The sequence below is a fragment of the Lepus europaeus genome, chromosome 19, assembly GCF_033115175.1.
Source record: "Lepus europaeus isolate LE1 chromosome 19, mLepTim1.pri, whole genome shotgun sequence".
Classification (NCBI taxonomy): Eukaryota; Metazoa; Chordata; class Mammalia; order Lagomorpha; family Leporidae; genus Lepus; species Lepus europaeus.
The window spans coordinates 26,893,600-26,965,688 of NC_084845.1; positions in this window are offsets into that span (position 1 = coordinate 26,893,600).

The following is a 72,089-nucleotide window of genomic DNA, read 5'->3' on the forward strand; positions in this document are numbered from 1 at the left end:
GATTTTCTCGGTCCATTGCATACGAATTCCACCTCGCTTTGTCCGGATATGACTGGATGAAACCAGAAATATCCGGTTGTGTTTTGGCTTACTACAACCCAGATATTGTGAAAGCCTCTGTGTTTATGTTTTCCGGATATTATCAACGGAATTTATGTTTTTGCATGTTATTTATCAGGGAACATTTAATTTTGTGCTGGGAAACACTAATTGGTTGCACATGGAGACACCAGCTCTACATATTCGTATTTTCTAGGGAGAAAGCTAGAGGAACTGCGGCAAACAAACATGATATTTCTGTTTGTATAGATGACATTTTATGCACTTTCCTAAAGAAATGACTTTGCTTATCTCCAAAACCATTTTTCCTGTGATATTCTCGATCCATTACATATGAATTCCACCCCACTTTGTCCGGATATGAGTGGATGAAACCAGAAATATCCGTTTTCTTTTTTTTTTTTTTTGGCTTACTATATCCCAGATATTACTACAGACTCTGTGTTTGTGTTTTCTGGACATTATCAACGGACTTTATTGTTTTGAATGTTTTTATCAGGGAACATTTAATTTTGTACCTTAGAAACACTAATAGGTTCAACATGGAGACACCAGTCTACACATTCATATGTTCTAGGGAGAAAGTTAGAGGAACTGCGGCAAACAAACATGATATTTCTGTTTGTATACATGACATTTTATGCACTTTCCTAAAGAAAAGACTTTGCTTTTCTCCAAAACCATTTTTACTGTGATTTTCTCAGTCCATTGCATACGAATTCCACCTCGCTTTGTCCGGATATGACTGGATGAAACCAGAAATATCCGGTTGTGTTTTGGCTTACTACAACCCAGATATTGTGAAAGCCTCTGTGTTTATGTTTTCCGGATATTATCAACGGAATTTATGTTTTTGCATGTTATTTATCAGGGAACATTTAATTTTGTGCTGGGAAACACTAATTGGTTCCACATGGAGACACCAGCTCTACACATTCGTATTTTCTAGGGAGAAAGCTAGAGGAACTGCGGCAAACAAACATGATATTTCTGTTTGTATAGATGACATTTTATGCACTTTCCTAAAGAAAAGACTTTGCTTTTCTCCAAAACCATTTTTCCTGTGATATTCTCGATCCATTACATATGAATTCCACCCCACTTTGTCCGGATATGAGTGGATGAAACCAGAAATATCCGGTTGTGTTTTGTCTTACTATATCCCAGATATTGCTACAGCCTCAGTGTCTGTGTTTTCTGGATATTATGGATGGATTTTATTGTTTTGAATGTTTTTATCAGGGAACATTTAATTTTGTACCGTAGAAACACTAATTGGTTCCACATGGAGACAGCAGTAACACATTCCTATGTTCTAGGGAGAAAGCTTGAGGAACTGCAAATCGATATGATATGTCTGTTTGTATAGATGACACTTTATGCACTTGCGATGGAAAAGACTTTTTGCCTTTCTCTAAAACCATTTTTTACTGTGATTTTGTTGGTCCATTGCATACGAATTCCAACCCACTTTGTCCGGATATGACTGGATGAAACCAGAAATATCCGGTTGTGTTTTGGCTAACTCAATCCCAGATATTGTGAAAGCTTCTGTATTTGTGTTCTGCGGATATTATGAATGGATTTTATGGTTTTGCATATTTTTTATCAGGGAACATTTAATTTTGCACCATAGAAACACTAATTGGTTCCACACGGAGACACCAGCTCTACACATTTGTATTTTCTAGGGAGAAAGCTAGAGGAACTGCGGCAAACAAACATGATATTTCTGTTTGTATAGATGACATTTTATACACTTTCCTAACAAAAAGACTTTACTTTTCTCCAAAACCATTTTTACTGTGATTTTCTCGGTCCATTGCATACGAATTCCACCTCACTTTGTCCGGATATGACTGGATGAAACCAGAAATATCCGTTTTATTTTTTTTTTGGCTTACTATATCCCAGATATTACTACAGACTCTGTGTTTGTGTTTTCTGGATATTATCGATGGATTATATTGTTTTGAATGTTTTTATCAGGGAACATTTAATTTTGTGCTGGGAAACACTAATTGGTTCCACATGGAGACACCAGTCTACACATTCGTATTTTCTAGGGAGAAAGCTAGAATAACTGCGGTGAACAAACATGATGTTTCTGTTTGTATAGATGACATTTTATGCACTGGCTTAAGGAAAAGACTTTGTTTTACTCCAAAACCATTTTTACTGCGATTTTCCCGGTTCATTGCATACGAATTCCACCAAACTTAGTCCGGATATGACTGGATGAAACCAGAAATATCCGGTTGTGTTTTGGCTAACTCAATCCCAGATATTGCGACGGACTCTGTGTTTGTGTTTTCTGGACATTATCAACGGACTTTATTGTTTTGAATGTTTTTATCAGGGAACATTTAATTTTGTACCTTAGAAACACTAATAGGTTCAACATGGAGACACCAGTATACACATTCGTAAGTTCTAGGGAGAAAGTTAGAGGAACTGCGGCAAACAAACATGATATTTCTGTTTGTATACATGACATTTTATGCACTTGCATAACGAAAAAAACTTTGCTTTTCTCCAAAACCATTTTTACTGTGATTTTGTTGGTCCATTGCATACGAATTCCACCTCGCTTTGTCCGGATATGACTGGATGAAACCAGAAATATCCGGTTGTGTTTTGGCTTACTACAACCCAGATATTGTGAAAGCCTCTGTGTTTATGTTTTCCGGATATTATCAACGGAATTTATGTTTTTGCATGTTATGTATCAGGGAACATTTAATTTTGTGCTGGGAAACACTAATTGGTTGCACATGGAGACACCAGCTCTACATATTCGTATTTTCTAGGGAGAAAGCTAGAGGAACTGCGGCAAACAAACATGATATTTCTGTTTGTATAGATGACATTTTATGCACTTTCCAAAAGAAATGACTTTGCTTTTCTCCAAAACCATTTTTCCTGTGATATTCTCGATCCATTACATATGAATTCCACCCCACTTTGTCCGGATATGAGTGGATGAAACCAGAAATATCCGGTTGTGTTTTGTCTTACTATATCCCAGATATTGCTACAGCCTCAGTGTCTGTGTTTTCTGGATATTATGGATGGATTTTATTGTTTTGAATGTTTTTATCAGGGAACATTTAATTTTGTACCGTAGAAACACTAATTGGTTCCACATGGAGACACCAGTAACACATTCCTATGTTCTAGGGAGAAAGCTTGAGGAACTGCAAATCGATATGATATGTCTGTTTGTATAGATGACATTTTATGCACTTGCGATGAAAAAGACTTTTTGCCTTTCTCTAAAACCATTTTTACTGTGATTTTGTTGGTCCATTGCATACGAATTCCAACCCACTTTGTCCGGATATGACTGGATGAAACCAGAAATATCCGGTTGTGTTTTGGCTAACTCAATCACAGATATTGTGAAAGCTTCTGTATTTGTGTTCTCCGGATATTATGAACGGATTTTATGGTTTTGCATGTTTTTTATCAGGGAACATTTAATTTTGTACCATAGAAACACTAATTGGTTCCACACGGAGACACCAGCTCTACACACTTGTATTTTCTAGGGAGAAAGCTAGAGGAACTGCGGCAAACAAACATGATATTTCTGTTTGTATAGATGACATTTTATGCACTTTCCTAAGAAAAAGACTTTACTTTTCTCCAAAACCATTTTTACTGTGATTTTCTCGGTCCATTGCATACGAATTCCACCTCACTTTGTCCGGATATGACTGGAAAAAACCTGAAATATCCGTTTTCTTTTTTTTTGGCTTACTATATCCCAGATATTACTACAGCCTCAGTGTCTGTGTTTTCTGGATATTATCGATGGATTATATTGTTTTGAATGTTTTATATCGGGGAACATTTAATTTTGTGCTGGGAAACACTAATTGGTTCCACATGGAGACACCAGTAACACATTCCTATGTTCTAGGGAGAAAGCTTGAGGAACTGCAAATCGATATGATATGTCTGTTTGTATAGATGACATTTTATGCACTTGCGATGGAAAAGACTTTTTGCCTTTCTCTAAAACCATTTTTACTGTGATTTTGTTGGTCCATTGCATACGAATTCCAACCCACTTTGTCCGGATATGACTGGATGAAACCAGAAATATCCGGTTGTGTTTTGGCTAACTCAATCCCAGATATTGTGAAAGCTTCTGTATTTGTGTTCTCTGGATATTTTGAACGGATTTTATGGTTTTGCATGTTTTTTGTCAGGGAACATTTAATTTTGTACCGTAGAAACACTAATTGGTTCCACACGGAGACACCAGCTCTACACATTTGTATTTTCTAGGGAGAAAGCTAGAGGAACTGCGGCAAACAAACATGATATTTCTGTTTGTATAGATGACATTTTATGCACTTTCCTAAGAAAAAGACTTTACTTTTCTCCAAAACCATTTTTACTGTGATTTTCTCGGTCCATTGCATACGAATTCCACCTCACTTTGTCCGGATATGACTGGATGAAACCAGAAATATCCGTTATCTTTTTTTTTTTTTGGCTTACTATATCCCAGATATTACTAAAGACACTGTGTTTGTGTTTTCTGGATATTATCGATGGATTATATTGTTTTGAATGTTTTTATCAGGGAACATTTAATTTTGTGCTGGGAAACACTAATTGGTTCCACATGGAGACACCAGTCTACACATTCGTATTTTCTAGGGAGAAAGCTAGAATAACTGCGGTAAACAAACATGATGTTTCTGTTTGTATAGATGACATTTTATGCACTGGCTTAAGGAAAAGACTTTGTTTTACTCCAAAACCATTTTTACTGCGATTTTCCCGGTTCATTGCATACGAATTCCACCAAACTTAGTCCGGATATGACTGGATGAAACCAGAAATATCCGGTTGTGTTTTGGCTAACTCAATCCCAGATATTGCGACGGACTCTGTGTTTGTGTTTTCTGGACATTATCAACGGACTTTATTGTTTTGAATGTTTTTATCAGGGAACATTTAATTTTGTACCTTAGAAACACTAATAGGTTCAACATGGAGACACCAGTCTACACATTCGTATGTTCTAGGGAGAAAGTTAGAGGAACTGCGGCAAACAAACATGATATTTCTGTTTGTATACATGACATTTTATGCACTTGCATAATGAAAAAAACTTTGCTTTTCTCCAAAACCATTTTTACTGTGATTTTCTCGGTCCATTGCATACGAATTCCACCTCGCTTTGTCCGGATATGACTGGATGAAACCAGAAATATCCGGTTGTGTTTTGGCTTACTACAACCCAGATATTGTGAAAGCCTCTGTGTTTATGTTTTCTGGATACTATCAACGGAATTTATGTTTTTGCATGTTATTTATCAGGGAACATTTAATATTGTGCTGGGAAACACTAATTGGTTCCACACGGAGACACCAGCTCTACACATTCGTATTTTCTAGGGAGAAAGCTAGAGGAACTGCGGCAAACAAACATGATATTTCTGTTTGTATAGATGACATTTTATGCACTCTCCTAAAGAAAAGACTTTGCTTTTCTCCAAAACCATTTTTCCTGTGATATTCTCGATCCATTACATATGAATTCCACCCCACTTTGTCCGGATATGAGTGGATGAAACCAGAAATATCTGGTTGTGTTTTGTCTTACTATATCCCAGATATTGCTACAGCCTCAGTGTCTGTGTTTTCTGGATATTATCGATGGATTTTATTGTTTTGAATGTTTTTATCAGGGAACATTTAATTTTGTACCGTAGAAACACTAATTGGTTCCACATGGAGACACAAGTAACACATACCTATGTTCTAGGGAGAAAGCTTGAGGAACTGCAAATCGATATGATATGTCTGTTTGTATAGATGACATTTTATGCACTTGCGATGGAAAAGACTTTTTGCCTTTCTCTAAAACCATTTTTACTGTGATTTTGTTGGTCCATTGCATACGAATTCCAACCCACTTTGTCCGGATATGACTGGATGAAACCAGAAATATCCGGTTGTGTTTTGGCTAACTCAATCCCAGATATTGTGAAAGCTTCTGTATTTGTGTTCTCAGGATATTATGAACGGATTTTATGGTTTTGCATGTTTTTTATCAGGGAACATTTAATTTTGTACCATAGAAACACTAATTAGTTCCACACGGAGACACCAGCTCTACACATTTGTATTTTCTAGGGAGAAAGCTAGAGGAACTGCGGCAAACAAACATGATATTTCTGTTTGTATAGATGACATTTTATGCACTTTCCTAACAAAAAGACTTTACTTTTCTCCAAAACCATTTTTACTGTGATTTTCTCGGTCCATTGCATACGAATTCCACCTCACTTTGTCCGGATATGACTGGATGAAACCAGAAATATCCGTTTTCTTTTTTTTTTTTGCTTACTTTATCCCCGATATTACTACAGACTCTGTGTTTGTGTTTTCTGGATATTATCGATGGATTATATTGTTTTGAATGTTTTTATCAGGGAACATTTAATTTTGTGCTGGGAAACACTAATTGGTTCCACATGGAGACACCAGTCTACACATTCGTATTTTCTAGGGAGAAAGCTAGAATAACTGCGGTAAACAAACATGATGTTTCTGTTTGTATAGATGACATTTTATGCACTGGCTTAAGGAAAAGACTTTGTTTTACTCCAAAACCATTTTTACTGCGATTTTCCCGGTTCATTGCATATGAATTCCACCAAACTTAGTCCGGATATGACTGGATGAAACCAGAAATATCCGGTTGTGTTTTGGCTAACTCAATCCCAGATATTGCGATGGACTCTGTGTTTGTGTTTTCTGGACATTATCAACGGACTTTATTGTTTTGTCTGTTTTTATCAGGGAACATTTAATTTTGTACCTTAGAAACACTAATAGGTTCAACATGGAGACACCAGTATACACATTCGTATGTTCTAGGGAGAAAGTTAGAGGAACTGCGGCAAACAAACATGATATTTCTGTTTGTATACATGACATTTTATGCACTTGCATAACGAAAAAAACTTTGCTTTTCTCCAAAACCATTTTTACTGTGATTTTCTCGGTCCATTGCATACGAATTCCACCTCGCTTTGTCCGGATATGACTGGATGAAACCAGAAATATCCGGTTGTGTTTTGGCTTACTACAACCCAGATATTGTGAAAGCCTCTGTGTTTATGTTTTCCGGATATTATCAACGGAATTTATGTTTTTGCATGTTATTTATCAGGGAACATTTAATTTTGTGCTGGGAAACACTAATTGGTTCCACATGGAGACACCAGCTCTACACATTCGTATTTTCTAGGGAGAAAGCTAGAGGAACTGCGGCAAACAAACATGATATTTCTGTTTGTATAGATGACATTTTATGCACTTTCCTAAAGAAAAGACTTTGCTTTTCTCCAAAACCATTTTTCCTGTGATATTCTCCATCCATTACATATGAATTCCACCCCACTTTGTCCGGATATGACTGGATGAAACCAGAAATATCCGGTTGTGTTTTGTCTTACTATATCCCAGATATTGCTACAGCCTCAGTGTCTGTGTTTTCTGGATATTATCGATGGATTTTATTGTTTTGAATGTTTTTATCAGGGAACATTTAATTTTGTACCGTAGAAACACTAATTGGTTCCACATGGAGACACCAGTAACACATTCCTATGTTCTAGGGAGAAAGCTTGAGGAACTGCAAATCGATATGATATGTCTGTTTGTATAGATGACATTTTATGCACTTGCGATGGAAAAGACTTTTTGCCTTTCTTTAAAACCATTTTTACTGTGATTTTGTTGGTCCATTGCATACGAATTCCAACCCACTTTGTCCGGATATGACTGGATGAAACCAGAAATATCCGGTTGTGTTTTGGCTTACTATAACCCAGATATTGTGAAAGCTTCTGTATTTGTGTTCTCCGGATATTATGAACGGATTTTATGGTTTTGCATGTTTTTTATCAGGGAACATTTAATTTTGTACCGTAGAAACACTAATTGGTTCCACACGGAGACACCAGCTCTACACATTTGTATTTTCTAGGGAGAAAGCTAGAGGAACTGCGGCAAACAAACATGATATTTCTGTTTGTATAGATGACATTTTATGCACTTTCCTAAGAAAAAGACTTTACTTTTCTCCAAAACCATTTTTACTGTGATTTTCTCGGTCCATTGCATACGAATTCCACCTCACTTTGTGCGGATATGAGTGGATGAAACCAGAAATATCCGTTTTCTTTTTTTTTGGCTTACTATATCCCAGATATTACTACAGACTCTGTGTTTGTGTTTTCTGGATATTATCGATGGATTATATTGTTTTGAATGTTTTTATCAGGGAACATTTAATTTTGTGCTGGGAAACACTAATTGGTTCCACATGGAGACACCAGTCTACACATTCGTATTTTCTAGGGAGAAAGCTAGAATAACTGCGGTAAACAAACATGATGTTTCTGTTTGTATAGATGACATTTTATGCACTGGCTTAAGGAAAAGACTTTGTTTTACTCCAAAACCATTTTTACTGCGATTTTCCCGGTTCATTGCATACGAATTCCACCAAACTTAGTCCGGATATGACTGGATGAAACCAGAAATATCCGGTTGTGTTTTGGCTAACTCAATCCCAGATATTGCGATGGACTCTGTGTTTGTGTTTTCTGGACATTATCAACGGACTTTATTGTTTTGAATGTTTTTATCAGGGAACATTTAATTTTGTACCTTAGAAACACTAATAGGTTCAACATGGAGACACCAGTCTACACATTCGTATGTTCTAGGGAGAAAGTTAGAGGAACTGCGGCAAACAAACATGATATTTCTGTTTGTATACATGACATTTTATGCACTTGCATAACGAAAAAAACTTTGCTTTTCTCCAAAACCATTTTTACTGTGATTTTCTCGGTCCATTGCATACGAATTCCACCTCGCTTTGTCCGGATATGACTGGATGAAACCAGAAATATCCGGTTGTGTTTTGGCTTACTACAACCCAGATATTGTGAAAGCCTCTGTGTTTATGTTTTCCGGATATTATCAACGGAATTTATGTTTTTGCATGTTATGTATCAGGGAACATTTAATTTTGTGCTGGGAAACACTAATTGGTTCCACATGGAGACACCAGCTCTACACATTCGTATTTTCTAGGGAGAAAGCTAGAGGAACTGCGGCAAACAAACATGATATTTCTGTTTGTATAGATGACATTTTATGCACTTTCCTAAAGAAAAGACTTTGCTTTTCTCCAAAACCATTTTTCCTGTGATATTCTCCATCCATTACATATGAATTCCACCCCACTTTGTCCGGATATGACTGGATGAAACCAGAAATATCCGGTTGTGTTTTGTCTTACTATATCCCAGATATTGCTACAGCCTCAGTGTCTGTGTTTTCTGGATATTATCGATGGATTTTATTGATTTGAATGTTTTTATCAGGGAACATTTAATTTTGTACCGTAGAAACACTAATTGGTTCCACATGGAGACACCAGTAACACATTCCTATGTTCTAGGGAGAAAGCTTGAGGAACTGCAAATCGATATGATATGTCTGTTTGTATAGATGACATTTTATGCACTTGCGATGGAAAAGACTTTTTGCCTTTCTCTAAAACCATTTTTACTGTGATTTTGTTGGTCCATTGCATACGAATTCCAACCCACTTTGTCCGGATATGACTGGATGAAACCAGAAATATCCGGTTGTGTTTTGGCTAACTCAATCCCAGATATTGTGAAAGCTTCTGTATTTGTGTTCTCCGGATATTATGAACGGATTTTATGGTTTTGCATGTTTTTTATCAGGGAACATTTAATTTTGTACCGTAGAAACACTAATTGGTTCCACACGGAGACACCAGCTCTACACATTTGTATTTTCTAGGGAGAAAGCTAGAGGAACTGCGGCAAACAAACATGATATTTCTGTTTGTATAGATGACATTTTATGCACTTTCCTAAGAAAAAGACTTTACTTTTCTCCAAAACCATTTTTACTGTGATTTTCTCGGTCCATTGCATACGAATTCCACCTCACTTTGTCCGGATATGACTGGATGAAACCAGAAATATCCGTTTTCTTTTTTTTTGGCTTACTATATCCCAGATATTACTACAGACTCTGTGTTTGTGTTTTCTGGATATTATCGATGGATTATATTGTTTTGAATGTTTTTATCAGGGAACATTTAATTTTGTGCTGGGAAACACTAATTGGTTCCACATGGAGACACCAGTCTACACATTCGTATTTTCTAGGGAGAAAGCTAGAATAACTGCGGTAAACAAACATGATGTTTCTGTTTGTATAGATGACATTTTATGCACTGGCTTAAGGAAAAGACTTTGTTTTACTCCAAAACCATTTTTACTGCGATTTTCCCGGTTCATTGCATACGAATTCCACCAAACTTAGTCCGGATATGACTGGATGAAACCAGAAATATCCGGTTGTGTTTTGGCTAACTCAATCCCAGATATTGCGATGGACTCTGTGTTTGTGTTTTCTGGACATTATCAACGGACTTTATTGTTTTGAATGTTTTTATCAGGGAACATTTAATTTTGTACCTTAGAAACACTAATAGGTTCAACATGGAGACACCAGTCTACACATTCGTATGTTCTAGGGAGAAAGTTAGAGGAACTGCGGCAAACAAACATGATATTTCTGTTTGTATACATGACATTTTATGCACTTGCATAACGAAAAAAACTTTGCTTTTCTCCAAAACCATTTTTACTGTGATTTTCTCGGTCCATTGCATACGAATTCCACCTCGCTTTGTCTGGATATGACTGGATGAAACCAGAAATATCCGGTTGTGTTTTGGCTTACTACAACCCAGATATTGTGAAAGCCTCTGTGTTTATGTTTTCCGGATATTATCAACGGAATTTATGTTTTTGCATGTTATGTATCAGGGAACATTTAATTTTGTGCTGGGAAACACTAATTGGTTCCACATGGAGACACCAGCTCTACACATTCGTATTTTCTAGGGAGAAAGCTAGAGGAACTGCAGCAAACAAACATGATATTTCTGTTTGTATAGATGACATTTTATGCACTTTCCTAAAGAAAAGACTTTGCTTTTCTCCAAAACCATTTTTCCTGTGATATTCTCCATCCATTACATATGAATTCCACCCCACTTTGTCCGGATATGACTGGATGAAACCAGAAATATCCGGTTGTGTTTTGTCTTACTATATCCCAGATATTGCTACAGCCTCAGTGTCTGTGTTTTCTGGATATTATCGATGGATTTTATTGTTTTGAATGTTTTTATCAGGGAACATTTAATTTTGTACCGTAGAAACACTAATTGGTTCCACATGGAGACACCAGTAACACATTCCTATGTTCTAGGGAGAAAGCTTGAGGAACTGCAAATCGATATGATATGTCTGTTTGTATAGATGACATTTTATGCACTTGCAATGAAAAAGACTTTTTGCCTTTCTCTAAAACCATTTTTACTGTGATTTTCTCGGTCCATTGCATACGAATTCCACCTCACTTTGTCCGGATATGACTGGATGAAACCAGAAATATCCGTTTTCTTTTTTTTTTGGCTTACAATATCCCAGATATTACTACAGACCCTGTGTTTGTGTTTTCTGGATATTATCGATGGATTATATTGTTTTGAATGTTTTTATCAGGGAACATTTAATTTTGTGCTGGGAAACACTAATTGGTTCCACATGGAGACACCAGTCTACACATTCGTATTTTCTAGGGAGAAAGCTAGAATAACTGCGGTAAACAAACATGATGTTTCTGTTTGTATAGATGACATTTTATGCACTGGCTTAAGGAAAAGACTTTGTTTTACTCCAAAACCATTTTTACTGCGATTTTCCCAGTTCATTGCATACGAATTCCACCAAACTTAGTCCGGATATGACTGGATGAAACCAGAAATATCTGGTTGTGTTTTGGCTAACTCAATCCCAGATATTGCGACGGACTCTGTGTTTGTGTTTTCTGGACATTATCAACGGACTTTATTGTTTTGAATGTTTTTATCAGGGAACATTTAATTTTGTACATTAGAAACACTAATAGGTTCAACATGGATACACAAGTATACACATTCGTATGTTCTAGGGAGAAAGTTAGAGGAACTGCGGCAAACAAACATGATATTTCTGTTTGTATACATGACATTTTATGCACTTGCATAACGAAAAAAACTTTGCTTTTCTCCAAAACCATTTTTACTGTGATTTTCTCGGTCCATTGCATCTGAATTCCACCTCGCTTTGTCCGGATATGACTGGATGAAACCAGAAATATCCGGTTGTGTTTTGGCTTACTACAACCCAGATATTGTGAAAGCCTCTGTGTTTATGTTTTCCGGATATTATCAACGGAATTTATGTTTTTGCATGTTATTTATCAGGGAACATTTAATTTTGTGCTGGGAAACACTAATTGGTTCCACATGGAGACACCAGCTCTACACATTCGTATTTTCTAGGGAGAAAGCTAGAGGAACTGAGGCAAACAAACATGATATTTCTGTTTGTATAGATGACATTTTATGCACTTTCCTAAAGAAAAGACTTTGCTTTTCTCCAAAACCATTTTTCCTATGATATTCTCGATCCATTACATATGAATACCACCCCCCGTTTGTCCGGATATGACTGGATGAAACCAGAAATATCCGGTTGTGTTTTGTCTTACTATATCCCAGATATTGCTACAGCCTCAGTGTCTGTGTTTTCTGGATATTATCGATGGATTTTATTGTTTTGAATGTTTTTATCAGGGAACATTTAATTTTGTACCGTAGAAATACAATTTGGTTCCACATGGAGACAGCAGTAACACATTCCTCTGTTCTAGGGAGAAAGCTTGAGGAACTGCAAATCGATATGATATGTCTGTTTGTATAGATGACATTTTATGCACTTGCGATGGAAAAGACTTTTTGCCTTTCTCTAAAACCATTTTTACTGTGATTTTGTTGGTCCATTGCATACGAATTCCAACCCACTTTGTCCGGATATGACTGGATGAAACCAGAAATATCCGGTTGTGTTTTGGCTTACTATAACCCAGATATTGTGAAAGCTTCTGTATTTGTGTTCTCCGGATATTATGAACGGATTTTATGGTTTTGCATGTTTTTTATCATGGAACATTTAATTTTGTACCGTAGAAACACTAATAGGTTCAACATGGAGACAACAGTATACACATTCGTATGTCTAGGGAGAAAGTTAGAGGAACTGCGGCAAACAAACATGATATTTCTGTTTGTATACATGACATTTTATGCACTTGCATAACGAAAAAAAATTTGCTTTTCTCCAAAACCATTTTTACTGTGATTTTCTCGGTCCATTGCATACGAATTCCACCTCACTTTGTCCGGATATGACAGGATGAAACCAGAAATATCCGTTTTCTTTTTTTTGGCTTACAATATCCCAGATATTACTACAGACTCTGTGTTTGTGTTTTCTGGATATTATCGATGGATTATATTGTTTTGAATGTTTTTATCAGGGAACATTTAATTTTGTGCTGGGAAACACTAATTGGTTCCACATGGAGACACCAGTCTACACATTCGTATTTTCTAGGGAGAAAGCTAGAATAACTGCGGTAAACAAACATGATGTTTCTGTTTGTATAGATGACATTTTATGCACTGGCTTAAGGAAAAGACTTTGTTTTACTCCAAAACCATTTTTACTGCGATTTTCCCGGTTCATTGCATACGAATTCCACCAAACTTAGTCCGGATATGACTGGATGAAACCAGAAATATCCGGTTGTGTTTTGTCTTACTATATCCCAGATATTGCTACAGCCTCAGTGTCTGTGTTTTCTGGAAATTATCGATGGATTTTATTGTTTTGAATGTTTTTATCAGGGAACATTTAATTTTGTACCGTAGAAATACAATTTGGTTCCACATGGAGACACCAGTAACGCATTCCTATGTTCTAGGGAGAAAGCTTGAGGAACTGCAAATCGATATGATATGTCTGTTTGTATAGATGACATTTTATGCACTTGCGATGAAAAAGACTTTTTGCCTTTCTCTAAAACCATTTTTACTGTGATTTTCTCGGTCCATTGCATACGAATTCCACCTCACTTTGTCCGGATATGACTGGATGAAACCAGAAATATCCGTTTTCTTTTTTTTTTGGCTTACAATATCCCAGATATTACTACAGACCCTGTGTTTGTGTTTTCTGGATATTATCGATGGATTATATTGTTTTGAATGTTTTTATCAGGGAACATTTAATTTTGTGCTGGGAAACACTAATTGGTTCCACATGGAGACACCAGTCTACACATTCGTATTTTCTAGGGAGAAAGCTAGAATAACTGCGGTAAACAAACATGATGTTTCTGTTTGTATAGATGACATTTTATGCACTGGCTTAAGGAAAAGACTTTGTTTTACTCCAAAACCATTTTTACTGCGATTTTCCCGGTTCATTGCATACGAATTCCACCAAACTTAGTCCGGATATGACTGGATGAAACCAGAAATATCCGGTTGTGTTTTGGCTAACTCAATCCCAGATATTGCGACGGACTCTGTGTTTGTGTTTTCTGGACATTATCAACGGACTTTATTGTTTTGAATGTTTTTATCAGGGAACATTTAATTTTGTACCTTAGAAACACTAATAGGTTCAACATGGAGACACCAGTATACACATTCGTATGTTCTAGGGAGAAAGTTAGAGGAACTGCGGCAAACAAACATGATATTTCTGTTTGTATACATGACATTTTATGCACTTGCATAACGAAAAAAACTTTGCTTTTCTCCAAAACCATTTTTACTGTGATTTTCTCGGTCCATTGCATCTGAATTCCACCTCGCTTTGTCCGGATATGACTGGATGAAACCAGAAATATCCGGTTGTGTTTTGGCTTACTACAACCCAGATATTGTGAAAGCCTCTGTGTTTATGTTTTCCGGATATTATCAACGGAATTTATGTTTTTGCATGTTATTTATCAGGGAACATTTAATTTTGTGCTGGGAAACACTAATTGGTTCCACATGGAGACACCAGCTCTACACATTCGTATTTTCTAGGGAGAAAGCTAGAGGAACTGAGGCAAACAAACATGATATTTCTGTTTGTATAGATGACATTTTATGCACTTTCCTAAAGAAAAGACTTTGCTTTTCTCCAAAACCATTTTTCCTATGATATTCTCGATCCATTACATATGAATACCACCCCCCGTTTGTCCGGATATGAGTGGATGAAACCAGAAATATCCGGTTGTGTTTTGTCTTACTATATCCCAGATATTGCTACAGCCTCAGTGTCTGTGTTTTCTGGATATTATCGATGGATTTTATTGTTTTGAATGTTTTTATCAGGGAACATTTAATTTTGTACCGTAGAAATACAATTTGGTTCCACATGGAGACAGCAGTAACACATTCCTCTGTTCTAGGGAGAAAGCTTGAGGAACTGCAAATCGATATGATATGTCTGTTTGTATAGATGACATTTTATGCACTTGCGATGGAAAAGACTTTTTGCCTTTCTCTAAAACCATTTTTACTGTGATTTTGTTGGTCCATTGCATACGAATTCCAACCCACTTTGTCCGGATATGACTGGATGAAACCAGAAATATCCGGTTGTGTTTTGGCTTACTATAACCCAGATATTGTGAAAGCTTCTGTATTTGTGTTCTCCGGATATTATGAACGGATTTTATGGTTTTGCATGTTTTTTATCATGGAACATTTAATTTTGTACCGTAGAAACACTAATAGGTTCAACATGGAGACAACAGTATACACATTCGTATGTCTAGGGAGAAAGTTAGAGGAACTGCGGCAAAGAAACATGATATTTCTGTTTGTATACATGACATTTTATGCACTTGCATAACGAAAAAAAATTTGCTTTTCTCCAAAACCATTTTTACTGTGATTTTCTCGGTCCATTGCATACGAATTCCACCTCACTTTGTCCGGATATGACAGGATGAAACCAGAAATATCCGTTTTCTTTTTTTTGGCTTACAATATCCCAGATATTACTACAGACTCTGTGTTTGTGTTTTCTGGATATTATCGATGGATTATATTGTTTTGAATGTTTTTATCAGGGAACATTTAATTTTGTGCTGGGAAACACTAATTGGTTCCACATGGAGACACCAGTCTACACATTCGTATTTTCTAGGGAGAAAGCTAGAATAACTGCGGTAAACAAACATGATGTTTCTGTTTGTATAGATGACATTTTATGCACTGGCTTAAGGAAAAGACTTTGTTTTACTCCAAAACCATTTTTACTGCGATTTTCCCGGTTCATTGCATACGAATTCCACCAAACTTAGTCCGGATATGACTGGATGAAACCAGAAATATCCGGTTGTGTTTTGGCTAACTCAATCCCAGATATTGCGACAGACTCTGTGTTTGTGTTTTCTGGACATTATCAACGGACTTTATTGTTTTGAATGTTTTTATCAGGGAACATTTAATTTTGTACCTTAGAAACACTAATAGGTTCAACATGGAGACACCAGCCTACACATTCGTATGTTCTAGGGAGTAAGTTAGAGGAACTGCGGCAAACAAACATGATATTTCTGTTTGTATACATGACATTTTATGCACTTGCATAACGAAAAAAACTTTGCTTTTCTCCAAAACCATTTTTACTGTGATTTTCTCGGTCCATTGCATACGAATTCCACCTCGCTTTGTCCGGATATGACTGGATGAAACCAGAAATATCCGGTTGTGTTTTGGCTTACTACAACCCAGATATTGTGAAAGCCTCTGTGTTTATGTTTTCCGGATACTATCAACGGAATTTATGTTTTTGCATGTTATTTATCAGGGAACATTTAATTTTGTGCTGGGAAACACTAATTGGTTCCACATGGAGACACCAGCTCTACACATTCGTATTTTCTAGGGAGAAAGCTAGAGGAACTGCGGCAAACAAACATGATATTTCTGTTTGTATAGATGGCATTTTATGCACTTTCCTAAAGAAAAGACTTTGCTTTTCTCCAAAACCATTTTTCCTGTGATATTCTCGATCCATTACATATGAATTCCACCCCACTTTGTCCGGATATGAGTGGATGAAACCAGAAATATCCGGTTGTGTTTTGTCTTACTATATCCCAGATATTGCTACAGCCTCAGTGTCTGTGTTTTCTGGATATTATCGATGGATTTTATTGTTTTGAATGTTTTTATCAGGGAACATTTAATTTTGTACCGTAGAAACACTAATTGGTTCCACATGGAGACACCAGTAACACATTCCTCTGTTCTAGGGAGAAAGCTTGAGGAACTGCAAATCGATATGATATGTCTGTTTGTATAGATGACATTTTATGCACTTGCGATGGAAAAGACTTTTTGCCTTTCTCTAAAACCATTTTTACTGTGCTTTTGTTGGTCCATTGCATACGAATTCCAACGCACTTTGTCCGGATATGAGTGGATGAAACCAGAAATATCCGGTTGTGTTTTGTCTTACTATATCCCAGATATTGCTACAGCCTCAGTGTCTGTGTTTTCTGGATATTATGGATGGATTTTATTGTTTTGAATGTTTTTATCAGGGAACATTTAATTTTGTACCGTAGAAACACTAATTGGTTCCACATGGAGACACCAGTAACACATTCCTCTGTTCTAGGGAGAAAGCTTGAGGAACTGCAAATCGATATGATATGTCTGTTTGTATAGATGACATTTTATGCACTTGCGATGGAAAAGACTTTTTGCCTTTCTCTAAAACCATTTTTACTGTGCTTTTGTTGGTCCATTGCATACGAATTCCAACCCACTTTGTCCGGATATGACTGGATGAAACCAGAAATATCCGGTTGTGTTTTGTCTTACTATAACCCAGATATTGTGAAAGCTTCTGTATTTGTGTTCTCCGGATATTATGAACGGATTTTATGGTTTTGCATGTTTTTTATCAGGGAACATTTAATTTTGTACCGTAGAAACACTAATTGGTTCCACACGGAGACACCAGCTCTACACATTTGTATTTTCTAGGGAGAAAGCTAGAGGAACTGCGGCAAACAAACATGATATTTCTGTTTGTATAGATGACATTTTATGCACTTTCCTAAAGAAAAGACTTTGCTTTTCTCCAAAACCATTTTTCCTGTGATATTCTCCATCCATTACATATGAATTCCACCTCACTTTGTCCTGATATGAGTGGATGAAACCAGAAATATCCGTTTTCTTTTTTTTTTGGCTTACTATATCCCAGATATTACTACAGACTCTGTGTTTGTGTTTTCTGGATATTATCGATGGATTATATTGTTTTGAATGTTTTTATCAGGGAACATTTAATTTTGTGCTGGGAAACACTAATTGGTTCCACATGGAGACACCAAGTCTGCACATTCGTATTTTCTAGTGAGAAAGCTAGAATAACTGCAGTAAACAAACATGATGTTTCTGTTTGTATAGATGACATTTTATGCACTGGCTTAAGGAAAGGACTTTGTTTTACTCCAAAACCATTTTTACTGCGATTTTCCTGGTTCATTGCATACGAATTCCACCAAACTTAGTCCGGATATGACTGGATGAAACCAGAAATATCCGGTTGTGTTTTGGCTAACTCAATCCCAGATATTGCGACGGACTCTGTGTTTGTGTTTTCTGGACATTATCAACGGACTTTATTGTTTTGAATGTTTTTATCAGGGAACATTTAATTTTGTACCTTAGAAACACTAATAGGTTCAACATGGAGACACCAGTATACACATTCGTATGTTCTAGGGAGAAAGCTAGAGGAACTGCGGCAAACAAACATGATATTTCTGTTTGTATACATGACATTTTATGCACTTGCATAACGAAAAAAACTTTGCTTTTCTCCAAAACCATTTTTACTGTGATTTTCTCGGTCCATTGCATACGAATTCCACCTCGCTTTGTCCGGATATGTCTGGATGAAACCAGAACTATCCGGTTGTGTTTTGGCTTACTACAACCCAGATATTGTGAAAGCCTCTGTGTTTAGGTTTTCCGGATATTATCAACGGAATTTATGTTTTTGCATGTTATTTATCAGGGAACATTTAATTTTGTGCTGGGAAACACTAATTGGTTCCACATGGAGACACCAGCTCTACACATTCGTATTTTCTAGGGAGAAAGCTAGAGGAACTGCGGCAAACAAACATGATATTTCTGTTTGTATAGATGGCATTTTATGCACTTTCCTAAAGAAAAGACTTTGCTTTTCTCCAAAACCATTTTTCCTGTGATATTCTCGATCCATTACATATGAATTCCACCCCACTTTGTCCGGATATGAGTGGATGAAACCAGAAATATCCGGTTGTGTTTTGTCTTACTATATCCCAGATATTGCTACAGCCTCAGTGTCTGTGTTTTCTGGATATTATGGATGGATTTTATTGTTTTGAATGTTTTTATCAGGGAACATTTAATTTTGTACCGTAGAAACACTAATTGGTTCCACATGGAGACACCAGTAACACATTCCTCTGTTCTAGGGAGAAAGCTTGAGGAACTGCAAATCGATATGATATGTCTGTTTGTATAGATGACATTTTATGCACTTGCGATGGAAAAGACTTTTTGCCTTTCTCTAAAACCATTTTTACTGTGCTTTTGTTGGTCCATTGCATACGAATTCCAACCCACTTTGTCCGGATATGACTGGATGAAACCAGAAATATCCGGTTGTGTTTTGGCTTACTATAACCCAGATATTGTGAAAGCTTCTGTATTTGTGTTCTCCGGATATTATGAACGGATTTTATGGTTTTGCATGTTTTTTATCAGGGAACATTTAATTTTGTACCGTAGAAACACTAATTGGTTCCACACGGAGACACCAGCTCTACACACTTGTATTTTCTGGGGAGAAAGCTAGAGGAACTGCGGCAAACAAACATGATATTTCTGTTTGTATAGATGACATTTTATGCACTTTCCTAAAGAAAAGACTTTGCTTTTCTCCAAAACCATTTTTCCTGTGATATTCTCGATCCATTACATATGAATTCCACCTCACTTTGTCCGGATATGACTGGATGAAACCAGAAATATCCGTTTTCTTTTTTTTTTTGGCTTACTATATCCCAGATATTACTACAGACTCTGTGTTTGTGTTTTCTGGATATTATCGATGGATTATATTGTTTTGAATGTTTTTATCAGGGAACATTTAATTTTGTGCTGGGAAACACTAATTGGTTCCACATGGAGACACCAAGTCTACACATTCGTATTTTCTAGTGAGAAAGCTAGAATAACTGCAGTAAACAAACATGATGTTTCTGTTTGTATAGATGACATTTTATGCACTGGCTTAAGGAAAGGACTTTGTTTTACTCCAAAACCATTTTTACTGCGATTTTCCTGGTTCATTGCATACGAATTCCACCAAACTTAGTCCGGATATGACTGGATGAAACCAGAAATATCCGGTTGTGTTTTGGCTAACTCAATCCCAGATATTGCGACGGACTCTGTGTTTGTGTTTTCTGGACATTATCAACGGACTTTATTGTTTTGAATGTTTTTATCAGGGAACATTTAATTTTGTACCTTAGAAACACTAATAGGTTCAACATGGAGACACCAGTCTACACATTCGTATGTTCTAGGGAGAAAGCTAGAGGAACTGCGGCAAACAAACATGATATTTCTGTTTGTATACATGACATTTTATGCACTTGCATAACGAAAAAAACTTTGCTTTTCTCCAAAACCATTTTTACTGTGATTTTCTCGGTCCATTGCATACGAATTCCACCTCGCTTTGTCCGGATATGTCTGGATGAAACCAGAACTATCCGGTTGTGTTTTGGCTTACTACAACCCAGATATTGTGAAAGCCTCTGTGTTTAGGTTTTCCGGATATTATCAACGGAATTTATGTTTTTGCATGTTATTTATCAGGGAACATTTAATTTTGTGCTGGGAAACACTAATTGGTTCCACATGGAGACACCAGCTCTACACATTCGTATTTTCTAGGGAGAAAGCTAGAGGAACTGCGGCAAACAAACATGATATTTCTGTTTGTATAGATGACATTTTATGCACTTTCCTAAAGAAAAGACTTTGCTTTTCTCCAAAACCATTTTTACTGTGATTTTCTCAGTCCATTGCATACGAATTCCACCTCACATTGTCCAGATATGACTGGATGAAATGAGAAATATCCGTTTCCTTTTTTTTTGGCTTACTATATCCCAGATATTACTACAGACTCTGTGTTTATGTTTTCTGGATATTATCGATGGATTATATTGTTTTGAATGTTTTTATCAGGGAACATTTAATTTTGTGCTGGGAAACACTAATTGGTTCCACATGGAGACACCAGTCTACACATTCGTATTTTCTAGGGAGAAAGCTAGAATAACTGCGGTAAACAAACATGATGTTTCTGTTTGTATAGATGACATTTTATGCACTGGCTTAAGGAAAAGACTTTGTTTTACTCCAAAACCATTTTTACTGCGATTTTCCCTGTTCATTGCATACGAATTCCACCAAACTTAGTCCGGATATGACTGGATGAAACCAGAAATATCCGGTTGTGTTTTGGCTAACTCAATCCCAGATATTGTGAAAGCTTCTGTATTTGTGTTTTGCCGGATATTATCAACGGTTTTTATGGTTTTGCATGTTTTTTATAAGGGAACATTTAATTTTGTACCTTAGAAACACTAATTGGTTCCACACGGAGACACCAGCTCTACACATTTGTATTTTCTAGGGAGAAAGCTAGAGGAACTGCGGCAAACAAACATGATATTTCTGTTTGTATAGATGACATTTTATGCACTTTCCTAACAAAAAGATTTTACTTTTCTCCAAAACCATTTTTACTGTGATTTTCTCAGTCCATTGCATACGAATTCCACCTCACTTTGTCCAGATATGACTGGATGAAACGAGAAATATCCGTTTTCTTTTTTTTTGGCTTACTATATCCCAGATATTACTACAGACTCTGTGTTTGTGTTTTCTGGATATTATCGAAGGATTATATTGTTTTGAATGTTTTTATCAGGGAACATTTAATTTTGTGCTGGGAAACACTAATTGGTTCCACATGGAGACACCAAGTCTACACATTCGTATTTTCTAGTGAGAAAGCTAGAATAACTGCAGTAAACAAACATGATGTTTCTGTTTGTATAGATGACATTTTATGCACTGGCTTAAGGAAAGGACTTTGTTTTACTCCAAAACCATTTTTACTGCGATTTTCCTGGTTCATTGCATACGAATTCCACCAAACTTAGTCCGGATATGACTGGATGAAACCAAAAATATCCGGTTGTGTTTTGGCTAACTCAATCCCAGATATTGCGACGGATTCTGTGTTTGTGTTTTCTGGACATTATCAACGGACTTTATTGTTTTGAATGTTTTTATCAGGGAACATTTAATTTTGTACCTTAGAAACACTAATAGGTTCAACATGGAGACACCAGTATACACATTCGTATGTTCTAGGGAGAAAGCTAGAGGAACTGCGGCAAACAAACATGATATTTCTGTTTGTATACATGACATTTTATGCACTTGCATAACGAAAAAAACTTTGCTTTTCTCCAAAACCATTTTTACTGTGATTTTCTCGGTCCATTGCATACGAATTCCACCTCGCTTTGTCCGGATATGTCTGGATGAAACCAGAACTATCCGGTTGTGTTTTGGCTTACTACAACCCAGATATTGTGAAAGCCTCTGTGTTTAGGTTTTCCGGATATTATCAACGGAATTTATGTTTTTGCATGTTATTTATCAGGGAACATTTAATTTTGTGCTGGGAAACACTAATTGGTTCCACATGGAGACACCAGCTCTACACATTCGTATTTTCTAGGGAGAAAGCTAGAGGAACTGCGGCAAACAAACATGATATTTCTGTTTGTATAGATGACATTTTATGCACTTTCCTAAAGAAAAGACTTTGCTTTTCTCCAAAACCATTTTTACTGTGATATTCTCGATCCATTACATATGAATTCCACCCCACTTTGTCCGGATATGAGTGGATGAAACCAGAAATATCCGGTTGTGTTTTGTTTTACTATATCCCAGATATTGCTACAGCCTCAGTGTCTGTGTTTTCTGGATATTATCGATGGATTTTATTGTTTTGAATGTTTTTATCAGGGAACATTTAATTTTGTACCGTAGAAACACTAATTGGTTCCACATGGAGTCACCAGTAACACATTCCTATGTTCTAGGGAGAAAGCTTGAGGAACTGCAAATCGATATGATATGTCTGTTTGTATAGATGACATTTTATGCACTTGCGATGGAAAAGACTTTTTGCCTTTCTCTAAAACCATTTTTACTGTGATTTTGTTGGTCCATTGCATACGAATTCCAACCCACTTTGTCCGGATATGACTGGATGAAACCAGAAATATCCGGTTGTGTTTTGGCTAACTCAATCCCAGATATTGTGAAAGCTTCTGTATTTGTGTTCTCCGGATATTATGAACGGATTTTATGGTTTTGCATGTTTTTTAATAGGGAACATTTAATTTCGTGCTGGGAAACACTAATTGGTTCCACACGGAGACACCAGCTCTACACATTTGTATTTTCTAGGGAGAAAGCTAGAGGAACTGCGGCAAACAAACATGATATTTCTGTTTGTATAGATGACATTTTATGCACTTTCCTAACAAAAAGATTTTACTTTTCTCCAAAACCATTTTTACTGTGATTTTCTCTGTCCATTGCATACGAATTCCACCTCACATTGTCCAGATATGACTGGATGAAATGAGAAATATCCGTTTCCTTTTTTTTTGGCTTACTATATCCCAGATATTACTACAGACTCTGTGTTTATGTTTTCTGGATATTATCGATGGATTATATTGTTTTGAATGTTTTTATCAGGGAACATTTAATTTTGTGCTGGGAAACACTAATTGGTTCCACATGGAGACACCAGTCTACACATTCGTATTTTCTAGGGAGAAAGCTAGAATAACTGCGGTAAACAAACATGATGTTTCTGTTTGTATAGATGACATTTTATGCACTGGCTTAAGGAAAAGACTTTGTTTTACTCCAAAACCATTTTTACTGCGATTTTCCCTGTTCATTGCATACGAATTCCACCAAACTTAGTCCGGATATGACTGGATGAAACCAGAAATATCCGGTTGTGTTTTGGCTAACTCAATCCCAGATATTGTGAAAGCTTCTGTATTTGTGTTTTGCCGGATATTATCAACGGTTTTTATGGTTTTGCATGTTTTTTATAAGGGAACATTTAATTTTGTACCTTAGAAACACTAATTGGTTCCACACGGAGACACCAGCTCTACACATTTGTATTTTCTAGGGAGAAAGCTAGAGGAACTGCGGCAAACAAACATGATATTTCTGTTTGTATAGATGACATTTTATGCACTTTCCTAACAAAAAGATTTTACTTTTCTCCAAAACCATTTTTACTGTGATTTTCTCAGTCCATTGCATACGAATTCCACCTCACTTTGTCCAGATATGACTGGATGAAACGAGAAATATCCGTTTTCTTTTTTTTTGGCTTACTATATCCCAGATATTACTACAGACTCTGTGTTTGTGTTTTCTGGATATTATCGAAGGATTATATTGTTTTGAATGTTTTTATCAGGGAACATTTAATTTTGTGCTGGGAAACACTAATTGGTTCCACATGGAGACACCAAGTCTACACATTCGTATTTTCTAGTGAGAAAGCTAGAATAACTGCAGTAAACAAACATGATGTTTCTGTTTGTATAGATGACATTTTATGCACTGGCTTAAGGAAAGGACTTTGTTTTACTCCAAAACCATTTTTACTGCGATTTTCCTGGTTCATTGCATACGAATTCCACCAAACTTAGTCCGGATATGACTGGATGAAACCAAAAATATCCGGTTGTGTTTTGGCTAACTCAATCCCAGATATTGCGACGGATTCTGTGTTTGTGTTTTCTGGACATTATCAACGGACTTTATTGTTTTGAATGTTTTTATCAGGGAACATTTAATTTTGTACCTTAGAAACACTAATAGGTTCAACATGGAGACACCAGTATACACATTCGTATGTTCTAGGGAGAAAGCTAGAGGAACTGCGGCAAACAAACATGATATTTCTGTTTGTATACATGACATTTTATGCACTTGCATAACGAAAAAAACTTTGCTTTTCTCCAAAACCATTTTTACTGTGATTTTCTCGGTCCATTGCATACGAATTCCACCTCGCTTTGTCCGGATATGTCTGGATGAAACCAGAACTATCCGGTTGTGTTTTGGCTTACTACAACCCAGATATTGTGAAAGCCTCTGTGTTTAGGTTTTCCGGATATTATCAACGGAATTTATGTTTTTGCATGTTATTTATCAGGGAACATTTAATTTTGTGCTGGGAAACACTAATTGGTTCCACATGGAGACACCAGCTCTACACATTCGTATTTTCTAGGGAGAAAGCTAGAGGAACTGCGGCAAACAAACATGATATTTCTGTTTGTATAGATGACATTTTATGCACTTTCCTAAAGAAAAGACTTTGCTTTTCTCCAAAACCATTTTTACTGTGATATTCTCGATCCATTACATATGAATTCCACCCCACTTTGTCCGGATATGAGTGGATGAAACCAGAAATATCCGGTTGTGTTTTGTTTTACTATATCCCAGATATTGCTACAGCCTCAGTGTCTGTGTTTTCTGGATATTATCGATGGATTTTATTGTTTTGAATGTTTTTATCAGGGAACATTTAATTTTGTACCGTAGAAACACTAATTGGTTCCACATGGAGTCACCAGTAACACATTCCTATGTTCTAGGGAGAAAGCTTGAGGAACTGCAAATCGATATGATATGTCTGTTTGTATAGATGACATTTTATGCACTTGCGATGGAAAAGACTTTTTGCCTTTCTCTAAAACCATTTTTACTGTGATTTTGTTGGTCCATTGCATACGAATTCCAACCCACTTTGTCCGGATATGACTGGATGAAACCAGAAATATCCGGTTGTGTTTTGGCTAACTCAATCCCAGATATTGTGAAAGCTTCTGTATTTGTGTTCTCCGGATATTATGAACGGATTTTATGGTTTTGCATGTTTTTTAATAGGGAACATTTAATTTCGTGCTGGGAAACACTAATTGGTTCCACACGGAGACACCAGCTCTACACATTTGTATTTTCTAGGGAGAAAGCTAGAGGAACTGCGGCAAACAAACATGATATTTCTGTTTGTATAGATGACATTTTATGCACTTTCCTAACAAAAAGATTTTACTTTTCTCCAAAACCATTTTTACTGTGATTTTCTCTGTCCATTGCATACGAATTCCACCTCACATTGTCCAGATATGACTGGATGAAATGAGAAATATCCGTTTCCTTTTTTTTTGGCTTACTATATCCCAGATATTACTACAGACTCTGTGTTTATGTTTTCTGGATATTATCGATGGATTATATTGTTTTGAATGTTTTTATCAGGGAACATTTAATTTTGTGCTGGGAAACACTAATTGGTTCCACATGGAGACACCAGTCTACACATTCGTATTTTCTAGGGAGAAAGCTAGAATAACTGCGGTAAACAAACATGATGTTTCTGTTTGTATAGATGACATTTTATGCACTGGCTTAAGGAAAAGACTTTGTTTTACTCCAAAACCATTTTTACTGCGATTTTCCCTGTTCATTGCATACGAATTCCACCAAACTTAGTCCGGATATGACTGGATGAAACCAGAAATATCCGGTTGTGTTTTGGCTAACTCAATCCCAGATATTGTGAAAGCTTCTGTATTTGTGTTTTGCCGGATATTATCAACGGTTTTTATGGTTTTGCATGTTTTTTATAAGGGAACATTTAATTTTGTACCTTAGAAACACTAATTGGTTCCACACGGAGACACCAGCTCTACACATTTGTATTTTCTAGGGAGAAAGCTAGAGGAACTGCGGCAAACAAACATGATATTTCTGTTTGTATAGATGACATTTTATGCACTTTCCTAACAAAAAGATTTTACTTTTCTCCAAAACCATTTTTACTGTGATTTTCTCAGTCCATTGCATACGAATTCCACCTCACTTTGTCCAGATATGACTGGATGAAACGAGAAATATCCGTTTTCTTTTTTTTTGGCTTACTATATCCCAGATATTACTACAGACTCTGTGTTTGTGTTTTCTGGATATTATCGATGGATTATATTGTTTTGAATGTTTTTATCAGGGAACATTTAATTTTGTGCTGGGGAACACTAATTGGTTCCACATGGAGACACCAGTCTACACATTCGTATTTTCTAGGGAGAAAGCTAGAATAACTGCGGTTAACAAACATGATGTTTCTGTTTGTATAGATGACATTTTATGCACTGGCTTAAGGAAAAGACTTTGTTTTACTCCAAAACCATTTTTACTGCGATTTTCCCGGTTCATTGCATACGAATTCCACCAAACTTAGTCCGGATATGACTGGATGAAACCAGAAATATCCGGTTGTGTTTTGGCTAACTCAATCCCAGATATTGCGACGGACTCTGTGTTTGTGTTTTCTGGACATTATCAACGGACTTTATTGTTTTGAATGTTTTTATCAGGGAACATTTAATTTTGTACCTTAGAAACACTAATAGGTTCAACATGGAGACACCAGTCTACACATTCATATGTTCTAGGGAGAAAGTTAGAGGAACTGCGGCAAACAAACATGATATTTCTGTTTGTATACATGACATTTTATGCACTTGCATAACGAAAAAAACTTTGCTTTTCTCCAAAACCATTTTTACTGTGATTTTCTCGGTCCATTGCATACGAATTCCACCTCGCTTTGTCCGGATATGACTGGATGAAACCAGAAATATCCGGTTGTGTTTTGGCTTACTACAACCCAGATATTGTGAAAGCCTCTGTGTTTATGTTTTCCGGATACTATCAACGGAATTTATGTTTTTGCATGTTATTTATCAGGGAACATTTAATTTTGTGCTGGGAAACACTAATTGGTTCCACATGGAGACACCAGCTCTACACATTCGTATTTTCTAGGGAGAAAGCTAGAGGAACTGCGGCAAACAAACATGATATTTCTGTTTGTTTAGATGACATTTTATGCACTTTCCTAAAGAAAAGACTTTGCTTTTCTCCAAAACCATTTTTCCTGTGATATTCTCGATCCATTACATATGAATTCCACCCCACTTTGTCCGGATATGAGTGGATGAAACCAGAAATATCCGGTTGTGTTTTGTTTTACTATATCCCAGATATTGCTACAGCCTCAGTGTCTGTGTTTTCTGGATATTATCGATGGATTTTATTGTTTTGAATGTTTTTATCAGGGAACCTTTAATTTTGTACCGTAGAAATACAATTTGGTTCCACATGGAGACACCAGGAACACATTCCTCTGTTCTAGGGAGAAAGCTTGAGGAACTGCAAATCGATATGATATGTCTGTTTGTATAAATGACATTTTATGCACTTGCGATGGAAAAGACTTTTTGCCTTTCTCTAAAACCATTTTTACTGTGATTTTGTTGGTCCATTGCATACGAATTCCAACCCACTTTGTCCGGATATGACTGGATGAAACCAGAAATATCCGGTTGTGTTTTGGCTAACTCAATCCCAGATATTGTGAAAGCTTCTGTATTTGTGTTCTCTGGATATTATGAACGGATTTTATGGTTTTGCATGTTTTTTATCAGGGAACATTTAATTTTGTACCGTAGAAACACTAATTGGTTCCACATGGAGACACCAGCTCTACACATTTGTATTTTCTAGGGAGAAAGCTAGAGGAACTGCGGCAAACAAACATGATATTTCTGTTTGTATAGATGACATTTTATGCACTTTCCTAACAAAAAGACTTTACTTTTCTCCAAAACCATTTTTACTGTGATTTTCTCGGTCCATTGCATACGAATTCCACCTCACTTTGTCCGGATATGACTGGATGAAACCAGAAATATCCGTTTTCTTTTTTTTTTGGCTTACTATATCCCAGATATTACTACAGACTCTGTGTTTGTGTTTTCTGGATATTATCGATGGATTATATTGTTTTGAATTTTTTTTATCAGGGAACATTTAATTTTGTGCTGGGAAACACTAATTGGTTCCACATGGAGACACCAAGTCTACACATTCGTATTTTCTAGTGAGAAAGCTAGAATAACTGCGGTAAACAAACATGATGTTTCTGTTTGTATAGATGACATTTTATGCACTGGCTTAAGGAAAAGACTTTGTTTTACTCCAAAACCATTTTTACTGCGATTTTCCCGGTTCATTGCATACGAATTCCACCAAACTTAGTCCGGATATGACTGGATGAAACCAGAAATATCCGGTTGTGTTTTGGCTAACTCAATCCCAGATATTGCGACAGACTCTGTGTTTGTGTTTTCTGGACATTATCAACGGACTTTATTGTTTTGAATGTTTTTATCAGGGAACATTTAATTTTGTACCTTAGAAACACTAATAGGTTCAACATGGAGACACCAGTATACACATTCGTATGTTCTAGGGAGAAAGCTAGAGGAACTGCGGCAAACAAACATGATATTTCTGTTTGTATACATGACATTTTATGCACTTGCATAACGAAAAAAACTTTGCTTTTCTCCAAAACCATTTTTACTGTGATTTTCTCGGTGCATTGCATACGAATTCCACCTCGCTTTGTCCGGATATGTCTGGATGAAACCAGAAATATCCGGTTGTGTTTTGGCTTACTACAACCCAGATATTGTGAAAGCCTCTGTGTTTATGTTTTCCGGATACTATCAACGGAATTTATGTTTTTGCATGTTATTTATCAGGGAACATTTAATTTTGTGCTGGGAAACACTAATTGGTTCCACATGGAGACACCAGCTCTACACATTCGTATTTTCTAGGGAGAAAGCTAGAGGAACTGCGGCAAACAAACATGATATTTCTGTTTGTATAGATGACATTTTATGCACTTTCCTAAAGAAAAGACTTTGCTTTTCTCCAAAACCATTTTTACTGTGATATTCTCGATCCATTACATATGAATTCCACCCCACTTTGTCCGGATATGAGTGGATGAAACCAGAAATATCCGGTTGTGTTTTGTTTTACTATATCCCAGATATTGCTACAGCCTCAGTGTCTGTGTTTTCTGGATATTATCGATGGATTTTATTGTTTTGAATGTTTTTATCAGGGAACATTTAATTTTGTACCGTAGAAACACTAATTGGTTCCACATGGAGTCACCAGTAACACATTCCTATGTTCTAGGGAGAAAGCTTGAGGAACTGCAAATCGATATGATATGTCTGTTTGTATAGATGACATTTTATGCACTTGCGATGGAAAAGACTTTTTGCCTTTCTCTAAAACCATTTTTACTGTGATTTTGTTGGTCCATTGCATACGAATTCCAACCCACTTTGTCCGGATATGACTGGATGAAACCAGAAATATCCGGTTGTGTTTTGGCTAACTCAATCCCAGATATTGTGAAAGCTTCTGTATTTGTGTTCTCCGGATATTATGAACGGATTTTATGGTTTTGCATGTTTTTTATCAGGGAACATTTAATTTTGTACCGTAGAAACACTAATTGGTTCCACACGGAGACACCAGCTCTACACATTTGTATTTTCTAGGGAGAAAGCTAGAGGAACTGCGGCAAACAAACATGATATTTCTGTTTGTATAGATGACAATTTATGCACTTTCCTAACAAAAAGATTTTACTTTTCTCCAAAACCATTTTTACTGTGATTTTCTCAGTCCATTGCATACGAATTCCACCTCACATTGTCCAGATATGACTGGATGAAACGAGAAATATCCATTTTCTTTTTTTTTTGGCTTACTATATCCCAGATATTACTACAGACTCTGTGTTTGTGTTTTCTGGATATTATCGATGGATTATATTGTTTTAAATGTTTTTATCAGGGAACATTTAATTTTGTGCTGGGGAACACTAATTGGTTCCACATGGAGACACCAGTCTACACATTCGTATTTTCTAGGGAGAAAGCTAGAATAACTGCGGTAAACAAACATGATGTTTCTGTTTGTATAGATGACATTTTATGCACTGGCTTAAGGAAAAGACTTTGTTTTACTCCAAAACCATTTTTACTGCGATTTTCCCGGTTCATTGCATACGAATTCCACCAACCTTAGTCCGGATATGACTGGATGAAACCAGAAATATCCGGTTGTGTTTTGGCTAAATCAATCCCAGATATTGCGACGGATTCTGTGTTTGTGTTTTCTGGACATTATCAACGGACTTTATTGTTTTGAATGTTTTTATCAGGGAACATTTAATTTTGTACCTTAGAAACACTAATAGGTTCAACATGGAGACACCAGTATACACATTCGTAAGTTCTAGGGAGAAAGTTAGAGGAACTGCGGCAAACAAACATGATATTTCTGTTTGTATACATGACATTTTATGCACTTGCATAACGAAAAAACTTTGCTTTTCTCCAAAACCATTTTTACTGTGATTTTCTTGGTCCATTGCATACGAATTCCACCTCGCTTTATCTGGATATGACTGGATGAAACCAGAAATATCCGGTTGTGTTTTGGCTTACTACAACCCAGATATTGTGAAAGCCTCTGTGTTTATGTTTTCTGGATATTATCAACGGAATTTATGTTTTTGCATGTTATTTATCAGGGAACATTTAATTTTGTACCTTAGAAACACTAATTGGTTCCACACGGAGACACCAGCTCTACACATTTGTATTTTCTAGGGAGAAAGCTAGAGGAACTGCGGCAAACAAACATGATATTTCTGTTTGTATAGATGACATTTTATGCACTTTCCTAAAGAAAAGACTTTGCTTTTCTCCAAAACCATTTTTACTGTGATTTTCTCGGTCCATTACATATCAATTCCACCCCACTTTGTCCGGATATGACTGGATGAAACCAGAAATATCCGGTTGTGTTTTGTCTTACTATATCCCAGATATTGCTACAGCCTCAGTGTCTGTGTTTTCTGGATATTATCGATGGATTTTATTGTTTTGAATGTTTTTATCAGGGAACACTTAATTTTGTACCGTAGAAACACTAATTGGTTCCACATGGAGACACCAGTAACACATTCCTATATTCTAGGGAGAAAGCTTGAGGAACTGCAAATCGATATGATATGTCTGTTTGTATAGATGACACTTTATGCACTTGCGATGGAAAAGACTTTTTTCCTTTCTCTAAAACCATTTTTCTGTGATTTTGTTGGTCCATTGCATACGAATTCCAACCCACTTTGTCCGGATATGACTGGATGAAACCAGAAATATCCGGTTGTGTTTTGGCTAACGCAATCCCAGATATTGTGAAAGCTTCTGTATTTGTGTTCTCCGGATATTATGAACAGATTTTATGGTTTTGCATGTTTTTTGTCAGGGAACATTTAATTTTGTACCGTAGAAACACTAATTGGTTCCACACGGAGACACCAGCTCTACACATTTGTATTTTCTAGGGAGAAAGCTAGAGGAACTGCGGCAAACAAACATGATATTTCTGTTTGTATAGATGACATTTTATGCACTTTCCTAACAAAAAGACTATACTTTTCTCCAAAACCATTTTTACTGTGATTTTCTCGGTCCATTGCATATGAATTCCACCCCACTTTGTCCGGATATGACTGGATGAAACCAGAAATATCCGTTTTCTTTTTTTTTTGGCTTACTATATCCCAGATATTACTACAGACTCTGTGTTTGTGTTTTCTGGATATTATCGATGGATTATATTGTTTTGAATGTTTTTATCAGGGAACATTTAATTTTGTGCTGGGAAACACTAATTGGTTCCACATGGAGACACCAGTCTACACATTCGTATTTTCTAGGGAGAAAGCTAGAATAACTGCGGTAAACAAACATGATGTTTCTGTTTGTATAGATGACATTTTATGCACTGGCTTAAGGAAAAGACTTTGTTTTACTCCAAAACCATTTTTACTGCGATTTTCCCGGTTCATTGCATACGAATTCCACCAAACTTAGTCCGGATATGACTGGATGAAACCAGAAATACCCGGTTGTGTTTTGGCTAACTCAATCCCAGATATTGTGAATGCTTCTGTATTGGTGTTTTCCGGATATTATCAACGGATTTTATGGTTTTGCATGTTTTTTATCAGGGAACATTTAATTTTGTACCTTAGAAACACTAATAGGTTCAACATGGAGACACCAGTCTACACATTCGTATGTTCTAGGGAGAAAGTTAGAGGAACTGCGGCAAACAAACATGATATTTCTGTTTGTATACATGACATTTTATGCACTTGCATAACGAAAAAAACTTTGCTTTTCTCCAAAACCATTTTTACTGTGATTTTCTCGGTCCATTGCATACGAATTCCACCTCGCTTTGTCCGGATATGACTGGATGAAACCAGAAATATCTGGTTGTGTTTTGGCTTACTATAACCCAGATATTGGGAAAGCCTCTGTGTTTATGTTTTCCGGATATTATCAACGGAATTTATGTTTTTGCATGTTATGTATCAGGGAACATTTAATTTTGTGCTGGGAAACACTAATTGGTTCCACATGGAGACACCAGCTCTACACATTCGTATTTTCTAGGGAGAAAGCTAGAGGAACTGCGGCAAACAAACATGATATTTCTGTTTGTATAGATGACATTTTATGCACTTTCCTAAAGAAAAGACTTTGCTTTTCTCCAAAACCATTTTTCCTGTGATATTCTCCATCCATTACATATGAATTCCACCCCACTTTGTCCGGATATGACTGGATGAAACCAGAAATATCCGGTTGTGTTTTGTCTTACTATATCCCAGATATTGCTACAGCCTCAGTGTCTGTGTTTTCTGGATATTATCGATGGATTTTATTGTTTTGAATGTTTTTATCAGGGAACATTTAATTTTGTACCGTAGAAACACTAATTGGTTCCACATGGAGACACCAGTAACACATTCCTCTGTTCTAGGGAGAAAGCTTGAGGAACTGCAAATCGATATGATATGTCTGTTTGTATAGATGACATTTTATGCACTTGCGATGGAAAAGACTTTTTGCCTTTCTCTAAAACCATTTTTACTGTGATTTTGTTGGTCCATTGCATACGAATTCCAACCCACTTTGTCCGGATATGACTGGATGAAACCAGAAATATCCGGTTGTGTTTTGGCTAACTCAATCCCAGATATTGTGAAAGCTTCTGTATTTGTGTTCTCCGGATATTATGAACGGATTTTATGGTTTTGCATGTTTTTTATCAGGGAACATTTAATTTTGTACCGTAGAAACACTAATTGGTTCCACACGGAGACACCAGCTCTACACATTTGTATTTTCTAGGGAGAAAGCTAGAGGAACTGCGGCAAACAAACATGATATTTCTGTTTGTATAGATGACATTTTATGCACTTTCCTAACAAAAAGATTTTACTTTTCTCCAAAACCATTTTTACTGTGATTTTCTCAGTCCATTGCATACGAATTCCACCTCACTTTGTCCAGATATGACTGGATGAAACCAGAAATATCCGTTTTCTTTTTTTTTGGCTTACTATATCCCAGATATTACTACAGACTCTGTGTTTGTGTTTTCTGGATATTATCGATGGATTATATTGTTTTGAATGTTTTTATCAGGGAACACTTAATTTTGTGCTGGGGAACACTAATTGGTTCCACATGGAGACACCAGTCTACACATTCGTATTTTCTAGGGAGAAAGCTAGAATAACTGCGGTAAACAAACATGATGTTTCTGTTTGTATAGATGACATTTTATGCACTGGCTTAAGGAAAAGACTTTGTTTTACTCCAAAACCATTTTTACTGCGATTTTCCCGGTTCATTGCATACGAATTCCACCAAACTTAGTCCGGATATGACTGGATGAAACCAGAAATATCCGGTTGTGTTTTGGCTAACTCAATCCCAGATATTGCGACGGACTCTGTGTTTGTGTTTTCTGGACATTATCAATGGACTTTATTGTTTTGAATGTTTTTATCAGGGAACATTTAATTTTGTACCTTAGAAACACTAATAGGTTCAACATGGAGACACCAGTATACACATTCGTAAGTTCTAGGGAGAAAGTTAGAGGAACTGCGGCAAACAAACATGATATTTCTGTTTGTATACATGACATTTTATGCACTTGCATAACGAAAAAAACTTTGCTTTTCTCCAAAACCATTTTTACTGTGATTTTCTCGGTCCATTGCATACGAATTCCACCTCGCTTTGTCCGGATATGACTGGATGAAACCAGAAATATCCGGTTGTGTTTTGGCTTACTACAACCCAGATATTGTGAAAGCCTCTGTGTTTATGTTTTCCGGATATTATCAACGGAATTTATGTTTTTGCATGTTATTTATCAGGGAACATTTAATTTTGTGCTGGGAAACACTAATTGGTTCCACATGGAGACACCAGCTCTACACATTCGTATTTTCTAGGGAGAAAGCTAGAGGAACTGCGGCAAACAAACATGATATTTCTGTTTGTATAGATGACATTTTATGCACTTTCCTAAAGAAAAGACTTTGCTTTTCTCCAAAACCATTTTTCCTGTGATATTCTCGATCCATTACATATGAATTCCACCCCACTTTGTCCGGATATGAGTGGATGAAACCAGAAATATCCGGTTGTGTTTTGTCTTACTATATCCCAGATATTGCTACAGCCTCAGTGTCTGTGTTTTCTGGATATTATCGATGGATTTTATTGTTTTGAATGTTTTTATCAGGGAACATTTAATTTTGTACTGTAGAAACACTAATTGATTCCACATGGAGACACCAGGAACACATTCCTATGTTCTAGGGAGAAAGCTTGAGGAACTGCAAATCGATATGATATGTCTGTTTGTATAGATGACACTTTATGCACTTGCGATGGAAAAGACTTTTTGCCTTTCTCTAAAACCATTTTTTACTGTGATTTTGTTGGTCCATTGCATACGAATTCCAACCCACTTTGTCCGGATATGACTGGATGAAACCAGAAATATCCGGTTGTGTTTTGGCTAACTCAATCCCAGATGTTGTGAAAGCTTCTGTATTTGTGTTCTCCGGATATTATGAATGGATTTTAAGATTTTGCATGTTTTTTATCAGGGAACATTTAATTTTGTACCATAGAAACACTAATTGGTTCCACACGGAGACACCAGCTCTACACATTTGTATTTTCTAGGGAGAAAGCTAGAGGAACTGCGGCAAACAAACATGATATTTCTGTTTGTATAGATGACATTTTATGCACTTTCCTAACAAAAAGACTTTACTTTTCTCCAAAACCATTTTTACTGTGATTTTCTCGGTCCATTGCATACGAATTCCACCTCACTTTGTCCGGATATGACTGGATGAAACCAGAAGTATCCGTTTTATTTTTATGTCGCTTACTATATCCCAGATATTACTACAGACTCTGTGTTTGTGTTTTCTAGATATTATCGATGGATTATATGTTTTGAATGTATTTATCAGGGAACATTTAATTTTGTGCTGGGAAACACTAATTGGTTCCACATGGAGACACCAGTCTACACATTCGTATTTTCTAGGGAGAAAGCTAGAATAACTGCGGTAAACAAACATGATGTTTCTGTTTGTATAGATGACATTTTATGCACTGGCTTAAGGAAAAGACTTTGTTTTACTCCAAAACCATTTTTACTGTGATTTTCCCGGTTCATTGCATACGAATTCCACCAACCTTAGTCCGGATATGACTGGATGAAACCAGAAATATCCGGTTGTGTTTTGGCTAACTCAATCCCAGATATTGCGACGGACTCTGTGTTTGTGTTTTCTGGACATTATCAACGGACTTTATTGTTTTGAATGTTTTTATCAGGGAACATTTAATTTTGTACCTTAGAAACACTAATAGGTTCAACATGGAGACACCAGTATACACATTCGTAAGTTCTAGGGAGAAAGTTAGAGGAACTGCGGCAAACAAACATGATATTTCTGTTTGTATACATGACATTTTATGCACTTGCATAACGAAAAAAACTTTGCTTTTATCCAAAACCATTTTTACTGTGATTTTCTTGGTCCATTGCATACGAATTCCACCTCGCTTTATCCGGATATGACTGGATGAAACCAGAAATATCCGGTTGTGTTTTGGCTTACTACAACCCAGATATTGTGAAAGCCTCTGTGTTTATGTTCTCTGGATATTATCAACGGAATTTATGTTTTTGCATGTTATTTATCAGGGAACATTTAATTTTGTACCTTAGAAACACTAATTGGTTCCACACGGAGACACCAGCTCTACACATTTGTATTTTCTAGGGAGAAAGCTAGAGGAACTGCGGCAAACAAACATGATATTTCTGTTTGTATAGATGACATTTTATGCACTTTCCTAAAGAAAAGACTTTGCTTTTCTCCAAAACCATTTTTACTGTGATTTTCTCGGTCCATTACATATGAATTCTACCCCACTTTGTCCGGATATGAGTGGATGAAACCAGAAATATCCGGTTGTGTTTTGTCTTACTATATCCCAGATATTGCTACAGCCTCAGTGTCTGTGTTTTCTGGATATTATCGATGGATTTTATTGTTTTGAATGTTTTTATCAGGGAACATTTAATTTTGTACCGTAGAAACACTAATTGGTTCCACATGGAGACACCAGTAACACATTCCTATATTCTAGGGAGAAAGCTTGAGGAACTGCAAATCGATATGATATGTCTGTTTGTATAGATGACACTTTATGCACTTGCGATGGAAAAGACTTTTTGCCTTTCTCTAAAACCATTTTTACTGTGATTTTGTTGGTCCATTGCATACGAATTCCAACCCACTTTGTCCGGATATGACTGGATGAAACCAGAAATATCCGGTTGTGTTTTGGCTAACTCAATCCCAGATATTGTGAAAGCTTCTGTATTTGTGTTCTCCGGATATTATGAACGGATTTTATGGTTTTGCATGTTTTTTATCAGGGAACATTTAATTTTGTGCTGGGAAACACTAATTGGTTCCACATGGAGACACCAGTCTACACATTCGTATTTTCTAGGGAGAAAGCTAGAATAACTGCGGTAAACAAACATGATGTTTCTGTTTGTATAGATGACATTTTATGCACTGGCTTAAGGAAAAGACTTTGTTTTACTCTAAAACCATTTTTACTGCGATTTTCCCGGTTCATTGCATACGAATTCCACCAAACTTAGTCCGGATATGACTGGATGAAACCAGAAATATCCGGTTGTGTTTTGGCTAACTCAATCCCAGATATTGTGAAAGCCTCTGTATTGGTGTTTTCCGGATATTATCAACGGAATTTATGTTTTTGCATGTTATTTATCAGGGAACATTTAATTTTGTGCTGGGAAACACTAATTGGTTCCACATGGAGACACCAGCTCTACACATTCGTATTTTCTAGGGAGAAAGCTAGAGGAACTGCGGCAAACAAACATGATATTTCTGTTTGTATAGATGACATTTTATGCACTTTCCTAAAGAAAAGACTTTGCTTTTCTCCAAAACCATTTTTCCTGTGATATTCTCCATCCATTACATATGAATTCCACCCCACTTTGTCCGGATATGACTGGATGAAACCAGAAATATCCGGTTGTGTTTTGTCTTACTATATCCCAGATATTGCTACAGCCTCAGTGTCTGTGTTTTCTGGATATTATCGATGGATTTTATTGTTTTGAATGTTTTTATCAGGGAACATTTAATTTTGTACCGTAGAAACACTAATTGGTTCCACATGGAGACACCAGTAACACATTCCTCTGTTCTAGGGAGAAAGCTTGAGGAACTGCAAATCGATATGATATGTCTGTTTGTATAGATGACATTTTATGCACTTGCGATGGAAAAGACTTTTTGCCTTTCTCTAAAACCATTTTTACTGTGATTTTGTTGGTCCATTGCATATGAATTCCACCCCACTTTGTCCGGATATGACTGGATGAAACCAGAAATATCCGGTTGTGTTTTGGCTAACTCAATCCCAGATATTGTGAAAGCTTCTGTATTTGTGTTCTCAGGATATTATGAACGGATTTTATGGTTTTGCATGTTTTTTATCAGGGAACATTTAATTTTGTACCGTAGAAACACTAATTGGTTCCACACGGAGACACCAGCTCTACACATTTGTATTTTCTAGGGAGAAAGCTAGAGGAACTGCGGCAAACAAACATGATATTTCTGTTTGTATAGATGACATTTTATGCACTTTCCTAACAAAAAGACTATACTTTTCTCCAAAACCATTTTTACTGTTATTTTCTCGGTCCATTGCATACGAATTCCACCTCACTTTGTCCGGATATGACTGGATGAAACCAGAAATATCCGTTTTCTTTTTTTTTGGCTTACTATATCCCAGATATTACTACAGACTCTGTGTTTGTGTTTTCTGGATATTATCGATGGATTATATTGTTTTGAATGTTTTTATCAGGGAACATTTAATTTTGTGCTGGGAAACACTAATTGGTTCCCATGGAGACACCAGTCTACACATTCATATTTTCTAGGGAGAAAGCTAGAATAACTGCGGTAAACAAACATGATGTTTCTGTTTGTATAGATGACATTTTATGCACTGGCTTAAGGAAAAGACTTTGTTTTACTCCAAAACCATTTTTACTGCGATTTTCCCGGTTCATTGCATACGAATTCCACCAAACTTAGTCCGGATATGACTGGATGAAACCAGAAATATCCGGTTGTGTTTTGGCTAACTCAATCCCAGATATTGCGACGGACTCTGTGTTTGTGTTTTCTGTGCATTATCAACGGACTTTATTGTTTTGAATGTTTTTATCAGGGAACATTTAATTTTGTACCTTAGAAACACTAATAGGTTCAACATGGAGACACCAGTCTACACATTCGTAAGTTCTAGGGAGAAAGTTAGAGGAACTGCGGCAAACAAACATGATATTTCTGTTTGTATACATGACATTTTATGCACTTGCATAACGAAAAAAAACTTTGCTTTTCTCCAAAACCATTTTTACTGTGATTTTCTCGATCCATTGCATACGAATTCCACCTCGCTTTGTCCGGATATGACTGGATGAAACCAGAAATATCCGGTTGTGTTTTGGCTTACTACAACCCACATATTGTGAAAGCCTCTGTGTTTATGTTTTCCGGATACTATCAACGGAATTTATGTTTTTGCATGTTATGTATCAGGGAACATTTAATTTTGTGCTGGGAAACACTAATTGGTTCCACATGGAGACACCAGCTCTACACATTCGTATTTTCTAGGGAGAAAGCTAGAGGAACTGCAGCAAACAAACATGATATTTCTGTTTGTATAGATGACATTTTATGCACTTTCCTAAAGAATAGACTTTGCTTTTCTCCAAAACCATTTTTCCTGTGATATTCTCGATCCATTACATATGAATTCCACCCCACTTTGTCCGGATATGAGTGGATGAAACCAGAAATATCCGGTTGTGTTTTGTCTTACTATATCCCAGATATTGCTACAGCCTCAGTGTCTGTGTTTTCTGGATATTATCAATGGATTTTATTGTTTTGAATGTTTTTATCAGGGAACATTTAATTTTGTACCGTAGAAACACTAATTGGTTCCACATGGAGACAGCAGTAACACATTCCTCTGTTCTAGGGAGAAAGCTTGAGGAACTGCAAATCGATATGATATGTCTGTTTGTATAGATGACATTTTATGCACTTGCGATGGAAAAGACTTTTTGCCTTTCTCTAAAAACATTTTTACTGTGATTTTGTTGGTCCATTGCATACGAATTCCAACCCACTTTGTCCGGATATGACTGGATGAAACCAGAAATATCCGGTTGAGTTTTGGCTAACTCAATCCCAGATATTGTGAAAGCTTCTGTATTTGTGTTCTCCGGATATTATGAACGGATTTTATGGTTTTGCATGTTTTTTATCAGGGAACATTTAATTTTGTACCGTAGAAACACTAATTGGTTCCACACGGAGACACCAGCTCTACACATTTGTATTTTCTAGGGAGAAAGCTAGAGGAACTGCGGCAAACAAACATGATATTTCTGTTTGTATAGATGACATTTTATGCACTTTCCTAACAAAAAGACTTTACTTTTCTCCAAAACCATTTTTACTGTGATTTTCTCGGTCCATTGCATACGAATTCCACCTCACTTTGTCCGGATATGAGTGGATGAAACCAGAAATATCCGGTTGTGTTTTGTCTTACTATATCCCAGATATTGCTACAGCCTCAGTGTCTGTGTTTTCTGGATATTATCAATGGATTTTATTGTTTTGAATGTTTTTATCAGGGAACATTTAATTTTGTACCGTAGAGACACTAATTGGTTCCACATGGAGACAGCAGTAACACATTCCTATGTTCTAGGGAGAAAGCTTGAGGAACTGCAAATCGATATGATATGTCTGTTTGTATAGATGACATTTTATGCACTTGCGATGGAAAAGACTTTTTGCCTTTCTCTAAAACCATTTTTACTGTGCTTTTGTTGGTCCATTGCATACGAATTCCAACCCACTTTGTCCGGATATGACTGGATGAAACCAGAAATATCCGGTTGTGTTTTGGCTAACTCAATCCCAGATATTGTGAAAGCTTCTGTATTTGTGTTCTCCGGATATTATGAACGGATTTTATGGTTTTGCATGTTTTTTATCAGGGAACATTTAATTTTGTACCGTAGAAACACTAATTGGTTCCACACGGAGACACCAGCTCTACACATTTGTATTTTCTAGGGAGAAAGCTAGAGGAACTGTGGCAAACAAACATGATATTTCTGTTTGTATAGATGACATTTTATGCACTTTCCTAAGAAAAAGACTATACTTTTCTCCAAAACCATTTTTACTGTGATTTTCTCGGTCCATTGCATACGAATTCCACCTCACTTTGTCCGGATATGACTGGATGAAACCAGAAATATCCGTTTTCTTTTTTTTTGGCTTACTATATCCCAGATATTACTACAGACTCTGTGTTTGTGTTTTCTGGATATTATCGATGGATTATATTGTTTTGAATGTTTTTATCAGGGAACATTTAATTTTGTGCTGGGAAACACTAATTGGTTCCACATGGAGACACCAGTCTACACATTCATATTTTCTAGGGAGAAAGCTAGAATAACTGCGGTAAACAATCATGATGTTTCTGTTTGTATAGATGACATTTTATGCACTGGCTTAAGGAAAAGACTTTGTTTTACTCCAAAACCATTTTTACTGCGATTTTCCCGGTTCATTGCATACGAATTCCACCAAACTTAGTCCGGATATGACTGGATGAAACCAGAAATATCCGGTTGTGTTTTGGCTAAATCAATCCCAGATATTGCGACGGACTCTGTGTTTGTGTTTTCTGGACATTATCAACGGACTTTATTGTTTTGAATGTTTTTATCAGGGAACATTTAATTTTGTACCTTAGAAACACTAATAGGTTCAACATGGAGACACCAGTCTACACATTCGTATGTTCTAGGGAGAAAGTTAGAGGAACTGCGGCAAACAAACATGATATTTCTGTTTGTATACATGACATTTTATGCACTTGCATAACGAAAAAAACTTTGCTTTTCTCCAAAACCATTTTTACTGTGATTTTCTCGGTCCATTGCATACGAATTCCACCTCGCTTTGTCCGGATATGACTGGATGAAACCAGAAATATCTGGTTGTGTTTTGGCTTACTATAACCCAGATATTGTGAAAGCCTCTGTGTTTATGTTTTCCGGATATTATCAATGGAATTTATGTTTTTGCATGTTATGTATCAGGGAACATTTAATTTTGTGCTGGGAAACACTAATTGGTTCCACATGGAGACACCAGCTCTACACATTCGTATTTTCTAGGGAGAAAGCTAGAGGAACTGCGGCAAACAAACATGATATTTCTGTTTGTATAGATGACATTTTATGCACTTTCCTAAAGAAAAGACTTTGCTTTTCTCCAAAACCATTTTTCCTGTGATATTCTCGATCCATTACATATGAATTCCACCCCACTTTGTCCGGATATGACTGGATGAAACCAGAAATATCCGGTTGTGTTTTGTCTTACTATATCCCAGATATTGCTACAGCCTCAGTGTCTGTGTTTTCTGGATATTATCGATGGATTTTATTGTTTTGAATGTTTTTATCAGGGAACATTTAATTTTGTACCGTAGAAACACTAATTGGTTCCACATGGAGACAGCAGTAACACATTCCTCTGTTCTAGGGAGAAAGCTTGAGGAACTGCAAATCGATATGATATGTCTGTTTGTATAGATGACATTTTATGAACTTGCGATGGAAAAGACTTTTTGCCTTTCTCTAAAACCATTTTTACTGTGATTTTGTTGGTCCATTGCATACGAATTCCAACCCACTTTGTCCGGATATGACTGGATGAAACCAGAAATATCCGGTTGTGTTTTGGCTAACTCAATCCCAGATATTGTGAAAGCTTCTGTATTTGTGTTCTCCGGATATTATGAACGGATTTTATGGTTTTGCATGTTTTTTATCAGGGAACATTTAATTTTGTACCGTAGAAACACTAATTGGTTCCACACGGAGACACCAGCTCTACACATTTGTATTTTCTAGGGAGAAAGCTAGAGGAACTGCGGCAAACAAACATGATATTTCTGTTTGTATAGATGACATTTTATGCACTTTCCTAACAAAAAGACTATACTTTTCTCCAAAACCATTTTTACTGTGATTTTCTCGGTCCATTGCATACGAATTCCACCTCACTTTGTCCGGATATGACTGGATGAAACCAGAAATATCCGTTTTCTTTTTTTTTGGCTTACTATATCCCAGATATTACTACAGACTCTGTGTTTGTGTTTTCTGGATATTATCGATGGATTATATTGTTTTGAATGTTTTTATCAGGGAACATTTAATTTTGTGCTGGGAAACACTAATTGGTTCCCATGGAGACACCAGTCTACACATTCATATTTTCTAGGGAGAAAGCTAGAATAACTGCGGTAAACAAACATGATGTTTCTGTTTGTATAGATGACATTTTATGCACTGGCTTAAGGAAAAGACTTTGTTTTACTCCAAAACCATTTTTACTGCGATTTTCCCGGTTCATTGCATACGAATTCCACCAAACTTAGTCCGGATATGACTGGATGAAACCAGAAATATCCGGTTGTGTTTTGGCTAACTCAATCCCAGATATTGCGACGGACTCTGTGTTTGTGTTTTCTGGACATTATCAACGGACTTTATTGTTTTGAATGTTTTTATCAGGGAACATTTAATTTTGTACCTTAGAAACACTAATAGGTTCAACATGGAGACACCAGTCTACACATTCGTAAGTTCTAGGGAGAAAGTTAGAGGAACTGCGGCAAACAAACATGATATTTCTGTTTGTATACATGACATTTTATGCACTTGCATAACGAAAAAAAACTTTGCTTTTCTCCAAAACCATTTTTACTGTGATTTTCTCGATCCATTGCATACGAATTCCACCTCGCTTTGTCCGGATATGACTGGATGAAACCAGAAATATCCGGTTGTGTTTTGGCTTACTACAACCCAGATATTGTGAAAGCCTCTGTGTTTATGTTTTCCGGATACTATCAACGGAATTTATGTTTTTGCATGTTATGTATCAGGGAACATTTAATTTTGTGCTGGGAAACACTAATTGGTTCCACATGGAGACACCAGCTCTACACATTCGTATTTTCTAGGGAGAAAGCTAGAGGAACTGCAGCAAACAAACATGATATTTCTGTTTGTATAGATGACATTTTATGCACTTTCCTAAAGAATAGACTTTGCTTTTCTCCAAAACCATTTTTCCTGTGATATTCTCGATCCATTACATATGAATTCCACCCCACTTTGTCCGGATATGAGTGGATGAAACCAGAAATATCCGGTTGTGTTTTGTCTTACTATATCCCAGATATTGCTACAGCCTCAGTGTCTGTGTTTTCTGGATATTATCAATGGATTTTATTGTTTTGAATGTTTTTATCAGGGAACATTTAATTTTGTACCGTAGAAACACTAATTGGTTCCACATGGAGACAGCAGTAACACATTCCTCTGTTCTAGGGAGAAAGCTTGAGGAACTGCAAATCGATATGATATGTCTGTTTGTATAGATGACATTTTATGCACTTGCGATGGAAAAGACTTTTTGCCTTTCTCTAAAAACATTTTTACTGTGATTTTGTTGGTCCATTGCATACGAATTCCAACCCACTTTGTCCGGATATGACTGGATGAAACCAGAAATATCCGGTTGAGTTTTGGCTAACTCAATCCCAGATATTGTGAAAGCTTCTGTATTTGTGTTCTCCGGATATTATGAACGGATTTTATGGTTTTGCATGTTTTTTATCAGGGAACATTTAATTTTGTACCGTAGAAACACTAATTGGTTCCACACGGAGACACCAGCTCTACACATTTGTATTTTCTAGGGAGAAAGCTAGAGGAACTGCGGCAAACAAACATGATATTTCTGTTTGTATAGATGACATTTTATGCACTTTCCTAACAAAAAGACTTTACTTTTCTCCAAAACCATTTTTACTGTGATTTTCTCGGTCCATTGCATACGAATTCCACCTCACTTTGTCCGGATATGAGTGGATGAAACCAGAAATATCCGGTTGTGTTTTGTCTTACTATATCCCAGATATTGCTACAGCCTCAGTGTCTGTGTTTTCTGGATATTATCAATGGATTTTATTGTTTTGAATGTTTTTATCAGGGAACATTTAATTTTGTACCGTAGAAACACTAATTGGTTCCACATGGAGACAGCAGTAACACATTCCTATGTTCTAGGGAGAAAGCTTGAGGAACTGCAAATCGATATGATATGTCTGTTTGTATAGATGACATTTTATGCACTTGCGATGGAAAAGACTTTTTGCCTTTCTCTAAAACCATTTTTACTGTGCTTTTGTTGGTCCATTGCATACGAATTCCAACCCACTTTGTCCGGATATGACTGGATGAAACCAGAAATATCCGGTTGTGTTTTGGCTAACTCAATCCCAGATATTGTGAAAGCTTCTGTATTTGTGTTCTCCGGATATTATGAACGGATTTTATGGTTTTGCATGTTTTTTATCAGGGAACATTTAATTTTGTACCGTAGAAACACTAATTGGTTCCACACGGAGACACCAGCTCTACACATTTGTATTTTCTAGGGAGAAAGCTAGAGGAACTGTGGCAAACAAACATGATATTTCTGTTTGTATAGATGACATTTTATGCACTTTCCTAAGAAAAAGACTTTACTTTTCTCCAAAACCATTTTTACTGTGATTTTCTCGGTCCATTGCATACGAATTCCACCTCACTTTGTCCGGATATGACTGGATGAAACCAGAAATATCCGTTTTCTTTTTTTTTGGCTTACTATATCCCAGATATTACTACAGACTCTGTGTTTGTGTTTTCTGGATATTATCGATGGATTATATTGTTTTGAATGTTTTTATCAGGGAACATTTAATTTTGTGCTGGGAAACACTAATTGGTTCCACATGGAGACACCAGTCTACACATTCATATTTTCTAGGGAGAAAGCTAGAATAACTGCGGTAAACAATCATGATGTTTCTGTTTGTATAGATGACATTTTATGCACTGGCTTAAGGAAAAGACTTTGTTTTACTCCAAAACCATTTTTACTGCGATTTTCCCGGTTCATTGCATACGAATTCCACCAAACTTAGTCCGGATATGACTGGATGAAACCAGAAATATCCGGTTGTGTTTTGGCTAAATCAATCCCAGATATTGCGACGGACTCTGTGTTTGTGTTTTCTGGACATTATCAACGGACTTTATTGTTTTGAATGTTTTTATCAGGGAACATTTAATTTTGTACCTTAGAAACACTAATAGGTTCAACATGGAGACACCAGTCTACACATTCGTATGTTCTAGGGAGAAAGTTAGAGGAACTGCGGCAAACAAACATGATATTTCTGTTTGTATACATGACATTTTATGCACTTGCATAACGAAAAAAACTTTGCTTTTCTCCAAAACCATTTTTACTGTGATTTTCTCGGTCCATTGCATACGAATTCCACCTCGCTTTGTCCGGATATGACTGGATGAAACCAGAAATATCTGGTTGTGTTTTGGCTTACTATAACCCAGATATTGTGAAAGCCTCTGTGTTTATGTTTTCCGGATATTATCAATGGAATTTATGTTTTTGCATGTTATGTATCAGGGAACATTTAATTTTGTGCTGGGAAACACTAATTGGTTCCACATGGAGACACCAGCTCTACACATTCGTATTTTCTAGGGAGAAAGCTAGAGGAACTGCGGCAAACAAACATGATATTTCTGTTTGTATAGATGACATTTTATGCACTTTCCTAAAGAAAAGACTTTGCTTTTCTCCAAAACCATTTTTCCTGTGATATTCTCGATCCATTACATATGAATTCCACCCCACTTTGTCCGGATATGACTGGATGAAACCAGAAATATCCGGTTGTGTTTTGTCTTACTATATCCCAGATATTGCTACAGCCTCAGTGTCTGTGTTTTCTGGATATTATCGATGGATTTTATTGTTTTGAATGTTTTTATCAGGGAACATTTAATTTTGTACCGTAGAAACACTAATTGGTTCCACATGGAGACAGCAGTAACACATTCCTCTGTTCTAGGGAGAAAGCTTGAGGAACTGCAAATCGATATGATATGTCTGTTTGTATAGATGACATTTTATGCACTTGCGATGGAAAAGACTTTTTGCCTTTCTCTAAAACCATTTTTACTGTGATTTTGTTGGTCCATTGCATACGAATTCCAACCCACTTTGTCCGGATATGACTGGATGAAACCAGAAATATCCGGTTGTGTTTTGGCTAACTCAATCCCAGATATTGTGAAAGCTTCTGTATTTGTGTTCTCCGGATATTATGAACGGATTTTATGGTTTTGCATGTTTTTTATCAGGGAACATTTAATTTTGTACCGTAGAAACACTAATTGGTTCCACACGGAGACACCAGCTCTACACATTTGTATTTTCTAGGGAGAAAGCTAGAGAAACTGCGGCAAACAAACATGATATTTCTGTTTGTATAGATGACATTTTATGCACTTTCCTAACAAAAAGACTATACTCTTCTCCAAAACCATTTTTACTGTGATTTTCTCGGTCCATTGCATACGAATTCCACCTCACTTTGTCCGGATATGACTGGATGAAACCAGAAATATCCGTTTTCTTTTTTTTTTGGCTTACTATATCCCAGATATTACTACAGACTCTGTGTTTGTGTTTTCTGGATATTATCGATGGATTATATTGTTTTGAATGTTTTTATCAGGGAACATTTAATTTTGTGCTGGGAAACACTAATTGGTTCCCATGGAGACACCAGTCTACACATTCATATTTTCTAGGGAGAAAGCTAGAATAACTGCGGTAAACAAACATGATGTTTCTGTTTGTATAGATGACATTTTATGCACTGGCTTAAGGAAAAGACTTTGTTTTACTCCAAAACCATTTTTACTGCGATTTTCCCGGTTCATTGCATACGAATTCCACCAAACTTAGTCCGGATATGACTGGATGAAACCAGAAATATCCGGTTGTGTTTTGGCTAACTCAATCCCAGATAATGCGACGGACTCTGTGTTTGTGTTTTCTGGACATTATCAACGGACTTTATTGTTTTGAATGTTTTTATCAGGGAACATTTAATTTTGTACCTTAGAAACACTAATAGGTTCAACATGGAGACACCAGTCTACACATTCGTAAGTTCTAGGGAGAAAGTTAGAGGAACTGCGGCAAACAAACATGATATTTCTGTTTGTATACATGACATTTTATGCACTTGCATAACGAAAAAAAACTTTGCTTTTCTCCAAAACCATTTTTACTGTGATTTTCTCAATCCATTGCATACGAATTCCACCTCGCTTTGTCCGGATATGACTGGATGAAACCAGAAATATCCGGTTGTGTTTTGGCTTACTACAACCCAGATATTGTGAAAGCCTCTGTGTTTATGTTTTCCGGATACTATCAACGGAATTTATGTTTTTGCATGTTATGTATCAGGGAACATTTAATTTTGTGCTGGGAAACACTAATTGGTTCCACATGGAGACACCAGCTCTACACATTCGTATTTTCTAGGGAGAAAGCTAGAGGAACTGCGGCAAACAAACATGATATTTCTGTTTGTATAGATGACATTTTATGCACTTTCCTAAAGAAAAGACTTTGCTTTTCTCCAAAACCATTTTTCCTGTGATATTCTCGATCCATTACATATGAATTCCACCCCACTTTGTCCGGATATGAGTGGATGAAACCAGAAATATCCGGTTTTGTTTTGTCTTACTATATCCCAGATATTGCTACAGCCTCAGTGTCTGTGTTTTCTGGATATTATCAATGGATTTTATTGTTTTGAATGTTTTTATCAGGGAACATTTAATTTTGTACCGTAGAAACACTAATTGGTTCCACATGGAGACAGCAGTAACACATTCCTCTGTTCTAGGGAGAAAGCTTGAGGAACTGCAAATCGATATGATATGTCTGTTTGTATAGATGACATTTTATGCACTTGCGATGGAAAAGACTTTTTGCCTTTCTCTAAAAACATTTTTACTGTGATTTTGTTGGTCCATTGCATACGAATTCCAACCCACTTTGTCCGGATATGACTGGATGAAACCAGAAATATCCGGTTGAGTTTTGGCTAACTCAATCCCAGATATTGTGAAAGCTTCTGTATTTGTGTTCTCCGGATATTATGAACGGATTTTATGGTTTTGCATGTTTTTTATCAGGGAACATTTAATTTTGTACCGTAGAAACACTAATTGGTTCCACACGGAGACACCAGCTCTACACATTTGTATTTTCTAGGGAGAAAGCTAGAGGAACTGTGGCAAACAAACATGATATTTCTGTTTGTATAGATGACATTTTATGCACTTTCCTAACAAAAAGACTTTACTTTTCTCCAAAACCATTTTTACTGTGATTTTCTCGGTCCATTGCATACGAATTCCACCTCACTTTGTCCGGATATGAGTGGATGAAACCAGAAATATCCGGTTGTGTTTTGTCTTACTATATCCCAGATATTGCTACAGCCTCAGTGTCTGTGTTTTCTGGATATTATCGATGGATTTTATTGTTTTGAATGTTTTTATCAGGGAACATTTAATTTTGTACCGTAGAAACACTAATTGGTTCCACATGGAGACAGCAGTAACACATTCCTATGTTCTAGGGAGAAAGCTTGAGGAACTGCAAATCGATATGATATGTCTGTTTGTATAGATGACATTTTATGCACTTGCGATGGAAAAGACTTTTTGCCTTTCTCTAAAACCATTTTTACTGTGCTTTTGTTGGTCCATTGCATACGAATTCCAACCCACTTTGTCCGGATATGACTGGATGAAACCAGAAATATCCGGTTGTGTTTTGGCTAACTCAATCCCAGATATTGTGAAAGCTTCTGTATTTGTGACTCCGGATATTATGAACGGATTTTATGGTTTTGCATGTTTTTTATCAGGGAACATTTAATTTTGTACCGTAGAAACACTAATTGGTTCCACACGGAGACACCAGCTCTACACATTTGTATTTTCTAGGGAGAAAGCTAGAGGAACTGTGGCAAACAAACATGATATTTCTGTTTGTATAGATGACATTTTATGCACTTTCCTAAGAAAAAGACTATACTTTTCTCCAAAACCATTTTTACTGTGATTTTCTCGGTCCATTGCATACGAATTCCACCTCACTTTGTCCGGATATGACTGGATGAAACCAGAAATATCCGTTTTATTTTTTTTTGGCTTACTATATCCCAGATATTACTACAGACTCTGTGTTTGTGTTTTCTGGATATTATCGATGGATTATATTGTTTTGAATGTTTTTATCAGGGAACATTTAATTTTGTGCTGGGAAACACTAATTGGTTCCCATGGAGACACCAGTCTACACATTCATATTTTCTAGGGAGAAAGCTAGAATAACTGCGGTAAACAAACATGATGTTTCTGTTTGTATAGATGACATTTTATGCACTGGCTTAAGGAAAAGACTTTGTTTTACTCCAAAACCATTTTTACTGCGATTTTCCCGGTTCATTGCATACGAATTCCACCAAACTTAGTCCGGATATGACTGGATGAAACCAGAAATATCCGGTTGTGTTTTGGCTAACTCAATCCCAGATAATGCGACGGACTCTGTGTTTGTGTTTTCTGGACATTATCAACGGACTTTATTGTTTTGAATGTTTTTATCAGGGAACATTTAATTTTGTACCTTAGAAACACTAATAGGTTCAACATGGAGACACCAGTCTACACATTCGTAAGTTCTAGGGAGAAAGTTAGAGGAACTGCGGCAAACAAACATGATATTTCTGTTTGTATACATGACATTTTATGCACTTGCATAACGAAAAAAAACTTTGCTTTTCTCCAAAACCATTTTTACTGTGATTTTCTCAATCCATTGCATACGAATTCCACCTCGCTTTGTCCGGATATGACTGGATGAAACCAGAAATATCCGGTTGTGTTTTGGCTTACTACAACCCAGATATTGTGAAAGCCTCTGTGTTTATGTTTTCCGGATACTATCAACGGAATTTATGTTTTTGCATGTTATGTATCAGGGAACATTTAATTTTGTGCTGGGAAACACTAATTGGTTCCACATGGAGACACCAGCTCTACACATTCGTATTTTCTAGGGAGAAAGCTAGAGGAACTGCGGCAAACAAACATGATATTTCTGTTTGTATAGATGACATTTTATGCACTTTCCTAAAGAAAAGACTTTGCTTTTCTCCAAAACCATTTTTCCTGTGATATTCTCGATCCATTACATATGAATTCCACCCCACTTTGTCCGGATATGAGTGGATGAAACCAGAAATATCCGGTTTTGTTTTGTCTTACTATATCCCAGATATTGCTACAGCCTCAGTGTCTGTGTTTTCTGGATATTATCAATGGATTTTATTGTTTTGAATGTTTTTATCAGGGAACGTTTAATTTTGTACCGTAGAAACACTAATTGGTTCCACATGGAGACAGCAGTAACACATTCCTCTGTTCTAGGGAGAAAGCTTGAGGAACTGCAAATCGATATGATATGTCTGTTTGTATAGATGACATTTTATGCACTTGCGATGGAAAAGACTTTTTGCCTTTCTCTAAAAACATTTTTACTGTGATTTTGTTGGTCCATTGCATACGAATTCCAACCCACTTTGTCCGGATATGACTGGATGAAACCAGAAATATCCGGTTGAGTTTTGGCTAACTCAATCCCAGATATTGTGAAAGCTTCTGTATTTGTGTTCTCCGGATATTATGAACGGATTTTATGGTTTTGCATGTTTTTTATCAGGGAACATTTAATTTTGTACCGTAGAAACACTAATTGGTTCCACACGGAGACACCAGCTCTACACATTTGTATTTTCTAGGGAGAAAGCTAGAGGAACTGCGGCAAACAAACATGATATTTCTGTTTGTATAGATGACATTTTATGCACTTTCCTAACAAAAAGACTTTACTTTTCTCCAAAACCATTTTTACTGTGATTTTCTCGGTCCATTGCATACGAATTCCACCTCACTTTGTCCGGATATGAGTGGATGAAACCAGAAATATCCGGTTGTGTTTTGTCTTACTATATCCCAGATATTGCTACAGCCTCAGTGTCTGTGTTTTCTGGATATTATCGATGGATTTTATTGTTTTGAATGTTTTTATCAGGGAACATTTAATTTTGTACCGTAGAAACACTAATTGGTTCCACATGGAGACAGCAGTAACACATTCCTATGTTCTAGGGAGAAAGCTTGAGGAACTGCAAATCGATATGATATGTCTGTTTGTATAGATGACATTTTATGCACTTGCGATGGAAAAGACTTTTTGCCTTTCTCTAAAACCATTTTTACTGTGCTTTTGTTGGTCCATTGCATACGAATTCCAACCCACTTTGTCCGGATATGACTGGATGAAACCAGAAATATCCGGTTGTGTTTTGGCTAACTCAATCCCAGATATTGTGAAAGCTTCTGTATTTGTGACTCCGGATATTATGAACGGATTTTATGGTTTTGCATGTTTTTTATCAGGGAACATTTAATTTTGTACCGTAGAAACACTAATTGGTTCCACACGGAGACACCAGCTCTACACATTTGTATTTTCTAGGGAGAAAGCTAGAGGAACTGTGGCAAACAAACATGATATTTCTGTTTGTATAGATGACATTTTATGCACTTTCCTAAGAAAAAGACTATACTTTTCTCCAAAACCATTTTTACTGTGATTTTCTCGGTCCATTGCATACGAATTCCACCTCACTTTGTCCGGATATGACTGGATGAAACCAGAAATATCCGTTTTATTTTTTTTTGGCTTACTATATCCCAGATATTACTACAGACTCTGTGTTTGTGTTTTCTGGATATTATCGATGGATTATATTGTTTTGAATGTTTTTATCAGGGAACATTTAATTTTGTGCTGGGAAACACTAATTGGTTCCACATGGAGACACCAGTCTACACATTCATATTTTCTAGGGAGAAAGCTAGAATAACTGCGGTAAACAATCATGATGTTTCTGTTTGTATAGATGACATTTTATGCACTGGCTTAAGGAAAAGACTTTGTTTTACTCCAAAACCATTTTTACTGCGATTTTCCCGGTTCATTGCATACGAATTCCACCAAACTTAGTCCGGATATGACTGGATGAAACCAGAAATATCCGGTTGTGTTTTGGCTAAATCAATCCCAGATATTGCGACGGACTCTGTGTTTGTGTTTTCTGGACATTATCAACGGACTTTATTGTTTTGAATGTTTTTATCAGGGAACATTTAATTTTGTACCTTAGAAACACTAATAGGTTCAACATGGAGACACCAGTCTACACATTCGTATGTTCTAGGGAGAAAGTTAGAGGAACTGCGGCAAACAAACATGATATTTCTGTTTGTATACATGACATTTTATGCACTTGCATAACGAAAAAAACTTTGCTTTTCTCCAAAACCATTTTTACTGTGATTTTCTCGGTCCATTGCATACGAATTCCACCTCGCTTTGTCCGGATATGACTGGATGAAACCAGAAATATCTGGTTGTGTTTTGGCTTACTATAACCCAGATATTGTGAAAGCCTCTGTGTTTATGTTTTCCGGATATTATCAATGGAATTTATGTTTTTGCATGTTATGTATCAGGGAACATTTAATTTTGTGCTGGGAAACACTAATTGGTTCCACATGGAGACACCAGCTCTAGACATTCGTATTTTCTAGGGAGAAAGCTAGAGGAACTGCGGCAAACAAACATGATATTTCTGTTTGTATAGATGACATTTTATGCACTTTCCTAAAGAAAAGACTTTGCTTTTCTCCAAAACCATTTTTCCTGTGATATTCTCGATCCATTACATATGAATTCCACCCCACTTTGCCCGGATATGAGTGGATGAAACGAAAAATATCCGGTTGTGTTTTGTCTTACTATATCCCAGATATTGCTACAGCCTCAGTGTCTGTGTTTTCTGGATATTATCGATGGATTTTATTGTTTTGAATGTTTTTATCAGGGAACATTTAATTTTGTACCGTAGAAACACTAATTGGTTCCACATGGAGACAGCAGTAACACATTCCTCTGTTCTAGGGAGAAAGCTTGAGGAACTGCAAATCGATATGATATGTCTGTTTGTATAGATGACATTTTATGCACTTGCGATGGAAAAGACTTTTTGCCTTTCTCTAAAACCATTTTTACTGTGATTTTGTTGGTCCATTGCATACGAATTCCAACCCACTTTGTCCGGATATGACTGGATGAAACCAGAAATATCCGGTTGTGTTTTGGCTAACTCAATCCCAGATATTGTGAAAGCTTCTGTATTTGTGTTCTCCGGATATTATGAACGGATTTTATGGTTTTGCATGTTTTTTATCAGGGAACATTTAATTTTGTACCGTAGAAACACTAATTGGTTCCACACGGAGACACCAGCTCTACACATTTGTATTTTCTAGGGAGAAAGCTAGAGGAACTGCGGCAAACAAACATGATATTTCTGTTTGTATAGATGACATTTTATGCACTTTCCTAACAAAAAGACTATACTTTTCTCCAAAACCATTTTTACTGTGATTTTCTCGGTCCATTGCATACGAATTCCACCTCACTTTGTCCGGATATGAGTGGATGAAACCAGAAATATCCGGTTGTGTTTTGTCTTACTATATCCCAGATATTGCTACAGCCTCAGTGTCTGTGTTTTCTGGATATTATCGATGGATTTTATTGTTTTGAATGTTTTTATCAGGGAACATTTAATTTTGTACCGTAGAAACACTAATTGGTTCCACATGGAGACACCAGTAACACATTCCTATGTTCTAGGGAGAAAGCTTGAGGAACTGCAAATCGATATGATATGTCTGTTTGTTCAGATGACATTTTAAGCACTTGCGATGGAAAAGACTTTTTGCCTTTCTCTAAAACCATTTTTACTGTGATTTTGTTGGTCCATTGCATACGAATTCCAACCCACTTTGTCCGGATATGACTGGATGAAACCAGAAATATCCGGTTGTGTTTTGGCTAACTCAATCCCAGATATTGTGAAAGCTTCTGTATTTGTGTTCTCCGGATATTATGAACGGATTTTATGGTTTTGCATGTTTTTTATCAGGGAACATTTAATTTTGTACCGTAGAAACACTAATTGGTTCCACACGGAGACACCAGCTCTACACATTTGTATTTTCTAGGGAGAAAGCTAGAGGAACTGTGGCAAACAAACATGATATTTCTGTTTGTATAGATGACATTTTATGCACTTTCCTAACAAAAAGACTATACTTTTCTCCAAAACCATTTTTACTGTGATTTTCTCGGTCCATTGCATATGAATTCCACCCCACTTTGTCCGGATATGAGTGGATGAAACCAGAAATATCCGTTTTCCTTTTTTTTTCGCTTACTATATCCCAGATATTACTACAGACTCTGTGTTTGTGTTTTCTGGATATTATTGATGGATTATATTGTTTTGAATGTTTTTATCAGGGAACATTTAATTTTGTGCTGGGAAACACTAATTGGTTCCCATGGAGACACCAGTCTACACATTCATATTTTCTAGGGAGAAAGCTAGAATAACTGCGGTAAACAAACATGATGTTTCTGTTTGTATAGATGACATTTTATGCACTGGCTTAAGGAAAAGACTTTGTTTTACTCCAAAACCATTTTTACTGCGATTTTCCCGGTTCATTGCATACGAATTCCACCAAACTTAGTCCGGATATGACTGGATGAAACCAGAAATATCCGGTTGTGTTTTGGCTAACTCAATCCCAGATATTGCGACGGACTCTGTGTTTGTGTTTTCTGGACATTATCAACGGACTTTATTGTTTTGAATGTTTTTATCAGGGAACATTTAATTTTGTACCTTAGAAACACTAATAGGTTCAACATGGAGACACCATTCTACACATTCGTAAGTTCTATGGAGAAAGTAAGAGGAACTGCGGCAAACAAACATGATATTTCTGTTTGTATACATGACATTTTATGCACTTGCATAACGAAAAAAACTTTGCTTTTCTCCAAAACCATTTTTACTGTGATTTTCTCGGTCCATTGCATACGAATTCCACCTCGCTTTGTCCGGATATGACTGGATGAAACCAGAAATATCCGGTTGTGTTTTGGCTTACTACAACCCAGATATTGTGAAAGCCTCTGTGTTTATGTTTTCCGGATACTATCAACGGAATTTATGTTTTTGCATGTTATTTATCAGGGAACATTTAATTTTGTGCTGGGAAACACTAATTGGTTCCACATGGAGACACCAGCTCTACACATTCGTATTTTCTAGGGAGAAAGCTAGAGGAACTGCGGCAAACAAACATGATATTTCTGTTTGTATAGATGACATTTTATGCACTTTCCTAAAGAAAAGACTTTGCTTTTCTCCAAAACCATTTTTCCTGTGATATTCTCGATCCATTACATATGAATTCCACCCCACTTTGTCCGGATATGAGTGGATGAAACCAGAAATATCCGGTTGTGTTTTGTCTTACTATATCCCAGATATTGCTACAGCCTCAGTGTCTGTGTTTTCTGGATATTATCGATGGATTTTATTGTTTTGAATGTTTTTATCAGGGAACATTTAATTTTGTACCGTAGAAACACTAATTGGTTCCACATGGAGACACCAGGAACACATTCCTATGTTCTAGGGAGAAAGCTTGAGGAACTGCAAATCGATATGATATGTCTGTTTGTATAGATGACATTTTATGCACTTGCGATGGAAAAGACTTTTTGCCTTTCTCTAAAACCATTTTTACTGTGCTTTTGTTGGTCCATTGCATACGAATTCCAACCCACTTTGTCCGGATATGACTGGATGAAACCAGAAATATCCGGTTGTGTTTTGGCTAACTCAATCCCAGATATTGTGAAAGCTTCTGTATTTGTGTTCTCCGGATATTATGAACGGATTTTATGGTTTTGCATGTTTTTTATCAGGGAACATTTAATTTTGTACCGTAGAAACACTAATTGGTTCCACACGGAGACACCAGCTCTACACATTTGTATTTTCTAGGGAGAAAGCTAGAGGAACTGCGGCAAACAAACATGATATTTCTGTTTGTATAGATGACATTTTATGCACTTTCCTAAGAAAAAGACTTTACTTTTCTCCAAAACCATTTTTACTGTGATTTTCTCGGTCCATTGCATACGAATTCCACCTCACTTTGTCCGGATATGAGTGGATGAAACCAGAAATATCCGTTTTCTTTCTTTTTTTTTTTTTGGCTTACTATATCCCAGATATTACTACAGACTCTGTGTTTGTGTTTTCTGGATATTATCGATGGATTATATTGTTTTGTATGTTTTTATCAGGGAACATTTAATTTTGTGCTGGGCAACACTAATTGGTTCCACATGGAGACACCAGTCTACACATTCGTATTTTCTAGGGAGAAAGCTAGAATAACTGCGGTAAACAAACATGATGTTTCTGTTTGTATAGATGACATTTTATGCACTGGCTTAAGGAAAAGACTTTGTTTTACTCCAAAACCATTTTTACTGCGATTTTCCCGGTTCATTGCATACGAATTCCACCAAACTTAGTCCGGATATGACTGGATGAAACCAGAAATATCCGGTTGTGTTTTGGCTAACTCAATCCCAGATATTGCGACGGACTCTGTGTTTGTGTTTTCTGGACATTATCAACGGACTTTATTGTTTTGAATGTTTTTATCAGGGAACATTTAATTTTGTACCTTAGAAACACTAATAGGTTCAACATGGAGACACCATTCTACACATTCGTAAGTTCTATGGAGAAAGTAAGAGGAACTGCGGCAAACAAACATGATATTTCTGTTTGTATACATGACATTTTATGCACTTGCATAACGAAAAAAACTTTGCTTTTCTCCAAAACCATTTTTACTGTGATTTTCTCGGTCCATTGCATACGAATTCCACCTCGCTTTGTCCGGATATGACTGGATGAAACCAGAAATATCCGGTTGTGTTTTGGCTTACTACAACCCAGATATTGTGAAAGCCTCTGTGTTTATGTTTTCCGGATACTATCAACGGAATTTATGTTTTTGCATGTTATTTATCAGGGAACATTTAATTTTGTGCTGGGAAACACTAATTGGTTCCACATGGAGACACCAGCTCTACACATTCGTATTTTCTAGGGAGAAAGCTAGAGGAACTGCGGCAAACAAACATGATATTTCTGTTTGTATAGATGACATTTTATGCACTTTCCTAAAGAAAAGACTTTGCTTTTCTCCAAAACCATTTTTCCTGTGATATTCTCCATCCATTACATATGAATTCCACCCCACTTTGTCCGGATATGAGTGGATGAAACCAGAAATATCCGGTTGTGTTTTGTCTTACTATATCCCAGATATTGCTACAGCCTCAGTGTCTGTGTTTTCTGGATATTATCGATGGATTTTATTGTTTTGAATGTTTTTATCAGGGAACATTTAATTTTGTACCGTAGAAACACTAATTGGTTCCACATGGAGACACCAGTAACACATTCCTATGTTCTAGGGAGAAAGCTTGAGGAACTGCAAATCGATATGATATGTCTGTTTGTATAGATGACATTTTATGCACTTGCGATGGAAAAGACTTTTTGCCTTTCTCTAAAACCATTTTTACTGTGCTTTTGTTGGTCCATTGCATACGAATTCCAACCCACTTTGTCCGGATATGACTGGATGAAACCAGAAATATCCGGTTGTGTTTTGGCTAACTCAATCCCAGATATTGTGAAAGCTTCTGTATTTGTGTTCTCCGGATATTATGAACGGATTTTATGGTTTTGCATGTTTTTTATCAGGGAACATTTAATTTTGTACCATAGAAACACTAATTGGTTCCACACGGAGACACCAGCTCTACACATTTGTATTTTCTAGGGAGAAAGCTAGAGGAACTGCGGCAAACAAACATGATATTTCTGTTTGTATAGATGACATTTTATGCACTTTCCTAAGAAAAAGACTTTACTTTTCTCCAAAACCATTTTTACTGTGATTTTCTCGGTCCATTGCATACGAATTCCACCTCACTTTGTCCGGATATGAGTGGATGAAACCAGAAATATCCGTTTTCTTTCTTTTTTTTTTTTTGGCTTACTATATCCCAGATATTACTACAGACTCTGTGTTTGTGTTTTCTGGATATTATCGATGGATTATATTTTTTTGTATGTTTTTATCAGGGAACATTTAATTTTGTGCTGGGCAACACTAATTGGTTCCACATGGAGACACCAGTCTACACATTCGTATTTTCTAGGGAGAAAGCTAGAATAACTGCGGTAAACAAACATGATGTTTCTGTTTGTATAGATGACATTTTATGCACTGGCTTAAGGAAAAGACTTTGTTTTACTCCAAAACCATTTTTACTGCGATTTTCCCGGTTCATTGCATACGAATCCCACCAAACTTAGTCCGGATATGACTGGATGAAACCAGAAATATCCGGTTGTGTTTTGGCTAACTCAATCCCAGATATTGCGACGGACTCTGTGTTTGTGTTTTCTGGACATTATCAACGGACTTTATTGTTTTGAATGTTTTTATCAGGGAACATTTAATTTTGTACCTTAGAAACACTAATAGGTTCAACATGGAGACACCAGTCTACACATTCGTATGTTCTAGGGAGAAAGTTAGAGGAACTGCGGCAAACAAACATGATATTTCTGTTTGTATACATGACATTTTATGCACTTGCATAACGAAAAAAACTTTGCTTTTCTCCAAAACCATTTTTACTGTGATTTTCTCGGTCCATTGCATACGAATTCCACCTCGCTTTGTCCGGATATGACTGGATGAAACCAGAAATATCCGGTTGTGTTTTGGCTTACTACAACCCAGATATTGTGAAAGCCTCTGTGTTTATGTTTTCCGGATATTATCAACGGAATTTATGTTTTTGCATGTTATTTATCAGGGAACATTTAATTTTGTGCTGGGAAACACTAATTGGTTCCACATGGAGACACCAGCTCTACACATTCGTATTTTCTAGGGAGAAAGCTAGAGGAACTGCGGCAAACAAACATGATATTTCTGTTTGTATAGATGACATTTTATGCACTTTCCTAAAGAAAAGACTTTGCTTTTCTCCAAAACCATTTTTCCTGTGATATTCTCCATCCATTACATATGAATTCCACCCCACTTTGTCCGGATATGAGTGGATGAAACCAGAAATATCCGGTTGTGTTTTGTTTTACTATATCCCAGATATTGCTACAGCCTCAGTGTCTGTGTTTTCTGGATATTATCGATGGATTTTATTGTTTTGAATGTTTTTATCAGGGAACATTTAATTTTGTACCGTAGAAACACTAATTGGTTCCACATGGAGACACCAGGAACACATTCCTATGTTCTAGGGAGAAAGCTTGAGGAACTGCAAATCGATATGATATGTCTGTTTGTATAGATGACATTTTATGCACTTGCGATGGAAAAGACTTTTTGCCTTATTCTAAAACCATTTTTACTGTGCTTTTGTTGGTCCATTGCATACGAATTCCAACCCACTTTGTCCGGATATGACTGGATGAAACCAGAAATATCCGGTTGTGTTTTGGCTAACTCAATCCCAGATATTGTGAAAGCTTCTGTATTTGTGTTCTCCGGATATTATGAACGGATTTTATGGTTTTGCATGTTTTTTATCAGGTAACATTTAATTTTGTACCGTAGAAACACTAACTGGTTCCACACGGAGACACCAGCTCTACACATTTGTATTTTCTAGGGAGATAGCTAGAGGAACTGCGGCAAACAAACATGATATTTCTGTTTGTATACATGACATTTTATGCAATTGCATAACGAAAAAAACTTTGCTTTTCTCCAAAACCATTTTTACTGTGATTTTCTCGGTCCATTGCATACAAATTCCAGCTCGCTTTGTCCGGATATGACTGGATGAAACCAGAAATATCCGGTTGTGTTTTGGCTTACTACAACCCAGATATTGTGAAAGCCTCTGTGTTTATGTTTTCCGGATATTATCAACGGAATTTATGTTTTTGCATGTTATTTATCAGGGAACATTTAATTTTGTGCTGGGAAACACTAATTGGTTCCACATGGAGACACCAGCTCTACACATTCGTATTTTCTAGGGAGAAAGCTAGAGGAACTGCGGCAAACAAACATGATATTTCTGTTTGTATAGATGACATTTTATGCACTTTCCTAAAGAAAAGACTTTGCTTTTCTCCAAAACCATTTTTCCTGTGATATTCTCGATCCATTACATATGAATTCCACCCCACTTTGTCCGGATATGAGTGGATGAAACCAGAAATATCCGGTTGTGTTTTGTCTTACTATATCCCAGATATTGCTACAGCCTCAGTGTCTGTGTTTTCTGGATATTATCGATGGATTTTATTGTTTTGAATGTTTTTATCAGGGAACATTTAATTTTGTACCGTAGAAACACTAATTGGTTCCACACGGAGACACCAGCTCTACACATTTGTATTTTCTAGGGAGAAAGCTAGAGGAACTGCGGCAAACAAACATGATATTTCTGTTTGTATAGATGACATTTTATGCACTTTCCTAACAAAAAGACTTTACTTTTCTCCAAAACCATTTTTACTGTGATTTTCTCGGTCCATTGCATACGAATTCCACCTCACTTTGTCCGGATATGACTGGATGAAACGAGAAATATCCGTTTTCTTTTTTTTTGGCTTACTATATCCCAGGTATTACTACAGACTCTGTGTTTGTGTTTTCTGGATATTATCGATGGATTATATTGTTTTGAATGTTTTTATCAGGGAACATTTAATTTTGTGCTGGGAAACACTAATTGGTTCCACATGGAGACACCAGTCTACACATTCGTATTTTCTAGGGAGAAAGCTAGAATAACTGCGGTAAACAAACACGATATTTCTGTTTGTATAGATGACATTTTATGCACTGGCTTAAGGAAAAGACTTTGTTTTACTCCAAAACCATTTTTACTGCGATTTTCCCGGTTCATTGCATACGAATTCCACCAAACTTAGTCCGGATATGACTGGATGAAACCAGAAATATCCGGTTGTGTTTTGGCTAACTCAATCCCAGATATTGCGACGGACTCTGTGTTTGTGTTTTCTGGACATTATCAACGGACTTTATTGTTTTGAATGTTTTTATCAGGGAACATTTAATTTTGTACCTTAGAAACACTAATAGGTTCAACATGGAGACACCAGTCTACATATTCGTATGTTCTAGGGAGAAAGTTAGAGGAACTGCGGCAAACAAACATGATATTTCTGTTTGTATACATGACATTTTATGCACTTGCATAATGAAAAAAACTTTGCTTTTCTCCAAAACCATTTTTACTGTGATTTTCTCGGTCCATTGCATACGAATTCCACCTCGCTTTGTCCGGATATGACTGGATGAAACCAGAAATATCCGGTTGTGTTTTGGCTTACTACAACCCAGATATTGTGAAAGCCTCTGTGTTTATGTTTTCCGGATACTATCAACGGAATTTATTTTTGCATGTTATTTATCAGGGAACATTTAATTTTGTGCTGGGAAACACTAATTGGTTCCACATGGAGACACCAGCTCTACACATTCGTATTTTCTAGGGAGAAAGCTAGAGGAACTGCGGCAAACAAACATGATATTTCTGTTTGTATAGATGACATTTTATGCACTTTCCTAAAGAAAAGACTTTGCTTTTCTCCAAAACCATTTTTCCTGTGATATTCTCGATCCATTACATATGAATTCCACCCCACTTTGTCCGGATATGAGTGGATGAAACCAGAAATATCCGGTTGTGTTTTGTCTTACTATATCCCAGATATTGCTACAGCCTCAGTGTCTGTGTTTTCTGGATATTATCGATGGATTTTATTGTTTTGAATGTTTTTATCAGGGAACATTTAATTTTGTACCGTAGAAACACTAATTGGTTCCACATGGAGACACCAGTAACACATTCCTATGTTCTAGGGAGAAAGCTTGAGGAACTGCAAATCGATATGATATGTCTGTTTGTATAGATGACATTTTATGCACTTGCGATGGAAAAGACTTTTTGCCTTTCTCTAAAACCATTTTTACTGTGCTTTTGTTGGTCCATTGCATACGAATTCCAACCCACTTTGTCCGGATATGACTGGATGAAACCAGAAATATCCGGTTGTGTTTTGGCTAACTCAATCCCAGATATTGTGAAAGCTTCTGTATTTGGGTTCTCCGGATATTATGAACGGATTTTATGGTTTTGCATGATTTTTTTCAGGGAACATTTAATTTTGTACCGTAGAAACACTAATTGGTTCCACACGGAGACACCAGCTCTACACATTCGTATTTCTAGGGAGAAAGCTAGAGGAACTGCGGCAAACAAACATGATATTTCTGTTTGTATACATGACATTATATGCACTTTCCTAAGAAAAAGACTTTACTTTTCTCCAAAACCATTTTTACTGTGATTTTCTCGGTCCATTGCATACGAATTCCACCTCACTTTGTCCGGATATGACTGGATGAAACCAGAAATATCCGTTTTCTTTTTTTTTTTTTTTGGCTTACTATATCCCAGATATTACTACAGACTCTGTGTTTGTGTTTTCTGGATAGTATCGATGGATTATATTGTTTTGAATGTTTTTATCAGGGAACATTTAATTTTGTGCTGGGAAACACTAATGGGTTCCACATGGAGACACCAGTCTACACATTCGTATTTTCTAGGGAGAAAGCTAGAATAACTGCGGTAAACAAACATGATATTTCTGTTTGTATAGATGACATTTTATGCACTTTCCTAACAAAAAGACTTTACTTTTCTCCAAAACCATTTTTACTGTGATTTTCTCGGTCCATTGCATACGAATTCCACCTCACTTTGTCCGGATATGACTGGATGAAACCAGAAATATCCGTTTTCTTTTTTTTTGGCTTACTATATCCCAGATATTACTACAGACTCTGTGTTTGTGTTTTCTGGATATTATCGATGGATTATATTGTTTTGAATGTTTTTATCAGGGAACATTTAATTTTGTGCTGGGAAACACTAATTGGTTCCACATGGAGACACCAAGTCTACACATTCGTATTTTCTAGTGAGAAAGCTAGAATAACTGCAGTAAACAAACATGATGTTTCTGTTTGTATAGATGACATTTTATGCACTGGCTTAAGGAAAAGACTTTGTTTTACTCCAAAACCATTTTTACTGCGATTTTCCCGGTTCATTGCATATGAATTCCACCAAACTTAGTCCGGATATGACTGGATGAAACCAGAAATATCCGGTTGTGTTTTGGCTAACTCAATTCCAGTTATTGCGACGGACTCTGTGTTTGTGTTTTCTGGACATTATCAACGGACTTTATTGTTTTGAATGTTTTTATCAGGGAACATTTAATTTTGTACCTTAGAAACACTAATAGGTTCAACATGGAGACACCAGTCTACACATTCGTATGTTCTAGGGAGAAAGTTAGAGGAACTGCGGCAAACAAACATGATATTTCTGTTTGTATACATGACATTTTATGCACTTGCATAACGAAAAAAACTTTGATTTCTCCAAAACCATTTTTACTCTGATTTTCTCGGTCCATTGCATACGAATTCCACCTCGCTTTGTCCGGATATGACTGGATGAAACCAGAAATATCCGGTTGTGTTTTGGCTTACTACAACCCAGATATTGTGAAAGCCTCTGTGTTTATGTTTTCCGGATATTATCAACGGAATTTATGTTTTTGCATGTTATTTATCAGGGAACATTTAATTTTGTGCTGGGAAACACTAATTGGTTCCACATGGAGACACCAGCTCTACACATTCGTATTTTCTAGGGAGAAAGCTAGAGGAACTGCGGCAAACAAACATGATATTTCTGTTTGTATAGATGACATTTTATGCACTTTCCTAAAGAAAAGACTTTGCTTTTCTCCAAAACCATTTTTCCTGTGATTTTCTCGATCCATTACATATGAATTCCACCCCACTTTGTCCGGATATGAGTGGATGAAACCAGAAATATCCGGTTGTGTTTTGTTTTACTATATCCCAGATATTGCTACAGCCTCAGTGTCTGTGTTTTCTGGATATTATCGATGGATTTTATTGTTTTGAATGTTTTTATCAGGGAACATTTAATTTTGTGCTGGGAAACACTAATTGGTTCCACATGGAGACACCAGTAACACATTCCTATGTTCTAGGGAGAAAGCTTGAGGAACTGCAAATCGATATGATATGTCTGTTTGTATAGATGACATTTTATGCACTTGCGATGGAAAAGACTTTTTGCCTTTCTCTAAAACCATTTTTACTGTGATTTTGTTGGTCCATTGCATACGAATTCCAACCCACTTTGTCCGGATATGACTGGATGAAACCAGAAATATCCGGTTGTGTTTTGGCTTACTACAACCCAGATATTGTGAAAGCTTCTGTATTTGTGTTCTCCGGATATTATGAACGGATTTTATGGTTTTGCATGTTTTTTATCAGGGAACATTTAATTTTGTACCGTAGAAACACTAATTGGTTCCACACGGAGACACCAGCTCTACACATTTGTATTTTCTAGGGAGAAAGCTAGAGGAACTGCGGCAAACAAACATGATATTTCTGTTTGTATAGATGACATTTTATGCACTTTCCTAACAAAAAGACTTTACTTTTCTCCAAAACCATTTTAACTGTGATTTTCTCGGTCCATTGCATACGAATTCCACCTCACTTTGTCCGGATATGACTGGATGAAACGAGAAATATCCGTTTTCTTTTTTTTGGGCTTACTATATCCCAGATATTACTACAGACTCTGTGTTTGTGTTTTCTGGATATTATCGATGGATTATATTGTTTTGAATGTTTTTATCAGGGAACATTTAATTTTGTGCTGGGAAACACTAATTGGTTCCACATGGAGACACCAGTCTGCACATTCATATTTTCTAGGGAGAAAGCTAGAATAACTGCGGTAAACAAACATGATATTTCTGTTTGTATAGATGACATTTTATGCACTGGCTTAAGGAAAAGACTTTGTTTTACTCCAAAACCATTTTTACTGCGATTTTCCCGGTTCATTGCATACAAATTCCACCAACCTTAGTCCGGATATGACTGGATGAAACCAGAAATATCCGGTTGTGTTTTGGCTAACTCAATCCCAGATATTGCGACAGACTCTGTGTTTGTGTTTTCTGGACATTATCAACGGACTTTATTGTTTTGAATGTTTTTATCAGGGAACATTTAATTTTGTACCTTAGAAACACTAATAGGTTCAACATGGAGACACCAGTCTACACATTCGTATGTACTAGGGAGAAAGTTAGAGGAACTGCGGCAAACAAACATGATATTTCTGTTTGTATACATGACATTTTATGCACTTGCATAACGAAAAAAACTTTGCTTTTCTCCAAAACCATTTTTACTGTGATTTTCTCGGTCCATTGCATACGAATTCCACCTCGCTTTGTCCGGATATGACTGGATGAAACCAGAAATATCCGGTTGTGTTTTGGCTTACTACAATCCAGATATTGCTACAGCCTCAGTGTCTGTGTTTTCTGGATATTATCGATGGCTTTTATTGTTTTGAATGTTTTTATCAGGGAACATTTAATTTTGTACCGTAGAAACACTAATTGGTTCCACATGGAGACACCAGTAACACATTCCTATGTTCTAGGGAGAAAGCTTGAGGAACTGCAAATCGATATGATATGTCTGTTTGTATAGATGACATTTTATGCACTTGCGATGGAAAAGACTTTTTGCCTTTCTCTAAAACCATTTTTACTGTGATTTTGTTGGTCCATTGCATACGAATTCCAACCCACTTTGTCCGGATATGACTGGATGAAACCAGAAATATCCGGTTGTGTTTTGGCTAACTCAATCCCAGATATTGTGAAAGCTTCTGTATTTGTGTTCTCCGGATATTATGAACGGATTTTATGGTTTTGCATGTTTTTTTTCAGGGAACATTTAATTTTGTACCGTAGAAACACTAATTGGTTCCACATGGAGACACCAGCTCTACACATTTGTATTTTCTAGGGAGAATGCTAGAGGAACTGCGGCAAACAAACATGATATTTCTGTTTGTATAGATGACATTTTATGCACTTTCCTAAGAAAAAGACTTTACTTTTCTCCAAAACCATTTTTACTGTGATTTTCTCGGTCCATTGCATACGAATTCCACCTCACTTTGTCCGGATATGACTGGATGAAACGAGAAATATCCGTTTTCTTTTTTTTTGGCTTACTATATCCCAGATATTACTACAGAATCTGTGTTTGTGTTTTCTGGATATTATCGATGGATTTTATTGTTTTGAATGTTTTTATCAGGGAACATTTAATTTTGTGCTGGGAAACACTAATTGGTTCCACATGGAGACACCAGTCTACACATTCGTATTTTCTAGGGAGAAAGCTAGAATAACTGCGGTGAACAAACATGATGTTTCTGTTTGTATAGATGACATTTTATGCACTGGCTTAAGGAAAAGACTTTGTTTTACTCCAAAACCATTTTTACTGCGATTTTCCCGGTTCATTGCATACGAATTCCACCAAACTTAGTCCGGATATGACTGGATGAAACCAGAAATATCCGGTTGTGTTTTGGCTAACTCAATCCCAGATATTGCGACGGACTCTGTGTTTGTGTTTTCTGGACATTATCAACGGACTTTATTGTTTTGAATGTTTTTATCAGGGAACATTTAATTTTGTACCTTAGAAACACTAATAGGTTCAACATGGAGACACCAGTCTACACATTCGTATGTTCTAGGGAGAAAGTTAGAGGAACTGCGGCAAACAAACATGATATTTCTGTTTGTATACATGACATTTTATGCACTTGCATAATGAAAAAAACTTTGCTTTTCTCGAAAACCATTTTTACTGTGATTTTCTCGGTCCATTGCATACGAATTCCACCTCGCTTTGTCCGGATATGACTGGATGAAACCAGAAATATCCGGTTGTGTTTTGGCTTACTACAACCCAGATATTGTGAAAGCCTCTGTGTTTATGTTTTCCGGATACTATCAACGGAATTTATGTTTTTGCATGTTATTTATCAGGGAACACTTAATTTTGTGCTGGGAAACACTAATTGGTTCCACATGGAGACACCAGCTCTACACATTCGTATTTTCTAGGGAGAAAGCTAGAGGAACTGCGGCAAACAAACATGATATTTCTGTTTGTATAGATGACATTTTATGCACTTTCCTAAAGAAAAGACTTTGCTTTTCTCCAAAACCATTTTTCCTGTGATATTCTCCATCCATTACATATGAATTCCACCCCACTTTGTCCGGATATGAGTGGATGAAACCAGAAATATCCGGTTGTGTTTTGTCTTACTATATCCCAGATATTGCTACAGCCTCAGTGTCTGTGTTTTCTGGATATTATCGATGGCTTTTATTGTTTTGAATGTTTTTATCAGGGAACATTTAATTTTGTACCATAGAAACACTAATTGGTTCCACATGGAGACACCAGTAACACATTCCTATGTTCTAGGGAGAAAGCTTGAGGAACTGCAAATCGATATGATATGTCTGTTTGTATAGATGACATTTTATGCACTTGCGATGGAAAAGACTTTTTGCCTTTCTCTAAAACCATTTTTACTGTGATTTTGTTGGTCCATTGCATACGAATTCCAACCCACTTTGTCCGGATATGACTGGATGAAACCAGAAATATCCGGTTGTGTTTTGGCTAACTCAATCCCAGATATGGTGAAAGCTTCTGTATTTGTGTTCTCCGGATATTATGAACGGATTTTATGGTTTTGCATGTTTTTTATCAGGGAACATTTAATTTTTACCGTAGAAACACTAATTGGTTCCACACGGAGACACCAGCTCTACACATTTGTATTTTCTAGGGAGAAATCTAGAGAAACTGCGGCAAACAAACATGATATTTCTGTTTGTATAGATGACATTTTATGCACTTTCCTAAAGAAAAGACTTTGCTTTTCTCCAAAACCATTTTTCCTGTGATATTCTCCATCCATTACATATGAATTCCACCCCACTTTGTCCGGATATGAGTGGATGAAACCAGAAATATCCGGTTGTGTTTTGTTTTACTATATCCCAGTATTGCTACAGCCTCAGTGTCTGTGTTTTCTGGATATTATCGATGGATTTTATTATTTTGAATGTTTTTATCAGGGAACATTTAATTTTGTACCGTAGAAATACAATTTGGTTCCACATGGAGACACCAGGAACACATTCCTATGTTCTAGGGAGAAAGCTTTAGGAACTGCAAATCGATATGATATGTCTGTTTGTATAGATGACATTTTATGCACTTGCGATGGAAAAGACTTTTTGCCTTTCTCTAAAACCATTTTTACTGTGATTTTGTTGGTCCATTGCATACGAATTCCAACCCACTTTGTCCGCATATGACTGGATGAAACCAGAAATATCCGGTTGTGTTTTGGCTAACTCAATCCCAGATATTGTGAAAGCTTCTGTATTTGTGTTCTCTGGATATTATGAACGGATTTTATGGTTTTGCATGTTTTTTATCAGGGAACATTTAATTTTGTACCGTAGAAACACTAATTGGTTCCACACGGAGACACCAGCTCTACACATTTGTATTTTCTAGGGAGAAAGCTAGAGGAACTGCGGCAAACAAACATGATATTTCTGTTTGTATAGATGACATTTTATGCACTTTCCTAAGAAAAAGACTTTACTTTTCTCCAAAACCATTTTTACTGTGATTTTCTCGGTCCATTGCATACGAATTCCACCTCACTTTGTCCGGATATGACTGGATGAAACGAGAAATATCCGTTTTGTTTTTTTTTTTGGCTTACTATATCCCAGATATTACTACAGCCTCAGTGTCTGTGTTTTCTGGATATTATCGATGGCTTTTATTGTTTTGAATGTTTTTATCAGGGAACATTTAATTTTGTACCATAGAAACACTAATTGGTTCCACATGGAGACACCAGTAACACATTCCTATGTTCTAGGGAGAAAGCTTGAGGAACTGCAAATCGATATGATATGTCTGTTTGTATAGATGACATTTTATGCACTTGCGATGGAAAAGACTTTTTGCCTTTCTCTAAAACCATTTTTACTGTGATTTTGTTGGTCCATTGCATACGAATTCCAACCCAATTTGTCCGGATATGACTGGATGAAACCAGAAATATCCGGTTGTGTTTTGGCTAACTCAATCCCAGATATGGTGAAAGCTTCTGTATTTGTGTTCTCCGGATATTATGAACGGATTTTATGGTTTTGCATGTTTTTTATCAGGGAACATTTAATTTTTACCGTAGAAACACTAATTGGTTCCACACGGAGACACCAGCTCTACACATTTGTATTTTCTAGGGAGAAATCTAGAGAAACTGCGGCAAACAAACATGATATTTCTGTTTGTATAGATGACATTTTATGCACTTTCCTAAAGAAAAGACTTTGCTTTTCTCCAAAACCATTTTTCCTGTGATATTCTCCATCCATTACATATGAATTCCACCCCACTTTGTCCGGATATGAGTGGATGAAACCAGAAATATCCGGTTGTGTTTTGTTTTACTATATCCCAGTATTGCTACAGCCTCAGTGTCTGTGTTTTCTGGATATTATCGATGGATTTTATTGTTTTGAATGTTTTTATCAGGGAACATTTAATTTTGTACCGTAGAAATACAATTTGGTTCCACATGGAGACACCAGGAACACATTCCTATGTTCTAGGGAGAAAGCTTTAGGAACTGCAAATCGATATGATATGTCTGTTTGTATAGATGACATTTTATGCACTTGCGATGGAAAAGACTTTTTGCCTTTCTCTAAAACCATTTTTACTGTGATTTTGTTGGTCCATTGCATACGAATTCCAACCCACTTTGTCCGGATATGACTGGATGAAACCAGAAATATCCGGTTGTGTTTTGGCTAACTCAATCCCAGATATTGTGAAAGCTTCTGTATTTGTGTTCTCTGGATATTATGAACGGATTTTATGGTTTTGCATGTTTTTTATCAGGGAACATTTAATTTTGTACCGTAGAAACACTAATTGGTTCCACACGGAGACACCAGCTCTACACATTTGTATTTTCTAGGGAGAAAGCTAGAGGAACTGCGGCAAACAAACATGATATTTC